The following is a 72,089-nucleotide window of genomic DNA, read 5'->3' on the forward strand; positions in this document are numbered from 1 at the left end:
GCTCAATTGTAAGTACTCCTAGCCTCGTTATTAATGTTCTTTATGTTTTTGAGATCTTTGAAGCATGAACTAGCTATTTCTACCATTATTTTGAGCTAGTGTTCATGTTCAAAAACTTACCCATGTGTGACATGCATGTATTTTGGTGCTTAATGGAGGAATATGAAAGTTTGATGCATGATAAACATCTTTTACTAAGTGGTTTTTCATGAAAACACCTAAAAAGGACCTTTTTGTAAATTTGTAAAATAGGTGGTTAAAAATCTAATTTGAAAGAAAATGTGGGCTGATATAAGTGTGATATAAGTTTTGCTAGGCTTGGGTAGCACAAGAAAGGTTTTTAAGATTTTCAATACCCATGTTTCCCGAAGCGACACTTTGTTTTACTCCTTTCATTTATACTTTAAGAGCGATTGCTATAATATATACTTCCTTGACCACTTCAAGACAGATCGATCTTAAGAAGATCATTGCTTACTCCTCAGTAGCCCATATGAATTTGGTGACTATTGGTATGTTTAGTCAGCCAGCGACCGTTAGGTCACCTATTTTGAGTTATGGACACACAAGGCCAAAACATGTGTGCTGGGCGTGCGACCCATCAACCTGCTAGCAATGGGGGAGAAAATGTGACACCCCTAATTTGACCCTAGTCGGAAAGTGGTTTCGGGACCACAAAATCGAGTTACAAAAATAATTAATTGTTATATTCTATGCTTATTATTTGTGAATAAGTATGTGTGAAAATTTCATGCTTTAATTTTGTCATTTGGATGTGAAATTTAGCTAAAAAGGGCATATTTGAGAAACTTTAAAAATATGATAGGCAAATGTCCAAGTGATTAAAATGTTAAACTATTAAAGTTGTGGGTTTGCATGTCAAAGTACCCAAAATTTGACTAGTGGCCGGCCATGCTATGGGTTAAAAGATATTATAAACCTTTTATGTTAGTGTTTTATGTTAGGAAAAATAAAATAAGGAGCATGGGCAATAAAATAATAATGGTTAGTAGGATGAAAAAAAAAGGTTCTCATTTTGTTCTTCTTGACCGAAAAATCAAGGGAAAGAGGGGAGGAAAAGGTTGAAGAGATTCGGCCATACTTGTATCTAGATTAAGGTATGTTTGATGATGTTCCATGAGATTCATGCATATTTTTAGTTGTTAGCTTGATGCTACCTTAAACCCATGGATTTATTCTCTTGAATTGGTTATGTGGCATGTTCGGTATTGGATAGGAAATGTCAATTTTGATAGCTGAAGATGGCATTGGAATAAGGAGTGTTTGATAGACTTGGAAGATGAAATTGTAAGTGATTATGAGCTTATAATCTTAATTAGGGAAAATTTATGTTTAATATGACCGAATGTGATGAAATTGTCAAGAAATAAATTTGATTAAATGAGATTCGGTTAATGGTGGGTGTATAGAATAATTGAATCCTAATTTGATTAACTCTCTAATGGTCAAATGTGTTAAACCTTAAAGCATGATTTAGTTTAACCAAGGGAGAACTTGTATATTTGTAGGAAGGCATGTTCGAACGTGTAGTGATAATTGATTTTGAAGGTTCGGCTTTATGCCTTGATAGTTGGTCTTGAAGTATATGATGTCTTGGTATAAATATATGTGCATTCGGTTACTTTCATAACATGCATTTAAAGTGTCCTTTGGATGCAATTGCTTATGCACTTAAGGGTATATGAGTTAATTTTCTTTATGGCAAATTTGGATAAGAAGCTAACTAATAATATGCTAAGGTAGTCATGTGGATAATCGGCTTTGTGAATATTATTAAAGGTGTAATTAGTGATATGCATAGGTCATCGGTAAAATTGACCACATAACTAGTATATGTATATAAGGCGACATGGTGATACCTAGGTAAATGTATTTGGGATGGTTTTAATGAAATACTGAATGTGTGCAGATGTATCGAGGTGTTGCCTTATGTATGAGTTTCATTGAGAAGATTTACCTTGTTGTTTTTAATGATATAACAAGGTGATTAAAATAGTTTAAATTTTGTTAATTAAGCTCAAGAGCATAGAGGGGCAATTTTGGATAAAGAGAAAGTAAACGAATAGTCGTGGATATTTAGTCGTCGACCACTTCCGAGGTAAGTTTTAAGTGATTAAACGTTGAGTAAATTCAATCATAATAGGACATAATGGGTTGATTTAATAAGATATGATGTGGCCATGATATGTTTTAAACTCAAATGGTAAGTTCATAAGTGTTTGGACTTGGAAATTTAAGAGCAAATTGTATAAATCTGCTACGGACAACAGCAGTAGCGTGTTTTGGAAAAATTACCATAAATTGTGGGAGTTGAGATAAAGGCTGAATAAATCATGTAATTAAATCTTGATGCGTCTAGTTTTGTATACAAGAAATCGTGTAAGTAAAGGGGTTGCCGATAATGAGATTTCCAAAGTTGTGTGAGGCAGAGTCAGAATGGCTCCAAAATCCCCTGTTCAGTATTCGGAAAATCATTATAAATCGTACAAAAATGATTATAAGATAAAATTTTACGCTTAGACTCCTTAATGAGTCTAATTTCAAACAAAATAAACGAAAACACATTTTGAATTCTGTACAATGAGAAATTAAATTCTTAGTGAAGAGTAGTCAGAGTAGTCAAGCAGTAAAATAGGGGAAACTTTGAGAAAAATATGGTATTGATTGGCCAAACCAAAAACTCTGAAAATTTTGTGGATAGAGGATATACGAGCTATTTTCATGGAAAATTAGCGGCACATAATTTGGAATTTCGTAACCCCAGTTACAAATAATTCAACGACTGTTGCTCAGGAAAATAGCTTGTAGAGAATTTGTGGTTATGTTGTAAACATGGATAAAACTTGTTTTAGTTGATCGTAAGCTATTGATTAAACCCATACTTGAATTCTAAATTGTGATATTATAAAATGATATATGAGTGTTAGATGGATCTTTGATATTAAAATTTGTGAAATTGTAAGTTTATAAGTATTCGAATATGACATGATAGTATGGCTTGAAATTGAATTATTCATTGCAAAATGATAGATGTAGATTCAGCCAAGACAAAGCGAAAGTATATGTGGTATGTGAAGTATATTTGGATAATTGTGATGTGAATACATGAAAATTTATATTTTGGTTTAGGATTTTATGTGATGGATGTGAATGTGTATACATGAGCTAAGGCCGAATGGCAAATGTGATGAATGTGAACATGCATTTGTGTGCTAAGGCCGAATGGAAAATGTGATGAATGTGAACATGCATATGTGTGATAAGGCCGAATGGCCAATGTGATGAATATGAACATGCATATGTGTGATAAGGCCGAATGGCCAATGTGATGAATATGAACCTGCATATATGTGATAAGGCCGAATGGCCAATGTGATGAATATGAACATGCATATGTGTGATAAGGCCGAATGGCCAATGTGATGAATATGAACCTGCATATATGTGATAAGGTCGAATGGCCAATGTGATGAATGTGAACATGTATATATGTGATAAGGCCGAATGGCCAATGTGATGAATGTGAACATGCATATATGTGATAAGGCCGAATGGCCAATGTGATAAATGTGAACATGCATACATGTGATAAGGCAGAATGGCCAATGTGATGAACGTGGATGTGTATATATATGTGGGAAAGCTGAATGGTTAATGCGAAATGTGTATGAGATGGATATGTGGTAAAGCCAAATGGCTAATGCGAGACATGTATGAGATGTGTATATATATATTGTGGCCAAATGACAAACGGCGGAAGGTGTGTTTTATTAGATATTTGATAAGGTAAATGAATTACAAATATGATAGTCGATGTGAATGATGTAACATGTATGAAACTCTATGATGTAAACCCGGGATTAAAGACCGGATGACCATATGTGGTGACTATGTCTGGGTTAAGACCCGCTGACTTCGTGTGGAGATTTCATTTGAGCTAAAGGTCTCGCTGATATTCCGAGTAGAGTTTAAAGCTATAAGACTTCGCAATAAGAATTGCTTATAAATATATTCAATGCGAAAGGTTAAACAGGTATGTACTCCAAGTTTATATGTGAGCTTGATTTAAACTAAATCATAAGGCAGTTATGTGATGCATACGTGAGCAATCTATGAGACTATTCTGATGATTATGTGACATCGGATCAGTGTGAGAGGTTATGTGAAATTATACAATATAACTATGTCACATGAGCTCACTTTTATGTGAAAGTTTATCTGCCTATTGTATATGATGAGATGTGCATATTCGGTAAAGGGATAGTATGCCCGAAGGAAGAGTGAAATAAAAATACGAACAACTATGTTATGATTTGATTATTATTTGTTGACACTGCTTAAAACTTACTAAGCATTGTAATGCTTACTCCGTTTACCTTGTTTCCTCTGTTTTATAGATCTCATTTGGAAGCTACAGGCTCGGGGATCGTCAGCAACTAGTCACACTATCACTATCCACTGCTTGTTACTGTTACGTTTTGAATTATTTTATGGCATGTATAGAATAGACTAGTGGCGGAAGAATATTTTGGTTAATGTATATAAGCTATGCGAAAATGGCATCTTTTGAATGTTTACTTAGAGAAGTTTAAATTTTTTCCCTGGCTACGCTTAGTACTTATTTAAATGAATGATCTTTATTTCAAGAAAAAGTTCAAAATTTTACGGTTCTGACATGAGTTATAAGTCCGGTAATGCCCCTTACCTATTCCGGCGACGGTTACGGGATAGGGGTGTTACAGAAAACATAGCATGTCACAACAAAAGTTTGATTCGAGGCGTCAACAAAACACTGTCGTCTGTTCCAAAAAAAAAGCCCTTTAGCGCCCCAGGATGGGAGTAGGGGACAGCCCTACGTGCAGGCAACAGCAACACCGGCTCCACGAAGTCAAAATCGAATCTTTCTGTTGGCTTTCCCAATTCATTTGTAAACAAGAATTTAAGGGAGCTTATGGGCTAATTTGTAATTATGTAAAAGTTTAAGGGAAAAATTTTATTTTTTCCAAAGTATGATTTATGGACTATTTTGAACAATGGGAAAATTAAATAAGTGAAACTTGCTATTATGGATCAAGAAAAATGGAGCCAGGACCTAAACCGAGGGAAGAACAAGGTTGTGGACTAAATTGAATAGTAGCCATATTTTGAGTACCGAGGTAAGTTCGTGTGTAAATAATGCAACGCTACATTTTTATGTATTTAATGCTTTAATATTGCATGAATTATATAATTGTTTTTCTGGAATTAATTAATGATGATTTGATGACGATTCGACGAAGTTCGATAACTCAAAACCCCGGTTGAACCTTAGGAATAGTTAGGATACAAATGTCATGACATTAAGGTTATATGCGATCCCATGTAAGACCATGTTCGGGACATGGCTTTGGCATCAATATGTAATTTCATGTAAGACCATAGCTAGGCTATTGGCATCAATCTACAATCCCATGTAAGACCATGTTTGGGACGTGGCATTGGCATCAATCTAGAAACCCATGTAAGACCAAGTCTGGGACATGGCATTCGCATCAATCTACGATCCCATGTAAGACCATGTCTAGGACATGACATTGGCATTGGCATCGACACGTGATCCCATGTAAGACCATATTCGGGATATGGCATTGGCATCCTACCATGTGTATGAGAGTTCCTGAGTATCCTTTAGTATTCCAAGTGGTTCAACGGGACATCCAACGATTATGTCAAAGAGATGACTTGGTATGATCATGTTGAAAGAATATAGGTACGTACACAAAGCTCACAAGCATTGAGATTATGAATCGATGAGACCTCAGAAGAAGTGAATAAATGAATTATGATCATGAGTTTTACTGTACATTATGTAAATGGCATGACTTAAGGTGTACCTCTGATACTTGATGACATTGTGATAAATGTTATTGTGTTATGTGTATAATATTGCATGGTTAATGTTGTTAATTATTTACATGAAAAGTTACTAAGCTTTATGCTTACTCCCCTTTCCTTTCCATTTTCTTATAGTATTGCCAAGCTAGTTCGGGGATTGAAGGACGTCGAAGTTTGATTCACACTATCCAACTAATCTTTTGGGTATAGTGAATTTAAGTATTTTAGTATGGCATGTATAAGGACTTGGTCTTTTAGTTATATGTCATATTTTTGTAGCCAAATGTGTTGGCTTATAACGATTTGATAATTCATTTTGCATATGGCCATGAGATATGGCCCATATTAATTATGGGGTTGTAATCCTATTCATACATGCATTAATGTGCTATGGTCACTCATGTTGTTGTTAAATTCATTTGGGCATGGATGAATTGTCGATATGATCATGAATGCTTGATGATGGAATTATGACTAAATGACATAATAACAACTAAGGAATGAATGTATGAAATGGAATTAAATTAATGTTTCATATTGCATGTGATTTGGTAAGCTTGGTCTAAATAAAATATGAAGTCTTAATCAAGTATAAATTGATAAAAAGTTGTTATGTATGAGCCATAATTATGAATATGTAAGTGCTCATTTATGCCATGTAGTATGTCAATGAGATATATAAGTGTGCATATGTTAATGAGGGTGTCAAAAGACTTGGAAAATAGCCTCAAAGTTGTCCGTACGGGTAGGTACACGAGCGTGTGTCTAGACCGTGTGTGACACACAGTCTGCCCCATGGGTGTGTGATCCAGTCGTGTGTTCTCTGCACTCTAATTAGGTAAAACGGAATACCCAATAATAAACGCACAGGCAGAGACACGGCCGTGTGTCTCAGCCGTGTGAAGGGCACAGCCTCAGGGCATGGACGTGTGCCCAAGCCGTGTGAAGTCTGCACTTAATTATTGGAATTTAATTCGCCACACGAGTGTGTGCCTTGGCCGTGTGACCCTAATTGTGTTGATGACATCATAAACAGAGAGTTACACGAGCTGAGGACATGGGTGTGTCCCAAGCCACACTAGCATGTGTTAGCATACAGCCTACCTACATGGGCGTGTGACCTTGTTTTGATGAAAAATTTTCTAAATCTTCCTAAAGTTTCCTAGGTTCTCGGTTTAGTCCTAAAGCATATTTTGGGCCTCGTAGGACCATAATAGGAACATTATGCATATGTATGATTAGTTTTAAATTGGATAATGCTCGATTTTGTATGGTTACTCATGTTTAAGCCCAGTAATGCCTTGTATCCTGTCCCGGCATCGAACATAGGTAAGGGGTGTTATAAGGAGTACCAATTAAGGCACTTAATCAGAAAGCACACTTTTGAGCCACATATCATATAATAGGATTACTTGTCCAAGCTAAATCCTGTTTCCTACATATGCTCATGAGAGCTTAATCAGGATTACCGTCGGGGCTAAATCGTATCTATAACATATGCTCAAGAGGGCTTATATCAGGGTCACCAGTCCAGTCTAAATCCTTTCTATAATGAGGTCAATAGGATTACTCATCCGAGCTAAATCTCGTCAGCAACAAATGTAAGACCTCATTCAATAAAGGAAATCCCATTTGTCCATCGAAATCCAATATTCAAACGGAACATAACCCTTTTCAAAACAATATCAAGCATGTATTCAATTCTTCTATTATAACATCCAAATTAATTTACATAAATATAAATCACATTCTATACAAATACAACATTCAATTCAATATATTTACATGCTCAATTAAGTTACACGAACTTACCTTGACACTTGTTCGCGTATATAGATTTACTAATCCGAAACTTTCTCCTTTCCTCAATCTAACTTTGAATTTGAGTTATCGAGATCTATATAAATGAATTTAATCATCAATTTATCACATTTCATATTCAATTAGACTCAATTTACATCCTCGGCAAAATTACCATTTTCCCCCTAAACTTTCCATCAATTCCAATTTCGTCCTTAGGCTTGGAAAATGAGATTCATGCAATTTAATCCCTATTCCAAGCCTAACCAAAATTTCAATATACAATTTACAGCACATGTATTCCATAAATTTTATAATTTTTCTTCAATTTTCACAACTTTACAAATTAGTCCTTAAATCATGTTTTCATGAAAAATCACTTTGTAAAAGATGTTTATCCATCAACAACCTTTCATTTTCTACCATAAATTTTAAAGTTTCAACATATTCATCCATGGCATAATTTCTATACTTTGATAACTTTTCAAATCAATCCCCCAAATAGATAGAGTGAACTATCCTGGTCTCAAAAATATAAAAATTACTAAAAAAGGGACAAGAAAACTTACCCAATTAAGCTTGATTAGTTTCTTCTCTCTCTCCTAGGGTTTCCATTAAAATTTTGGGGAAGATGATATGAAATAAGATGATATTTCTATTTAATTTAATTATCATCTTTAATTTTATCACTTTCCAATCTAGTCCTTAGCCTTTTCTAATTTTTCCATGGATGAATCACCAAAAATATCTACTAAATTTTAATTAATGGTCTAATTACCATATAAAGACCTCAAGTTTTGAATTCCATAGCTATTTGATCCTTCTAGCTATTAGAATTCAACTTTTTCATTTTATGTGATTTGATCCTTCCTATAATTAAGCACTAAATCGATAAAATTTTCTTATCAGAATTTTCACATGATATTCCTATCTAAATACAAATCATGAAAAAAATATTAAAATAATTTTTTTTTCGGCTCGAATTTGTGGTGCCGAAACCACTGTTTTGATTTCACTAAAAATGGACTATTACACACACGGTCGTGTCACTGCTTGTGTACCAGGCCGTGTGGATCCTGCACCTAATTTTGAAATGGCACACGACCGTGTGACAGCCCGTGTGCAGCTATATTACCCCTAAAACAAGCCAAAACAAGTCCAGATCTTGCATGCCAAGACATCCTACTTCCATAAATCTTTACATACCAAAACCATATAACAACACACTCAACATATACCGTTTCAATCCACCAACAAGACCTAACCAATGTGTCATTCAAAGACACCACATTTATTAGCCATTCAAAACAACAATTTAGCTATATAAAGCACATGTAATTGTTCACTAATTCATACACAATCTACATCCAAAATGACCAAATATGATCACAGACATCAAATTGACCAACCCAGGCATTATGACCATATTCTAATCACCAAGATTACCAAGCCAAAACACTTCACTTATACATTTTCACATCATCTATTGCACTAAATATGCAAATAGCATAACCTTTACATATTGACAATAAAACACCTATTTGCATGCCACATCCCAAAACGAAAAGTACAAAAGCTACCAAAATGTCTAGATAGTGTGAGCTTTTAGTTGATCTGTCTAGTTGGTCTACAACTTTGACAACTACAAAAAAACATAAATAAATCAAGTAAGCTTAAGAAACTTAGTAAGTTCATACTTCAAATTATCAAACTCAATTTATCTTAATTGGCATCAAAGTATAAAGAGAAAAAATACAATTCCTGATAACCAAACACACATTCATAATTCATATTAGTTCTTAATCACATAATAGCATAAATCATGATAATCATCTTCTCAAATAACTTATCAATTCCATAATATCTTTTCATCAATATAAATGTGCTCATATATAAACAAGTAATTCATTGAATATTTGATGCTTTCTAATATCTTGGATAGGCATTAACAGTTAAATTCATAGATCAACTATACATTTCATTAACATTTAGCCTGATGAACTAAGTAACTCAACTTGGATACTTGGGTAACTACATCGCACCAAAGGCATTATAGATGCATAACAGAGGCACCGAAGTACAAACAGAGGCACGAATGAGCAAGAAAAGGTACCGTAGTGTGAACAAAGACACTAAAATGTATACAGGGGCACCGAAGTGCAAACAAAGGCACCAAAGTGCAAATCTCGTACAAGCGCGCATACTAACCCTATTGGCATGCCAATTGTATCATAGCGATTACTACGTTCAACTGGGAATTACGTATAAATTCATTACCTTTACATATATTTATTAACCAGAGGCACCTCCTCATTGTCGTATACATAACATAAATTCAATACACTCATACTGAAATTGTGAAATCACAAAGATTGACACCATCCACTAATCATCTTCATATGAATTTGATTGCAATATTTAATATACTATAAATAACCTATGAAATTTCACATGTATTAAACAATTAACTAGAAACAATAACATAATCTCAAGGAACCTATAATTTACATACCAAACACTCTGAACTTACCTACGATTCAATTCTAGTTAATACGCAGGGACTACTCCGTAATTTTCTCCTTTCCTTAATTATTGTCTTTTTGGTTTGGATTTTTATCTATATAATAATTAAATACAATCTATTAATTACACATACATTTCACATCAATTCAATGCTTATGACCTTATTTTTCATTAATTACACATTTTCCCTAGACTTTTAGATTTTTCACAATTTAGTCTCTAAACTTAAAATCTCCAAATTTAGCAAAATTTGTCAAATACCCTTGCTAGCCGAATTTATTCCCATATTAGTACATTCTATAACTATTTAAATTCACAAGAATATCATGTAAATTTTAACATTTTATCAAATCAATCATTAACTTATAAACTAGCAAAATTACTTAATAAACTATTTCAAATCAACAACTAAAGCTTCCATCTCATCAATTCACGTCTATAATAACAAAAATTCATCAATGGTACCTTTCAAAATCCTTAACAGTTTTTAAAATGAAGCTATGGGTTAATTGGACCTAGTTGCAGCGATCCCAAAAACACAAAAATCACAAGAAATAAGCTAAAAAAAACTTACATGCAAAAAAGATTATAGTCGAACCTCCCTAAGCTCTTCAATGGTGTTTTCCCTTCAAAATTTTTGTGAAAACTCCACTAAAGAAGATTATGTTTATTTTTCTTTAATTTTTTATTTAATTAAATTAACAATTTACATATTTACCCTTTAATCAACTTATAAAATATCACATATGCTTACCCATAACCATCCATCTCAGATAGTGATGGTCTAATTACCATTTAAAGCCACCAAATTAAATTTCTAAAGCTACTGAACCCAATTTACTAATAGCAACTAACTTTCTCAACTTTTACAATTTAATCCTTTGTACTTAATTAACTATCTAAACGTTGAAATTTTTCCACCAAAATTTATTACGACCCTAATCTAACTCTATAGTCATTAATGAAACAATAAAACACGACCTCAAATATCGGAATTGTGGCCCTGAAACCACTATTTCTGACACCACTGAAAACCAAGATATTACAAGCCCACGGTTTGAAGGGCTTCCCAATCGATGCAATGTGCCATGCTTAATACTCTATCCTTAAGATTTTGGTACCTCTGCTCAGGGGTGGATGGTCGAAAGTGAGGTATTGGTGGTGAGTGGTTACAATTGGAGAGGATGAATATAAGGTCCCAATGGTTTTTCTTTTCTTGAAATGAGCGGGGACCTTATTTTGTACCTGAAATAAAATATAATAAACAAAATCAACATGAAATCACATAAATGTACGAAAAACACAGCAATAATCATAAACACGATAGCGCAGTCCAATCAAATACACAACAAATAACTAAACCAAACTAAGACCTAAACTATTCAAAAGACTAAAAAATATATAATAATAATACTAATAACAAAATACCCAGCAGGATAAAACAATAATATAATAGTAATAAAAAAATAAAACTAAACTAAATATTCATATTAGCCATAAAAAACAAATATAATAATAAAAATAATCCTACTATGTATATTTAAAAAAATAATACTAAAAAAATTAGAATAATAAATAATAAAATAAATATAAAATAAAGGGAGAACAAATGGTGGCATTGGGGTTGACGATAGTGGCACGCATGGCTGCGGTAGATGGAGGTGCGTTGGTCGAAGGAGAAAGACAATGGTAGCACTAGGGTCTGTGTAACAGTGTGAGAGTATCGGTAGTGTGAGGGGACGATGGTCGATCGGAAGGAAACAGGGAAATGGGAATCTAGGGGTGGGTCGACGAGGTTGGAAAATAGGAAACGGGCGAGATAGTGGGCTGGGTGGTTGTGGTCGGGTCAGTGAGCGAGTGAGAGAGTGGGTGCATAGCTTGAATGGAAAGGCTTGATCGATGTTTGGAAAAGTGAAATGCTTGAATAGTAGTGAGGGACAACAACAGAAGACGGTGGACGAACGAAGGGGGTTTGCATAAGTGGTGGTTGGTTATAGGACCAATGAAGGAGGAGAAGCAAAGAGTGAATGGGATCGATAGCAAGGCAGGTAGATCGGTGGCAAAGGTTTTACTTTGGGAGGACAGCGATTGTTTGTGGAGAGGGAATAGATGGGAAAGAAAAAAAATAGGTTTCAAAAAAAAAAGGGGGGCACAGACATGTGTTGGACTCGTGTTGGGTCACACGCCCGTGTGTATGTCCCGTGTTAAACCTATCAGCCCTTGTGCCTATTCGAATTTTTAAAGAAAATTAAGCTCCAGAACTTACATGGCCTAGGACACGCCCGTGTCACAGGCTATGTAGGTCATTTTAACCCGTGTTATGCTTCGAAAAGGAATAAAAATACGCCTAGCATCCACACGGCCTAAGTTCTCTATTTTTTTGGCAAATTTTTTTCAATTTTTTTAAGTAATAAATATAAAAAATGAAAGTAATTTTTTTGAAGTTTTTTCAATTTTTTTAAAATTAAAAAAATGATAATGAATGAAAGTTTTTTTTATTTCAATTTTTTTAAGAAAGTAAAATAAATAAATAACACAAAAATACTCGGGTTTCTTCCTGAGAAGCACTTATTTAAATTCTAAACTCAACTTCCCTTTTTAAGTTCACTATTAAGGCGAATCTTGGAGCCGAAGCTCCTCTCTCTTGTTATCAGTTTTACCATGAAGATAAGGTTTGAGACGAGTATTGTTTACCTTCAACGTGCCAAATTTAGGATGTATTACCTCAATTGTACTGTATGAAAAAACAATTTTTACCAGTAATAGGTTGGACACTCTTGACTTGAATTCTGAAGGAAAAATTTGTAGATCAGATTTGTCCAACAGTACTTTGCCCCCAACTTTGAATTGGTTCATTCTCTTCACATGTACATCATGGTGTCGCTTTGTTTCTTCCTTGCGTTTTCTAGGTTTCTCATCAACCCTCGTTCGCCATTTATCTAGTTTGTCAAGCTGCGCCATTTGCTCTTTACTTATCTCTCGAATTCTATCACTTTGAGGGATTTCCTGCAAAGAATATTGAGCCACATGATTACTAACATTAATAGAAAAATTAGTATCATCTTACTCCCTAGGGACTCTCACAAAATCACGTGCTTGAAGAGTAATCTTTTGATCACCAACACGGAGCACAAGTTCACCAATACCCACATCAATAATAGTTCTAGCAGTGGCTAAAAAAGGTCAACCTAAGATCATAGGTACCTCAATATCCTCATCCATATCAAATACAACAAATCAATAAGGAATATAAATTTATCGACTTTCACAAGTACATCCTCAATAATACCCCTAGGATATCTAATTGATCTATCTACTAATTGAATAATCATCCTAGTGGGTTTGGGTTCCCCAAGACCAAGTTGTTTGAACATCTTATAAGGCATGACATTTATACTAGCCCCCAAATCAGCCAAAGGTTTTTCAACATTTAAACTACCAATGAGACAAGGAATAGTAAAACTCCCTAGATCTTTAAGTTTGTTGGGTAGTTTGTTTTGGAGAATGTCCGAGCAAATTGCATTGACCACCACAGTCGACAAGTCATCTAACTTTCTTTTATTTGTTAACAGGTCTTTTAAAAATTTTACATACTTTGGCATCTGCGAAGGGCTCTAACAAATGATAAGTTAATGTGCAATTTCTTTAAGAGTTTAAGAAATTTACCATATTGTTATTTTATATGGTATTTACCATATTTCTTTTATGTGGTCTCTCTTTAATGCTACTAGATATGAAACTCGTGATTTGCAGTCTTTGATTATTGGCTTATGCTCTTTCTTACTCTCCTCAATCTCATCACTTTTCACAATAGCTTCCAGCTTTGACTTTTTTCTAGCTCGACTAACGCTTTCACGTTTCAAATAGTGATTGCATGGATTTGCTCTTTTGGGTTAGTTTCAATGTTGCTAGGTAAGCTACCTTGTGGTCTTTCCGAAACAAGTTTGGCAAGCTGTCCAATTTGATTTTCAAGACCATGAATCGATGCTTTTTGATTTTTCAATGTTGTTTCAATGTTTTGAAATCAAGTTTCACACACTGAAATAAATTTAGCTAACATCTCCTCAAGGTTCGGTTTCTTTTCTTATTGATAAGGTTGCTAAAAACTCAGAACTTGTTGTGACCTCAAATTTCCTTAACCACCCCAAGAGAAATTTGGATGGATCCTCCAATGTACATTATAACTATTGTTATAAAGGTTATTTTGAGATCTAGAATAATTACCTATAAAGTCGACATGCTCATGCTCCATGTTAGATTTGAAGGGTGAATATTCTGAATTAATCATCCTCACTCCATTTGCATCACACTACATCACTGGATGTTTAGAAAACTTCAAACCATCAATTTTTTTACCAAGAGCTTCAACCTGATTTTCTAACATAGAGACTACATCAATATCAAAAAATTCGGCTGCCTTGGTAGGTTTTACTCTCTTAACTTGCCACTGATAATTATTCAACGCCATCTCCTCAATGAATTTTTGATGTGATTTCTCGTGATAAGTTTTATATTTATGATTGATTGAACTTGAAAACTAACTATTATCACGATGAAGGCAAGTGCACCTATCGAACAGTAGTATAGTTTATAGCAAGACCTGAATGTCGAACCCACAGGAACTAAAAGTACTAGTATTAACTTTCTTTTTATTATCTAGCCTAAAAATAAGGGAACTTGTTTTATCTAAACTAATTAACTAAATTAGGACTGCAGAGAAAGTAAATTGGGGAAATACTTTTGGGAAAACTGTTTGATTTAAACAATACCTAAGGGAAAAATCCACCTAGACTTCACTTGTCATTTTACTCTGAATTAGACGATTTATTCATTTACTTGATCCGTAGAAATCTCTAATTTATATTATTATCTCTCTCGAGACTAACAACATCTAACCCTAGGTTGATTAATTGAAATCTCTTTCTAATTAAAACTCCTAGTGTTGTATTAACTCGATTTATGGATACCCTTATTAGGTTTGACCCTAATCCGGCAGATTTATGTCGCCCTATGTCAAGGGTTGCAATCAACTCCGCTTAATTATGCTAGATCTACTCTTAGATAGGGACTTTTTGTAACACCCCGAACCCGAGACCGACACCGGAGTCGGACACGAGATGTTAACAAACTTTGAAAAATTTTTCCAGACACTGCCCAGTCTGAGTACTAGTCGCTTCAAAAATCATATCTTGAGTTTCACAACTCAAAAATCAGTTTTGTGATTTTTCCCTGAAACTAGACTCATGTCCCCACCTATGGATTTTTTTCTAGAATTTTTGGTCGGGCCAATTAGTACAGTTTATTAGTCAAAGTCTCCCATGTTACAGGGGTCGACTACACTGACCTTTTCCCATTACGACTGGGATATCTCTCTGCACAGAGCTTCAATACTGATGCCGTTTGTTTCTATGGAAACTAGACTCAGAGAGGAATCCATACATATATGGTATGACCCCTAATTATCTCTGGTCAATTTATAGTGAATTTCCAAAGGCGGAACAGTGAATCCAGAAACTGTTCTGGCCCTGTTCCACAAGAACCCGAATATCTCTTTCTGTACTGTTCCTATAATTGTTTCGTTACTTCCATATGAAAGTAGATTCATCAAGGTTCGATTACATAATTTATTCACTATTTAATTCCACTCCTACGAATTCTTGTGATTTTTCCAATCCACACCACTGCTGCTATCAGCTTCTGTTTTCAAAGTGAACCTTACCTAATTTGGGGTTTCATGGACCAACTAGGGCCTTGTCATACATAAGCCCACATATGATCATACTTAGCCATTCTAGTGGCTGATCATTTGCTCAACACTTCCATTCCAACATAGTTACATCATGAAACCATCTATACATTCATAAATACGAATGGTCTAATGCCATACTCCACTTCTACAAGCCATTTTCGCATGGCTGTACACTTATACATTTCATAAAGTACTCGAAAGACAACAATGGGTAGTCCTATACATGCCATAACAAAATTCAACCAAAATAGTACCCAAAAGAGCCTTTGATAGTGTGGGCGACTTCGACTTCAAGATCCCGAGTCCGATAGCTGGAGAACCAAAAATCTATAAAACAGAGGAGCAATGTAACGAGTAAGCAATTTATGCTTAGTAAGTTTGAGCAAGGAATTCCAGCATAAACAAAGAATATCACACATTTAGCTAAACGGAATATTTCATAATACGCAATTTATCGATATTAAACTTGCTTCACAACATTAACAACCCTTATGCACATACACAATAGACTAACTTAGCCGAAGGCCGATAGCTCGTTTATCAACTGAGCGAACATTTATTTGTAAGGGCTCGATTTAATTCAACACATACGTAACATATCCCCATATTGGGATGTTTTTCGAGTATTCGCTGGAATTTTACAGCAAGCTCATTCATTACCAAATCACGTACCTTCGGGATTTAACCGGATATAGCTCCTCATTCAAATGCCTTCGGGACATAGCCCGGTTTTAGTAACTCACACCATGCCTTCGGGACGTAACCCGGATTTAACAACTCGCACGAATGCCTTCGGGACTTAACCCGGCTTTAATAACTCGCACGAATGCCCTCGGGACTTAACCCGGATTTAGTATCTCGCACAAAGGCCTTCGGATCTTAGTCCGGATATATTCGCTTAGCACAAAGCCTTCGGGACTTAGCCCGGACAGCATTCAATTAATCATGCACATCTAACAATAATTCATGGTACATTCATATTTCATTTTCGTTTACGAAACTCAAACACAAGGCACATATTGTCCTTGCACATTCGGCTCAATAGCCACACATAGAGCATGATTTAATCACATCGAAATTTAAGCTCTCTTACTCAAGAACTTACCTCGGGTGTTGTCGAACGATTCCGCTAGCTATTCAACCACTTTTTCCTTCCCTTTATCGGTTTTATTTCCCCTTTGCTCTTGAGCTTAATCAAACAAATAAATTGATTTCATCATTTAGGCATCAAAAGATGAACACAAGGCACTTAGCCCATATTTATACATTAGACATTAAAGTCTCATACATGCAAAAATCATGCATCAACACAACATATTAGCTAATTTCTTTACCCTTGGCCGAATATGCATGTCCATTTTTGGGGTCGATTTCAACACTTAATACACACATATACACACTAGTAAAGCATCCTCCCCCTTTTCATCAATTTAACACATGCATTGCTCATTAACATGCAAAGTTACATTCGGCCTTAGCACACATCTTGCTAGCCGATTCTTCTCCATTTAGCAACCAATGCACATATGTGCTCACACAAAAAAAATGCTAAAAAGGAGGTTCAAGAATCATCAAGCCATCATCACATGCATCATTAACAAGCTTCATACTTTGCATGCAATGGCATTAACACAACCTCCACCTAGGCCGAATCTTAACTCATCCTCATGCCTCATCACCACAACATCAAACATCAACCAAGAATGATTCATCCATGGTCAAGTGCCATTTCCATCACATAGCAAGATTTAGACCATGGGTTAGGTAGAACTCAAGCTATCAACTAAAACATGCATGCCTCTCATGGAACATCATCAAACATACCTTAGCCTAGCTACATGCATGGCCGAATCTCTTCACCTTTCTTCTTCTTTCCTCCTTAAAATTTTTGGCCAAGGATGAACCAAAGGATGAGAAAATTTTTCTTTGTTTTTCTTTCTAGTTTTTGGCAAGCATGAAGATGAGAAAAGGATGAACAAAATCCCCCCCTTTCTCTTCTTTAGCTCACGGCAATGGGGGGACAAACACTACACACACATTTTTTTTTCTTTTGTTTTCCATTTCTTTATTACCCATACTCCTTATTTTATTCTTCCACTAACAAAACATGTTTCATGACATGTTTTGCCCATCCTTCCTTGTCATGGCCGGCCACTACTCATTAGGGGGGGAATTTGACATGCAAGTCCCCCCTTTGTCCACATGCACTAATAGGTCCTCACACATTGACCTATCACATTTTAGAATTTTCTCACATAAGTCCTATTGACTAAATTCACATGAAATCAACCAAATTGAAGCTTGAAATTTTCACACATTCATAATTACATATTCTACACAATAAGTATCACATTCAAACATTTCGGTGACTCGGTTTAGCGGTCCCGAAACCACTTCCCGACTAGGGTCAACTTTGGGCTGTCACAACTCTCCCCCACTTAAGAAATTTTCGTCCCCGAAAATCTTACCGGTAAATAGGTTTGGGTATCGTTGTTTCATCGAGCTCTCGGTCTCCCAAGTTGCTTCCTCGATCCCGTGTTTGAGCCATAACACCTTTACTAGCGGAACTCTTTTGTTTCGCAACTCCTTCACTTCACGAGCTAGGATACGCATCGGTTCTTCTTCATAGCTTATGTCGACTTGAATTTCAACCTCTGATGGGCTAATTATATGCGATGGATCAGATCGATAGCGTCGAAGCATCGAAACATGAAAGACGTCATGAATCTTTTCAAGCTCCGGGGGCAAAATCAATCTATACGCAACCGGACCAACTCGTTCGGAGATTTTGTACGGCCCAATGAATCTTGGGCTCAACTTGCCCTTACGGCCGAACCTGAGTATCTTTTTCCAAGGTGAAACCTTAAGGAACACTTTGTCTCCCACCTGATACTCGATGTCTTTTCGTTTCAAATCTGCGTACGATTTCTGACGATCCGTGGCTACCTTCAGACTTTCACGGATTACCTTTACTTTCTGTTCAGCATCTCTAATCAAATCAACTCCGAAAATTTTGCTTTCACCGAGCTCGGTCCAAAACAATGGTGTACGGCATTTACGACCGTACAAAGCCTCGTAAGGTGCCATCTTAATACTTGATTGAAAACTATTGTTGTAAGCGAATTCAATCAAAGGTAAATACCGTTCCCATGAACTACTGAACTCGAGGATGCAACATCTCAACATATCCTCAAGTATCTGAATTATCCTCTCAGATTGACCATCGGTTTGGGGGTGAAAAGCAGTGCTAAAATGCAGCTTGGTACCCAGAGCTTCTTGCAATTTCTTCCAAAATCGTGAGGTGAATCTCGGATCTCTATCCGACACGATAGAAACAGGTACCCCGTGTAATCTCACAATTTGATAAACGTACAATTCAGCTAGTTTCTCCAATGAAAAATCCGTACGTACGGGGATGAAATGAGCCGACTTAGTCAGTCTATCAACAATAACCCATATCGCATCCTTCTTACTTGCTGACAAGGGCAGTCCGGACACAAAGTCCATTGTGACTCGATCCCATTTCCACTCGGGTATCATGATCGGCTGGAGTAATCCTGAAGGCACTTGATGTTCCGCTTTCACTTGTTGACATATTAAACATCTCGAAACAAAGTCAGAGATGTCCCGTTTCATACCATGCCACCAAAATTGACGTTTCAAATCATTGTACATTTTCGTACTCCCCGGGTGAATTGACATTCGGCTACAATGGGCTTCGTTCAGAATCATCGAAATGAGTTCCGAATTCCTTGGAACACACAAACGATTTCTGAACCTCAAACAATCATCATCATCAATTTGAAACTCCGATTCCTCGTTCGGAAAACACTTAGCCCATTTTGCAACCAATTCATCATCGACTTTCTGAGCTTCACGAATTTGGTGAGTCAACAATGGTTTAGCTTTTAATTCAGCTACTAACACACTGTCTGGTAGAACAGACAAATGCACGTTCATCGCTCGAAAAGCAAACAATGACTTCCGGCTTAAGGCGTCCGCAACCACGTTAGCCTTTCCCGGGTGGTAATCAATGACAAGCTCGTAATCTTTCAACAACTCAAGCCAACGTCTTTGTCGCAGATTCAAGTCTCGTTGAGTCATCAAATATTTGAGACTTTTGTGATCCGAAAATACATGGCACTTCTCACCAAACAGATAATGTCGCCATATTTTTAAAGCAAACACGATGGCAGCTAGTTCGAGATCATGGGTCGGATAATTCCTCTCGTGTGGCTTCAATTGTCTCGACGCATAGGCCACGACTCGACCTTCTTGCATCAATACGCAACCCAACCCAAGTAGGGATGCGTCACTATAAATGACAAACTCTTTACCTGATTGGGTTGCACCAAAATTGGAGCTTCAGTCAAATGAGTTTTCAGTTGGTCGAAACTTTTCTGACATTTCTCCGTCCACTCGAACTTAACATCCTTTTGAAGTAGCTTCGTCATTGGTGTGGCTATCATCGAGAAACCTTTCACAAATCGTCGGTAATAACCGGCGAGCCCCAAAAAGCTCCGAACTTCAGTAACGTTTCTCGGAGGTTTCCAGTCAAGTATGACTGAAATTTTGTTCGGGTCAACTCGAATACCCGACACGGATACCACATGACCCAAGAAGCTAACCTCTCTTAACCAGAACTCACACTTACTGAACTTAGCATATAACTGCTTATCCCGCAAAATTTGCAGCACTAGCCTCAGATGCTCAGCATGTTCGGTCTCGTCTCTTGAATAGACCAAAATGTCATCAATGAACACCACTACGAACCGATCCAAATACGGTCTGAAGATCCGATTCATCAAATCCATAAATACTGCAAGGGCATTAGTGAGCCCAAACGGCATCACTAAGAATTCGTAGTGACCATATCTCGTTCTGAAGGCAGTTTTGGGAATATCTGAATCTCGGATTCGCAACTGATAATAGCCCGATCTCAAATCTATTTTTGAGAACACTGAGGCTCCCTTCAGTTGGTCGAACAAATCATCGATGCGCGGCAACGGATATTTGTTCTTTATCGTCACTTTATTCAGCTGACGATAGTCAATGCACAACCTCATGGTTCCGTCCTTCTTTTTCACGAACAATACTGGTGCACCCCAAGGTGAGAAACTTGGTCGAGCGAAACCTCTATCCGTCAGTTCTTGCAACTGAGCTTTCAACTCCTTTAACTCGGTTGGTGCCATACGATACGGAGCTATCGAAATCGGCGTAGTCCCAGGTACAAGCTCAATACCAAACTCTACCTCCCGAACAGGTGGTAAACCCGGTAATTCTTCCGGAAAAACATCCGGGTATTCACAAACCACCGGCACAGATTCGGGTTTCTTTTCTAATTCTTTGTCACCAAGTACATACGCAAGGTATGCTTCGCACCCTTTTCTTACATATTTCTATGCCAACATTGCTGATATTACAGTTGGTATCCCCTCTAAGTCCGCAGACTCAATTCGGACTACTTCGTTATTTGCGCATCTCAAATCAATAGTCTTGCTCTTGCAATTCACAATCGCATCATGCGCGGTCAACCAATCCAAACCAAGGATAACATCAAATTCATCAAACGGCAAGAGCATCAAGTTCGCCGGGAAACAGGAACCTCGAATTTCCAGGGGACATTTCTTACACACTTTGTCGACAAGCACGTAACGACCCAAGGGATTTGACACCCGAATTACGAACTCAGTAGACTCAATAGGTAAAGTCTTACTGGTGCTAAGGTTTCACATATGTAAGAATGAGTAGAACCGGGGTCAATCAAAGCAATTACATTAGTATCAAAGAGGGTGAATGTACCGGTAATAACATCAGGCGAAGAAGCATCCTCGCGGGCACGTATAGCATAAGCTCTAGCAGGCGCACGGGCTTCGGATCTGGTTATATCATCTCTAGATCCTCTCTGACCACCACCAGCATTGCCCATATTTCCAGATGATCTACCTCGAGCAGTGGTAGCACCCGGTCTCCCACTCTGATTTGCATTCTGCCCCGACAACCTCGGGCAATCTTTAATGAAGTGGTCCACTGATCCGCATTTGTAACAGGAGCGGTCAGGAAATCTACAACTCCCCGAATGCCATTTACCGCAATATCGGCATTTCGTCCTGTCTCGACGTTCATTCCCAACACTGGCGACCGAAGTGCCTCGTGTACCCATAGGGGGTCGATCACGATCTCGTCCAAAAAGGCCCGAAGTGCCTCTAAACTGGCCCGCATCATCTCGAAATCTCTTCGATGTCTGTTGAAGAGACCTCCCCGAGGATCTTTTACGAAACTCTCCAGTTCCCTCATCAACTCTTTGCTTTTCTTTTCTAAGCTCTTCGGCTTTACAAGCTCGTTCAACAAGTACCACGAACTCTTGTATTTCAAGAATGCCAACGAACATTTTTATATCTTCATTCAGCCCATCCTCGAAGCGTTTACACATAATAGCTTCGGACGAAACACATTCCCGAGCGTATTTGCTAAGTCTAACAAATTTTCGCTCGTAATCAGTAACCGACATGGAGCCTTGCTTAAGCTCAAGAAATTCCTTCCGTTTTTATCAACAAATCTCTGACTGATATACTTTTTCCGAAACTCAGTTTGGAAAAACTCCCAAGTTACTTGCTCTCGGGGCACAATAGAAGTCAGAGTACTCCACCAATAGTAGGCAGAATCACGTAGCAAGGAGATAGCACACTTTAGGCATTCATCGGGTGTACAAGATAGCTCATCGAGTACCCGGATAGTGTTGTCCAGCCAAAATTCAGCTTGCTCGGCATCATCGCTATCCATAGCCTTAAATTCAGTAGCCCCATGTTTTCGGATTCTGTCAACTGGGGGCTTATTTGACCATATTTGGTCCGTTACCGGTGGTATTGTAGGTGCGGGGGTAGTATTTGTCGGGAATGGAGGTTGTGGAACAGCCATATTAGTTCGAATGTATTGGTTAAACCAATCATTCATCACGCTATAGAATGCTTGTCTAGCTTCATCATTCTGATTACTAGCATTAGGTTGAGAGTCCGCCGGCACTGTCCCTTGTGCGGGAGCAGGCGCTACACTCTCAAGATCATCAGCTACTTCTCGGTCACGATCGGGATCCATTACTATAAATAAACACATTTACATTGTCAGAAATCACCACACTATCAAGTAATCACATAAAATGGCATGTATAGCTAGACCCAAAACATTACGGTAGTCCTAGAATCGACTAAACCGTAGCTCTGATACCAATAAAATGTAACACCCCGAACCCGAGACCGACACCGGAGTCGGACACGAGATGTTAACAAACTTTGAAAAATTTTTCCAGACACTGCCCAGTCTGAGTACTAGTCGCTTCAAAAATCATATCTTGAGTTTCACAACTCAAAAATCAGTTTTGTGATTTTTCCCTGAAACTAGACTCATGTCCCCACCTATGGATTTTTTTCTAGAATTTTTAGTCGGGCCAATTAGTACAGTTTATTAGTCAAAGTCTCCCATGTTACAGGGGTCGACTACACTGACCTTTTCCCATTACGACTGGGATATCTCTCTGCACAGAGCTTCAATACTGATGCCGTTTGTTTCTATGGAAACTAGACTCAGAGAGGAATCCATACATATATGGTATGACCCCTAATTATCTCTGGTCAATTTATAGTGAATTTCCAAAGGCGGAACAGTGAATCCAGAAACTGTTCTGGCCCTGTTCCACAAGAACCCGAATATCTCTTTCTGTACTGTTCCTATAATTGTTTCGTTACTTCCATATGAAAGTAGATTCATCAAGGTTCGATTACATAATTTATTCACTATTTAATTCCACTCCTACGAATTCTTGTGATTTTTCCAATCCACACCACTGCTGCTATCAGCTTCTGTTTTCAAAGTGAACCTTACCTAATTTGGGGTTTCATGGACCAACTAGGGCCTTGTCATACATAAGCCCACATATGATCATACTTAGCCATTCTAGTGGCTGATCATTTGCTCAACACTTCCATTCCAACATAGTTACATCATGAAACCATCTATACATTCATAAATACGAATGGTCTAATGCCATACTCCACTTCTACAAGCCATTTTCGCATGGCTGTACACTTATACATTTCATAAAGTACTCGAAAGACAACAATGGGTAGTCCTATACATGCCATAACAAAATTCAACCAAAATAGTACCCAAAAGAGCCTTTGATAGTGTGGGCGACTTCGACTTCAAGATCCCGAGTCCGATAGCTGGAGAACCAAAAATCTATAAAACAGAGGAGCAATGTAACGAGTAAGCAATTTATGCTTAGTAAGTTTGAGCAAGGAATTCCAGCATAAACAAAGAATATCACACATTTAGCTAAACGGAATATTTCATAATACGCAATTTATCGATATTAAACTTGCTTCACAACATTAACAACCCTTATGCACATACACAATAGACTAACTTAGCCGAAGGCCGATAGCTCGTTTATCAACTGAGCGAACATTTATTTGTAAGGGCTCGATTTAATTCAACACATACGTAACATATCCCCATATTGGGATGTTTTTCGAGTATTCGCTGGAATTTTACAGCAAGCTCATTCATTACCAAATCACGTACCTTCGGGATTTAACCGGATATAGCTCCTCATTCAAATGCCTTCGGGACATAGCCCGGTTTTAGTAACTCACACCATGCCTTCGGGACGTAACCCGGATTTAACAACTCGCACGAATGCCTTCGGGACTTAACCCGGCTTTAATAACTCGCACGAATGCCCTCGGGACTTAACCCGGATTTAGTATCTCGCACAAAGGCCTTCGGATCTTAGTCCGGATATATTCGCTTAGCACAAAGCCTTCGGGACTTAGCCCGGACAGCATTCAATTAATCATGCACATCTAACAATAATTCATGGTACATTCATATTTCATTTTCGTTTACGAAACTCAAACACAAGGCACATATTGTCCTTGCACATTCGGCTCAATAGCCACACATAGAGCATGATTTAATCACATCGAAATTTAAGCTCTCTTACTCAAGAACTTACCTCGGGTGTTGTCGAACGATTCCGCTAGCTATTCAACCACTTTTTCCTTCCCTTTATCGGTTTTATTTCCCCTTTGCTCTTGAGCTTAATCAAACAAATAAATTGATTTCATCATTTAGGCATCAAAAGATGAACACAAGGCACTTAGCCCATATTTATACATTAGACATTAAAGTCTCATACATGCAAAAATCATGCATCAACACAACATATTAGCTAATTTCTTTACCCTTGGCCGAATATGCATGTCCATTTTTGGGGTCGATTTCAACACTTAATACACACATATACACACTAGTAAAGCATCCTCCCCCTTTTCATCAATTTAACACATGCATTGCTCATTAACATGCAAAGTTACATTCGGCCTTAGCACACATCTTGCTAGCCGATTCTTCTCCATTTAGCAACCAATGCACATATGTGCTCACACAAAAAAAAATGCTAAAAAGGAGGTTCAAGAATCATCAAGCCATCATCACATGCATCATTAACAAGCTTCATATTTTGCATGCAATGGCATTAACACAACCTCCACCTAGGCCGAATCTTAACTCATCCTCATGCCTCATCACCACAACATCAAACATCAACCAAGAATGATTCATCCATGGTCAAGTGCCATTTCCATCACATAGCAAGATTTAGACCATGGGTTAGGTAGAACTCAAGCTAACAACTAAAACATGCATGCCTCTCATGGAACATCATCAAACATACCTTAGCCTAGCTACATGCATGGCCGAATCTCTTCAGCTTTCTTCTTCTTTCCTCCTTAAAATTTTTGGCCAAGGATGAACCAAAGGATGAGAAAATTTTTCTTTGTTTTTCTTTCTAGTTTTTGGCAAGCATGAAGATGAGAAAAGGATGAACAAAATCCCCCCCTTTCTCTTCTTTAGCTCACGGCAATGGGGGGACAAACACTACACACACATTTTTTTTCTTTTGTTTTCCATTTCTTTATTACCCATACTCCTTATTTTATTCTTCCACTAACAAAATATGTTTCATGACATGTTTTGCCCATCCTTCCTTGTCATGGCCGGCCACTACTCATTAGGGGGGGGGAATTTGACATGCAAGTCCCCCCCTTTGTCCACATGCACTAATAGGTCCTCACACATTGACCTATCACATTTTAGAATTTTCTCACATAAGTCCTATTGACTAAATTCACATGAAATCAACCAAATTGAAGCTTGAAATTTTCACACATTCATAATTACATATTCTACACAATAAGTATCACATTCAAACATTTCGGTGACTCGGTTTAGCGGTCCCGAAACCACTTCCCGACTAGGGTCAACTTTGGGCTGTCACACTTTTTCTCTTTTGAATAAGCATATCAATACTTGAATCAATATCCTGGAATATTAAAGCAAGAATTAAGAACATATAATTAAGATCAAATCAAATATTTATCATATAATTCAGAAAATAATAAAAAGATCCGTCTTAGGTTTCATTCCCCTTAGGTATTTAGGGGACTTAGTTCATATGTGTAAAGGAAAACATCTCAGAAGAATAATGATAACAAAACATAAAGAAACCCAAAAATCCCAAAGGAAATTGAAGGGAGATCTTCAATCTTGAAGGAGAATCCGGCTTCTGAGATGGATCAATCAGCTTTCTTCGAGTAGTTCCCTGCCTCTTACTCCATGTGTCTTCTCTAGATACCTCCTGGGATGTTTATATAGGCTTTAGAATGCTTCAAAACCCTCAAGAGTGGCCTTTTCCAAATAGGACTAGACTTAGGCTCGACAAGGACATGCCCGTGTGACATGCCCGTGTGAGGTGGCTTAGATCATGTTCCAATCTATTAAATAGGCACAGGCATGTGAACTACCCGTGTGAGGAAGTCCAGGCCGTGTTGATTTCCCATGTTGACCTATTTTCTCCATTTTTGGCCTGTTTCTTGCTCTTTTTACTCTCATATGCTCACCTAAGTATAAAACATGAAATTATAGGATTAGGAACATCGAATTCCACAAATCTGATGATAATTCATCCAAAAATATGCTAAGCATGGGGATAAAAATATGTATAAATTGCGAGTTATCAAATACCCCCACACTTAAGCGTTTGCTTATCTTCAAGCAAAATCTTCAACTCACAATCAAAATAAAGTCATCTCAACTTATAATTCTCATCAATAGTATCTTAAAATAATTCATAAGTAATCATACATTGAAAGTTTAACTTGAAGAACATCAAAGTGTCAAACATTCCCAGTTGAGCATTTTATCACGACAACACAGGTGTCTCCCCTCATCTAAGTAATCACCTTTGATTCGAAATATCACAGAGTTTCACATCCTCACTAAAGATTCACTCAAATCACTCAAGGTTTCTAAGGACAAGAAATTTAGCACTCAACAGTCAATATGAAAAGTTATTACCATAGGCTAGTGTGAAAATCAAATCTCCACCACTATAAATTGAGATGATACATCAATCAAAAGGTCTTGAAAGGGTTGTAATGTGGCTTTAGTTAAGGGGTGTGGTCACAAGCTGAAAGAAAAGGCTAGAATCAAGATTGAATTGAAAAATTACCTAACTAGAAAAATACTAAAACTGACAAATTACATTCCTAATTAGAAGATCCTAGAATTGAGCTTTTCTTCATGGAATATGGAATTAAATACTTAAGCTCAAAAACAAAAAATTACTACTAATATGTATGTATTTTTTTTAAGATCAAATCAAATATAACATAGAACTTTACTAATTATCAAAAATAAAACATAGTTAAGCAACTTATTCAAATCAAATCTTGAGAAAAATAAGGATCAAATGAGAGGATTTCAACAATAATGGGTTATGGGTTAATATTGAGGGTAAATCAATGAATAGCTTGTTAGGCTCAAGGAGGTTCACTAAGGGTTAATTATAAGGGTAGACTTTTGTGGAGTAAGTGGGTAAAACCTAAGTGCCTTTATCATCTCGACATATCAAATCAAATGGTGTGGTCTTGACATGCATAATCGAAGCAAGTTCTAGAATAACAAATCAATATTGACGCACTCATAGCAATAATAAAAGTGAGCATGAAAGAAATAATATATGCTCTAAAGGCTCAAGATCTCACAAAAATTATGACTTTTTGATGTTAAACCTATGAATTTTAACTCCAAGATAATACCTAAACTTGAGGAAACAACCTAAGAAAATTTTTAATTTTCAAAAATCAACTTATCATGCTTGATTCTCTAATCCCTTACAGTTTAAACAATCGATGCATAAATGCCTATGTTTTAATTCAAGACATATCAATAAAAATCATAAATCAATCAAAATTCGTTCTAATAGTGATATGAGTGAATCACGTAAGAATAAGGCAAAATTCAGGGATTTTTCAGATAATGATAGAAATAACCCCCCACACTTCAAATGTACATTGTCCTCAATGTACAAAGATATATAATAGTGATAGAAAGATAATATCAAAAGAGAGGGAGAGAAATGAAACTGCCCTGACATTGTAGATGAAATCCCTGGATTCGTGAGAGCGAGAATTGAAGATAAAGCTGACGGAAAGGCATGATTCCGAGGGATAAATGAGAAGACACCACTGTGAAAGAGAATTAAAGGAATAATTCGATAAGATAAGTAGAGTTTAAAAATATAAAGATGAGTCTTCAAAAATAAATAGAAATAAAAGTAAAAATAAAAATAATATAAGTTTAAAAAGAGTCACGGTCGTGTAGCTCAACACGGGTCGCACACGGCCATGTCACATGCCCGTGTGGCTCGCTTCCAGCCCGTGTTTATCGCGAAATGAGAAATCGACACACGAACATGCCCGTGTGTCTAAGCCGTGTGGTCACATGGCCGTATCACACGACCGTGCGCAATGTGGTTCCCTTCTCCAACACTCGTGTAAATATGCACACGCACATGTTCTTTTGACAGTCTCGACCACGAGTGGTGGGCACAGGCGTGTCGCACGCCCATGTTAGTTTCTCAGTTTCTACCACGGCTTATAGACACGAGCGTGTCGCACGCCCGTGTTGATTTGGCAGAATTGCCCACGGCCATGTCACACGGCCGTAGAAACGTATCGAATCCTGTGTTTTAGGAAAAATTTACTTTATTTTCACATGGCCGTATCGCACAGCCGTGTCTCCTCCCATGGTATGAGCACGGCTTAAGGCACGCCCGTGTGCTTGACCGTGTGGATTTGGACAATCTATGTTCAAGGACTCAGTTAATGATTTAGATGTTAAAAACTAAACTTTTAAATAAATCAACACTGTTAATGCTCGAGTTGCCTCCCAGGAAGCGCTTATTTATAGTCTAAGCTCGACTTACCTCAATTTCGTGTGATTATGGTGGATTGAGGAGTTGAAATTCCTCACCTCTGCTATCAATTTTATCAAAATAAAGTCTGAGTCGAGTATTATTTACCTTAAAAGTTCTAAATACAGTATGTGTTACCTCGACTGTACCATGTGGGAAGATGTTCATTACCGTAAAGGGAGTCTATCTATCTGTATTATGCTCTAAAGTAAAAATTCAGGGGTCATTTTCATCTAACACTACTTTGTCCCCAACTTTAATTTGCTTTGTTTCATCCCTATGTTCATTGTGGTGTCACTTCGATTTTTCGTATGCTTTTGGTTTCTCCTTGACAGGTGTTCGCCATTCATCTAGTTCATCGACCTGTAGTCTTTGTTCTTCATAGATTGGTCCTTTTTTGTTACTTGAACATAGCTCATGAATGCTCTTCGAACGTGTTTCCTGCAAATAAGGTTGCACCACAAGATTAGTTTTAAGTAGCATGATTTATATAACCACCCTCAATATTTAATGTGTTATTCAAATTACGAGCTTGAAGAGTGATTGTTTCATCATCCACACTAAGTTTGAGTTCACCTGTACCAACATCAATAATGGTTCTAGTAGTTGCTAAAAAGGGTCGTCCTAAAATCAAAGATATGTTACTATCCTCTTCCATATCTTGAACAACAAAGTCTACTAGGTATATAAATTTATCAATTTTAACAAGAACATCTTCAATGATACCCCTAGGAAATCTAATGGTTTCATCAGCCAATTGAATGCTCATCCTAGTTTGTTTGGGTTTCCCAAGACCTAACTGTTTAAACATTTTATAAGGCATAACATTAATGCTCGCCCCTAAATCAGCCAATGCATTATTCACGTTCAAACTACCAATTAAACAAGGAATCGTAAAACTCCCTGGATCTTTCAACTTGTTGGGTAGCTTATTTTGTAGAACGGCTGAGCAAATTGCGTTAAACTCTACATGCGACGCCTCATCAAACTTCCTTTTATTTTCTAAAATATCCTTTTAAGAATTTAACTGCGTTCGGCATCTGCAAAAGAGCTTCAATAAACGGTAAGTTAATGTGTAATTTCTTTAATAGTTTAAGGAATTTACCAAATTGTTCGTCCGTGTGGTCTTTCATTGTCGCACTGGGGTATGGGACACGAGGTTTGTACTCTCTACTTACCAGTTTTTACTCATTGTGGTCCGTCTCACCATTACCTTTACTTACCATAATTCCTTGTCTCGGTTCTGGTTCAGGTTCAACTAACCCTTCCTTATCTCGAACGGTAATCGCATTGAGTTGTTCCCTTGGGTTCGATTCAGTATTACTTGGAAAGCTACCTTGTGGTCATTCAGAAATCAGTTTGGCGAGTTGGCCTATCTGGGTTTTGAGCCCCTGAATCGACGCTTGTTGATTTTTAAGTGTTGTCTCAGTATTCTGAAAACGAGTTTCTGACACCGAGATGAATTTCGTTAGCATCTCCTCAAGGTTTGGTTTCTTTTCCTGCTGGTAAGGTGGTTGTTGAAAGCCTGGGGGATGTTGTGGCCTTTGATTTCCTTGGCCACCCCATGAGAAGTTGGGATGGTTCCTCCAACCTGCATTATAAGTGTTATTGTATGGGTTATTTTGAGGTCTAGAATTATTATTACCCATATATTAAACTTGTTCCTCCTCGGTGCTAGGATTGAAAGATTGATATTATGTGTGTACTCCTCCTCCATTTGAATCGCACCTCATCACTGGATGTACCTGAGTAGAACCATATAAACCGTCAATCTTTTTATTTAAAAGTTCTACCTGATTAGATAGCATAGTAACCGTGTCGAGGTTGAAAACACCGGCTGCTTTTGTTGGCTTTGTTCTCATGACTTGCTACTGATAGTTATTCAGTGACATCTCTTCAATAAATTTATAAGCCTCTTCAGGTGTTGTGTTGTTTAAAGTTCCACCGGTGGCTGCGTCGATAAGTTGTCTTGTTGAGGGGTTCACACCGTTGTAAAAAGTCTAAACCTGTAACCATAAAGGTAACCCATGGTAAGGGTACCTTCTCAATAGATCCTTGTATCTCTCCCATGCATCATAGAGTGTTTCTAGATCCATCTACAAAAAAGAAGAGATATCATTCCTCAACTTAGCCATTTTAACCGGCGGAAAATATTTAAGTAAGAATTTTTCAGTCATTTGTTCCCAAGTAGTGATTGACCCTCGTGGTAAAGAGTTCAACCACTGTTTAGCTTTGTTTCTGAATTTTTCGAAGGAGAATGGCATCGTTAGAAATGCCATTGATCTTAAAAGTGTCACAAAACACCAGAAAACTCACCAAATGAGTGTTTGGATCCTTATCCTGCAAACCATCAAACTGAACAAACTGTTGTATCATTTGAATTGTGTTAGGTTTCAGTTTAAAATTATTTGCAGCAATAGCAGGTCTAGCTATACTCGATTTGGCTCCTGTTAAAGTAGGTTTAGCATAATCATACATAGTACGAGAAGCAGGATTCTAATTTATTGGATTTGCAGCAACTACAGGAGGAAGCTGATTATTCTGATATTCAGCCATCTCCTCGGTTGTGTTATGGATTTCTTCCTCTTGTCCTTCCTCTATGTTTCTTAGGTTTCGCTTTACTTCTCTTCAGTTTCTGCGAGCTGTGCTTTCAATCTCACTGTCAAAAAGTAATGGTCCTGACGGGTTTCTTCTAGTCACAAACTATAAAAACCTGTTAGAAGAAAACAAAAGAAAATTCAGTAAAATTAACAAAACTAAAATAAAATTTAAATTGCAATAAAATAAATGGCTAAAGTAATAAAAATTAAGCGTTCCTAATATTTTAGTTCCCCGGCAACGGCACCAAAAACTTGATGTAATTTCTTGTGATAAGTTTTATATTTATGATTGATCGTACTTGAAAACTAACTATTATCACGATGAAGGCAAGCGCACCTATCTAACAGTAGTATAGTTTATAGCAAGATCGGAATGTCGAACCCACATGAACTAAAAGTACTAGTATTAAATTTCTTTTTATTATCTAGCCTAAAAATAAGGGAATTTGTTTTATCTAAACTAATTAACTAAACTAAGACTGCACAGAATGTAAATTGGGGAAATACTTTTGGGAAAACTGATTGATTTAGACAATACCCAAGGGAAAAATCTACCTAGACTTCACTTGTTATTTGACTCTGAATTAGACGATTTATTCATTTGACTTGATTCTTAGAAATCCCTAATTTATATTATTATCTCTCTCGAGACTAACAACGTCTAACCCTAGGTTGATTAATTGAAATCTCTTTCTAATTAAAACCCCTAGTGTTGTATTAATTATATCTATGGATTCCCTTATTAGGTTTGACCCTAATCTGGCAGATTTATGTCGCCCTATGTCTAGGGTTGCAATCAACTCCGCTTAATTATGCTAGATCTACTATTAGACAGGGACTTTTGCTTCTCTGAATAAGCACATCAATACTTGAATCAATATCCTGGACTATTAAAGCAAGAATTAAGAACACATAATTAAGATCAAATCAAATATTTATCATATAATTCAGAAAATAATAGCAATATTCATCTTATGCTTAATTCCTCTTAGGTATTTAGGGGATTTAGTTCATATTTGTTAAAGAAAACATCTTAGAAGAATAATGATAACAAAACATAAAGAAACCCAAAAATCCCGCAGGAAATTGAAGGGAGATCTTCAGTCTTGAAGGAGATTCCGGCTTCTGAGATGGATCAATCAGCTTTCTTCGAGTAATTCCCTACCTCCTACTCCATGTGTCTTCTCTAGATACCTCCTGGGGTGTTTATATAAGCTTTAGAATGCTTCAAAACCCTAAAGAGTGGCCTTTTCCAAATAGGACTAGACTTGGGCTCGACAGGGACACGCCCGTGTGAGGTGGCTTAGGTCGTGTTCCAATCTGTTAAATAGGCACAGGCGTGTGAACTACCCGTGTAAGGAAGTCCAGTCCGTGTTGATTTCCCATGTTGACCCATTTTCTCCATTTTTGGCCCGTTTCTCGCTCTTTTTACTCTTTTATGCTCACTTAAGTATAAATATGATGATAATTCATCCAAAAATATGCTAATAAAAATATGTATAAATTATGACTTATCAAGTTTTAAGCTACCTCAAGTGTTTTGTTATTCAATATTTCGTCAGCTGCTGCATCAATCATCTATCTAGTCAAGGGGTTCAAACCATTGAAAAAAGTTTGAATTTGGAGCCACAAAGGTAGTTCATAGTGAGGAAACCTTTTCAACAAATCCTTAAACCTTTCACGTGTATCATAAAGTGTTCAAATATGCAACTGAACAAAAGAAGACATGTCATTCCTCAATTTTGCTATTTAGCCTGTGGAATATGAATTCAACTATATTTTGCCTTACTTCTCAAAGAGAATGGGAACAACTGTAAGCGTATGGCATCATCAGTAGCACCATTGATCTTAAATGTGTCGCAAATCTCTAGAAAGTTAGCCAAATGAGTATTGGGATCTTCATCTTACAAACCATCAAACTGAACATACTGTTGTACCATCTAAATTGTGTCTGACATCAGCTCAAAATTATTTTCCCAGTAGTTGGTCTCACAATACTTGATTCAGCCCCAATCAGAGTGGGCTTAACATAATCATACATAGTACGAGGAGTAGGAGCTACCAGAAGCTGCTGATTATTTTGATTATCACTTATCTCTATAGTAATATCTTTTTCCTCTTGATCATCTACTATATTCTATTGATTTTGCCTTTCTTCTCTAACCTCCCTACGATTTCTGCAAGCAGTCTTTTCAATCTCACTGTCAAAACTAATGGACTCTACGGGTTTCCTCTAGTTATAAACAAAAAGAACCTGCCAAAAGCAAACAAATGAAAAAAATTAGAATGTAAAAATTAAATTAAAAACAAAAAAAATATTAAAGTAAAAATTAAAAAATGGCTAAATCAATAAAAATAAAGTTTCCCAAATATTTTAGTCTGTGGAAATGGCGCCAAAAACTTGATGCAGTTGTAAACCAACTATAAATCTGACTCAGGCAACTACACCTATCAATTAATAGTATAGCTATGGTGAGCAAAGATATCGTTCCCACGAGGACAAAAAGTATTAGTAATTACCATCTTTCCATTCTTTAACCGACAAATTGGAGTGATTGATTAAAACTAAAATTAACTAAATTAATTAACTAAAGAACACGAAAAAGAACAAATCAGGAAAATAAATTATTAACAACCAAGAAGTGAGCCAATGCCCAGGAAAGAATCCACCTAGACTTCATTTGTCATTATCAATCTAAATTACACAATTTCTTCACTTAGTAACTTGATCCATAGAAATTCCAAAATTATGCTAATATCTCTCTTCAAGACTAAGAGCAACTGACTTTAGGTTGATTAATTGAAATTTCTTTTTAATTTAAACCTCTATTATCGTATTAAATCGATCTATGGATTCCTTTATTAGACTTGACACTAATCCGTAGATTTGTGTTGTTCTATTTCTAGGACTGCATGCAAATCCACTTAATTATGCGAGATCTACTCTTAAACAGGGTCTATTCCTCCTTTGATTAAAGCACATCAGACATGGATTAATAGCCTAGAAATATTAAACCAAGAATTAAGCACACATAATTGAGAACAAGATCTAACTATTTATTGTGTAAAAATAGAAATCAAATAATAGAATCCATCTTAAGGTTCATCTCCCTAGGTATTTGGAAAATTAGTTCATGCTTGCAAATAAAAACATCTAAAACATATTATAACCACAAGAAATAAAGAAACTCATAATAAAATCTAAAGAAATCAAAAGGAGATCTTCAATATTGATGGAAATCTGCTTCAGGTTCAACTTCAATGGTGTTTTTTGAGTTGTTTTCTTGAGTATTCTATGACTGCTTACTCCCATCTTCTTATTTTTGTCATATATAGGTCTTAAAATGCCTTAAAACCCCTAAAAATCATGTTTCACAATGTTTGGAGTGTAATTTGCAATTTCCACATGATATAGCACATGGTTGTATGGCAGCCCATGTAGAATGGCCCAACTCGTGTGGCTCTTGAAACTTGCTCTAAGTTTCTAACTTTCACTCGTTTTTCACTCCTTTTGCTCTCAAATGCTCTCCAAAGTATAGAAACAAGAATATAAAGAATTAGGAGCATAAAGTTTGCCATTTTAAATCGAATAATCATAAAAAATACATTAAGAATAAGGCCAAAACATGTTACTTTTGGCATGTATCACACATACTAGGGTTTCAATGAACGTTTCACTAACACTTAACCAAAAAATCAATACCTCATTTTTTCCCTAAAAACACACAGATAATCTCAACAATTAGGGCATGACTACACTCTCTCTGTTCACAAATGTAACGCCCCGTACCCGAGACCGTTGCCGGAGTCGAACACGAGGTGTTAACAGACTTAATTCATTTATTTACACAGTTCATTTTAAAATTTCCAGACAAGCTGGCTAACTGCGTCACAGTTACCTCAAAAATCATATCTCGAGTTCCAAAACTTGAAAACTGATTCTGTAAATTTTTCCTGAAACTAGATTCATATATCCATCTACAAATTTTTTTCTAGAATTTTTGGTCATGCCAATTAGTACAGTTTATTAGTTAAAGTATCCCTTGTTTCAGGGTTCGACTACTCTGACCTTCATGCATTACGACTTAGATATCTCCCTGTACAGGGCTTCAATACATATGCCGTTTGTTTCTAATGAAACTAGACTCAAAAAGGAATCTGTAAATATAAAGCATGACTTCTAATTATTTCTGGTTAATTTATGGTAAATTTCCAAAATCAGAACAGGGTATCCAGTAACCGTTCTGGCCCTGTTTCACGAAAACTTAAATATCTCATAAAATACGGCTCATATGGTCATTTCGCTTCTTCCATATGAAAATAGACTCATCAAGGTTCGATTAAATAATTTATTCATTATTTAATTACATTTCTACTATTTTTAGTGAATTTTCAAACTCACATCACTGCTGCTGTCAGCATCTATTTTAAGGTAAATTTCACCTATTTCATAGTTTCCATGATTCAACTAGCCATTTGACATACATAGCACCAAATATGATCGTGATTAACCATTCCAATGGCTAATCATTGCCAAGCATTTCCACACCTCTCAATAACCATATATATACAAAATGATTTTAATACTATGATCAAAATATTTAAGCCATTTTCGCATGGCTATCCGAATATATACACATTACCAAAGGTACTTGATTAACAACAAAGTTTAGTCCTATACATGCCATTATCAACGTTTAACTAAAAGAGTACCAAAAGGGCTTAGATAGTGTGGACTACTTCGACTTCGACAATCCCGAGTCCGATAGCTGACGAACAAAAATCTATAAAACAGAGAATTAAAGAAACGGAATAAGCATTTAATGCTTAGTAAGTTTTGAGTAACGAAATTATTTACGACTAAAGTATAGCGTTCATATGACTAAATGAATAATTTCATATATGCACATTCTCAAAATCATAATTTCTTCACGCTTCAACCAATATATTCATACACAGGGTATCAAACCTAACTAGAGGCCGGAAGCTCGTTAATCAATTGAGCGAGTACTATTTGAAAGGAATCAACCTTTCCGATGCATATACGAAACATACCTTATCGTTTGTATTTTATGAGCGTATTAATTGAAATTATTACAGCAAGATCGCTCGCTTCCAAACCCAAGTATCTTCGAGATTTAGTCGGATATAGCAACTCGCACAAATGCCTTTGGGTCTTAGCCCGGATATAGTCACTAGCATGAATGCCTTCGGGACTTAGCCCGGATATAGTCACTAGCACAAATGCCTTCGGGACTTAGCCCGGATATAGTAACTTGCACAAATGCCTTCGGGACTTAGCCCAGATATCATCCGAATAATCAAGCACATATACCAATAAATCATGACACATCCATATTTCATTATCATAACTAGAATTCAAACACAAGACGCTTATCAACCATTACCATTTTCGGCTCAATAGCCACATACAAAGAGCATGATTTTGATTTGCTTTATATCATGATCTCTATACACATTTGGCTACCCGTCATAGGTATAAACTAATCACCTCAATATACAATTCAAGTAGAATCATTATATCATCGTTTATTTGTTATGCTTATATGTCATGACTTAATCAAATCATAAACTAAGTTTCATTACTCGAAAACTTACCTCGGATGTTGTCGAACGATTTCAACGGCTATTCGACCACTTTTTCCTTTCCCTTATCCAACTTTGATCCTCTAAGCTCTTGAGCTAAATCAAACAATTTACTTCCCAATCAAACACAATCATACGACATCCATATACATTTTAGAACCATTCTTAACATACTTACTACTCATTTACAAAACAAAATACTCATATCACATTTATAGAGCTACAAGCCGAATATACCTATACTTACCTTACTTAAACATCAACCCTCAATTTCTTTGACATAGCACATTCCCGAAAATGATAAGGCAATATAACAGCCTTTAATCCAACTTATAATTCATACATATCACATTCCAAGCATTCGCTCTATTCTATCACTTAACATACAAACATTACTCAATAACTTTCTAGTTCAAATTCGGCAATTACACCAATTCACAAGATGATTTATTATTGTTATTGTTCATTTATTCAAACTACTTACAAATACCTTAAACTATCTCAATTAACAACCATTTTCTACCCGTCACGTTTACGCTACTTGAACCGAATGCACATAAAGTCCTTGGCCGAAACTCACTAAACACAAATCAGCCATAATCTTGTATTTAACTTGAGCATAACCTTATTTGCCTTCCAAAAATCATAAAAATATCAAACTCTTAATATTTATGTGCAAAGCCGAATCTTAATATGATCCAACCTCCAACTCATTCATTTCAATCACTCACACGGCATTTGTTCAATTCATTAGACAAATTTATGTTTGGCCATTGTACTCATGAACATTAGAATTTATCATTTGACTAACTAAAACCCTTCTCTTCAACAATTCTCCATAAAACATAAAAACCATAACCCAATCTCATCCTTTAATAACTAAAACCGAATACTCAAACCATCACCAAGATTTTCATAATTTTGACATGGGTTATGTAAGAAACTAGCTAATTAACTAGAAACAAGCTTAAAGTTTAAAGAAAATCTAACACAAATGACTAACCTCCCTTAAGCTCCAAGTGACCGAACCTTCTCTTCTTTCTTCCTTCAATTCACGGCAATGGAGGAGCATGGATGAAACAACTTTGTTTTCATCACCCCTCCCTTTTCATTACTTTATTACCAACCTTTTATTTTATTATTTTTAACATAACACATTAACACAAAATGTTTATAATATGTTTAACCCATTGCATGGCCGGCCACTACCTAAAGTTTTGGGTAATTTGACATGCAAGGACAAGCATTTTCTAACATGCATCAATAGGCCACTTTAACATTTGCCTAGCACATTTCTAAATTTTCTCACACAAGTCCTATTTAATAAAATTCACTTACAATTAACAAAATTCAAACATGAAATTTTCACACATGCATATATACATATAATAAGCATCAAATATGACGATTAATTATTTTTATGACTCGGTTTTGTGGTCCCGAAACCACTTTTCGACTAGGGTCACATTTGGGCTGTCACAACAAACCCTATTCTACTAACCCTCGACTTTTGGGATATGATATTAACGCAATTCGAGAGTGTGCAGAAAGAAAAACATGTTATTATTATTCTCCATCACTCATCACTTTGATATGTCGCAAAAGTAACATATCGATGCAAAACATTGAAGAACCTTTCCACAAATGTATAATCACTGCTTATGATATCTCAAAAGTAGTAGGTGACATCACAAGGAAAAAATAGATAGTACAGATTGATAAGGATGAGTTAGCAAAACCAGAAGTCGATCCAACATTACAAAACCACCAGATAATCCTGTACCATCCTTTATGTCTACTCAACCTTCTATGAATTTGGTAACATTGGCAAAAATTATGAATTTATTGCATCATATGAACAAGCAGCAATGGAAGTACTAGAAGTACGCGAAGATTCGAGATTAATCGAATCAACTGCTTTTTAGAGCTTATTTAAATCTTTTGATTACATTCCTAAGTTTCCAAATTCAATAATCAAGCCATGGAACCGGTCCTGAGGATTCCACTACACCAAGGCAAGATACTAGCATGGATAGGGGGACAATGTAACACCCTGAATTTGGGCCTAGAAGTTTTGGGCCTTGAGCATGGAAGCGGTTGAAGGCAGCTTATAATATTTTGTTGTGCATGTAAATTTCGTTAATGAAGGCTTGTTTTAGTGGTTAAGTGTGCTGAGAAGTGTTGGAGAAGTCTTGGGTTCAAACCTGGACTCTAGCAAAAATTTTGGTTTAAGGTGAATCAAACCCTGGGTGTAGTAGGTAGGCCTTAAGAATATTGTTGGAGAAATTGTGCCACAAAAAGCCTTGTGGTCTAGTGGCAAAGTAGCGCCACATAAGAGGCAGGAAGGTGGCGTCATAGAGTTGGCAAGGAGGTCCAGGGTTCGAAACTCATGGCAATCAAAGAGCATTTATTTTGCTAACAGGGGGCGGCAAGAGTTGGTGTTGAATTTAAACTCTGATGATGGAGGGATCCCACATCAAGAAGCTAACATAAGAGTGGATACAAAGATGGCTTTAAATCGAGAGAACCATGAGGAGAGTAAGGGTACCTTTCTTGGCTGATCCCTTTCGCTTTATGGTGTGCTAGTTTGGGTTGGGCGCCGGTTAAGAGTGCTCGGAGCGCGAATTAACTCCAGTTTCCTATCAAGTGTGTATTTCTCACTACTCTAGTTGTAGAATGGCTACTTCGGGCCACGATGGGCCGAAAGGGGCCATGTGGGCCCAATGGGCCTACAGGCCCAATTGGATAAGTTGTTTGATTGTGTAGTAAATATTGGACTAGGCTAAGTGATCTCATATCTGTGGCTAGATTTGGACTAAAAGGGCCACACGAGCGTGTGGGCCCATTTGGGCCGAGAAGGGCTTTAGGCCCATTCGTATTGTTATCCCTGTTTAGAATACTTTAGTTTACCAAATTACTGAAATACCCCCAGTTGTAAAATTACTAAAGTACCCCCAGTTTATAAAATTACCGAAATAGCATCGATTGTAAAATTACCGAAATAGCATCGATTGTAAAATTACTGAAATACCCTCGATTTGTAAAATTACCGAAATACCTTCAGTTTGTAAAATTACTAAAATACCCTCGATTTGTAAAATTACTGAAATACCCTCGACTTGTAAAATTACCAAAGTACCCCCGATTTATAAAATTACCCAAATATCAAATTACCGAAATACTGTTGATTGTAAAATTACTGAAATACCCTCGATTTGTAAAATTATCGAAATACCATTCATTGTAAAATTACTGAAATACCCTCGATTTGTAAAATTATCGAAATACCCTCAATTTGCAAAATTACTAAAATACCCTCGATTTGTAAAATTACTAAAATACCCTCGACTTGTAAAAATTATCAAAGTACCCCCAATTTACAAAATTACCATTTTACCCTCGATTTACAAAATTATTGAAATACCCCTATAGGGTAGAATTACCGAAATACCCTTGTAGGGTAGAAATACCAAAATACCCTTGTAGGGTTGAAATTTTGAAATACCCTTGTAGGGTAGAAATACCGAAATAACCCTGTAGGGTAGAATTACTGAAATACCCCTGTAGGGTAGAATTACCGAAATACCCTTGTAGGGTAGAAATACCGAAATACCCTTGTAGGGTAGAAATACTGAAATACCCCTGTAGGGTAGAATTACTGAAATACCCCTGTAAGGTAGAAATACCAAAATACCCTTGTAGGGTAAAAATACCGAAATACCCCTGTAGGGTAGAATTATTGAAATACCCTGTAGGATAGAAATACCGAAATACCCTTGTAGGGTAGAAATATCGAAATACCCCTGTAGGGTAGAATTACTAAAATACCCCTGTAGGATAGAATTACCGAAATACCCTTGTAGGGTAGAAATACTAAAATACCCCTGTAGGGTAGAATTACCGAGATACCCTTATAGGGTAAAATTACCATTTTGCCCCTAGAGTGTTAGATGACAGTTTTGCCCTTATGGGCAAGTGACTGACTTGGACTGTGTGGTTGACGGATTTGATTGTGAATATATGTTGGTGATATGAATGACTTGACTGTGATTGTTTGATTCAAATATGGGCATGACATTCTGCACACATGACATGTTGCATGGGTTGGGATTTTGTACGGAGGAAGATCTAATCTGTTAGGATCGCATGGTTGCTTGATGACTGTGGATCCATCGAAGGCTTAAGATTCGTATATTCGTACTGATTTGATAAGGTCGTATGGGTCGCCCGAGACGACTGTGGACCGATCGATGGCTGAACGCCGATCATATTTACCCGAGGCTGTGTGCCGACTATATTACCGTCACTGATGGCTATGTGCCTAACATGATACAGCTACCGATGGCTTAAAGCCTTCTGATTATGGCTTTGCGCCAACCTACATATGGCTCTGTGCCAACCTGATTATGGTTGTGTGCCAAACGTATTTGCCTAACGCTATGTGCCAACATATGATTATTGACGACTCTGTGTCGATCACATTTACCTAAGGCTGTGTGCCGGTTATGTTACTCTAGTTGAAGGCTATGTGCCTAACATAATGCAGTTATCAATGGCTTTGTGCCACGTATTCTGTTAAGTGGCTTTGCCACATTATCTGTTCTGGTGGCTCTACCACAATATCTGTATCTGTTGACTCTGTCACAATATCTGTTCTGGCAGCCATGCTGCAAATTCTATGCTGTGTAGCGGATGGTTGGGTCGAGTTGTCTCCCTACATGGTGTAAGGTTGGTACGAGGGTGTATACGGCTGGATTGGGTTGGGATTGCATTCACATTCTGATTTTGATTCTGTTACCTGATACTGATTCTGATTCTGATTCTGTCACCTAATTCTGATTCTAATTCTCATTTTGATTCTAGTTCTGATAATGTTTCTTATTCTGTAATGGGCTAAGTCCCATCTGGTACTGTCTATTAAAATAGGCTAAGGCCCAATTGATACTGAAACTGTAAGTAGGGCTGGGGCCAAACTTTTAATTCTTTTATATGACTGACTATTCCTTTTATATAGTAGGGGATTTCACACTGAGTTTTTGTAAACTCACCCCGTTTAATAACCTTTCAGGTAATTTCCAGCCTTAGACGGATCGGAGCTGCGAGGGGCTCGGAGGAAGCCACACACTGTTTATGTTACAGTTTTGATTATTACTTTTAAATGTTTTTATGTAGGTTGTAGTAAAGCCGTTGTAATTTTCTGGATTTCAAATTTGGAATTTTATTTATTATTGTTATAATTGTTAGTATTAGAACACGGTTTTCCAAAGCAACTACTATTGTTCAAAACATCACGTATCCACAATTGTTTTTAAATTAAGCTTTCGCAACTGCCAAGGTTTTTAGAAAGTTGTTAAGAATGTTATTCAGTTGAGGTTTTCTAACAAGGTTTAAAAAGGGTATAAGTTTTTAATTATTAAGAAGGGTTTTTAATGGAAACATGGTTTTCGAAAAACACTTCAATGTGACACGCCAGATTCGAGCCGAACTTCCAGGTCGGGTTTGGGGTGTTACAGACAAACACAAAAAGTGATGGGTCAAAAAATAAATGAGGGGGTTTTCTTTATTTTAGGACATTGATTTTATTTTTATTTTTTAGAACATTACTTTTATTTTTATTTTGTTTTAATTTTTGTAAAAATAATTTTCTAACTACAATTACTTTTCAAGTATTTGTCCTTCTTTCTATCTGCTGGATGTTTTGAACAATGAGGACATTGTTCCACTTAAGTTTGGGGGGACCGTGCCTCAATTTTTTTTTATTTTTTCCCTAGCTTTTGTAGAAGATGAATTTGTGCAGAGAGGCGGAAAATTGGAAAAGACGCTCAACATCAATCGAGCATTGTATGTTTGTAACAACTTGGTTTTAGCTAAATCATAATAGTGGTTTCGAAACCATAAATTCAAGGTCAAAAAATTATTTTTAATATTATTTTTTTGTTTATAGCATGTGATTAGATATGTGTGAAAGTTTCGTGGAATAATTTTAGCATTTGAATGTTTAATTTGATAAAAGGACTAAATCGCATAAAATGCAAAAGTTGCATTCTACTTGTTTAAAGTGTTTAATTGCCATGGCTTATTAAATGAAAGGTCCTTAAGTTGATATTAGACCATTGATAGTGGAATTTTACATAAATTACCATTAAATGAATATTTTTAAATGGTTTTAATTAAGGTTAAAATTGTAATTAGGTTATTAAGTTAATATTAAATAAAACAAAGTGAAAATAAGCTTCATTATCATCATCCTTAACCGAAAATTAAAAAGAAAAATAAGCTTCAAATGTGTTTTAGGGTTCGACCCTTTGAAGCTTTGATTGAGGTACGTTTCGAGCTCGATTTTTGATAATTTCTACGCTTTTGTGATCATTGCTTTGAGTACTAACTAGCCTGTACTCTAATTTCTGAATTTGTTGATGAATTCGTGAGTTTCCATTGATGATAGCTTGATTTTTTTTAATGTTGATGATGGAAAATGAATAATTGTTGATAGATTAATATGTTTTATAAAGTGATTTTTGATTAAAATGCTTAAATTGGCTTAAATTGTGAAATTTGTAAAATGTGTGGTTAAATGTGTGAAATGTTGATAAATATGGGCTACCAGGAGCTTAAGGGTAATTCGGCCAAGCATGGAATATTGAGATTTTGTGTAATTTGTGTTTTTATGAAATAAGGACTAAATTGAATAAATGTAAAAATTTAGGGGCTAAAGGTGAAAATACCCAAATATGTGTTTTTGGACTAAATTGTGAATCAATGAATAAATGAGTTGATTTTGAATTCACATAGATCCTGAAAGAAAGAAATCAGAATTAGATCGAGGAAAATCGAAGGTTATTGAATAGTTGACCCGATACGTCAATCCCTAATACGAGGTAAGTTCATATGCAAATAAATGCCTTTAAATTGAATTATATATATGTTTCATTATCATTGAATTGCTATGAATGTTGAACGAGAAAATACGAGCAAGAATCGACAAAGTTACAATATCCTAAAGTCTCGTACGAACCTTAGGAATAGTATAGGATACGAATGTGATGACATTAGGTTGCCGAGAGGTGATTACATGTAAGACTATGTCTGGGACATTGGCGTTGTATTGTGATTACATGTAAGACCATGTCTGGGACATTGGCATCGTTATATGATTTTGTGTAAGACAATGTCTAGGACAGTGGCATCGATATATGATGACATGTAAGACCATATCTGGGATATGGAATTGTACAAGCTTTATGTGATTTTTGAGTATCCTTAATGATTCCAATTGGTTCAACGGCCAAAGTCAAGTCGAGAAAGAATGTGTGAATGAGTTAAGTGATTCAGGTACGTACGAGATTCATACGAGTATTGAAAAGGGAAGTATTTGATGAATTCAATTATGAAATTGAATATGTGTACAATGAGAAAGGTTTGTGAACTTGTAAGTGTTTATCTCTGCTTAGCATATTTGAATTGATATGCAAATATTAATACGATGACTTTACTTGTATATGGCTTACTAAGCTTTTAAAGCTTACTTCGTGTGCTCTTTTCTTGTTTTATAGATTATCAAAGCTAGCTCGAACTCAGGGATCGTTAAAAAACGTCATCACACTATCAATCATCTTGTTGGTACTTTTGAAGCTATGTATATATTTGGTATATGGCACATATAGGCTAGTGTCATCTTGGCATGTTTTGAACTTTGAATTTAGCCATGTAAGTTGGCTTGTAAATGGTGTTGTTGATGAAGTTGAATTTGGCTTATGTTATGAGTTAATATATGATATGTGATGTATTTATAATGCCTTATGTTTTGGTAGACTTGATATGGTCATTTTGATGGATTGATGGATAAGTATTTAGTAAATTGTTAATGATGTGCTATGGTTTGAGAAATAGTAAGTTTTGGTATAATTTAAGATGATGTTTGGATGCTATTTTGGTTTAGTGAATGCTTGATGATTTGGGTTATGTCTAAATGTGGATATTAGTAAAGTAATATTTGGATTTGGCATATTGATTTGGTATGTTTTGGCAATGGGTTTGAGTAGTTAAGAGGATGATTTATAAATGGCATGAAATGTGTATGAAATAGCATGTTTTGGTTGCCTATTAATGTGTTGAATTGGTACAAATGTTATGGTTTAGGTATGCTTGGGAAAGGGGTGAGAAATGTGGCTTCAACCAAGCCTATTTTCACTCCACACGACCAAGCACACGGTCGTGTGCCTTGACCATGTGTGATACATGGTCTTGGTACACGGCCGTGTGTCCCCTGGGGTAGCTCTTTGAATTAAGTCAGTATACCCTACAAGTTTGACATAGGCTAGACACACGGGCGTTTCTACTGGCCGTGTGTGACACATGGGCAAGCACATAGGCATATGGCCGATCGTGTGACCCAAGTCAGCAACCACTCCGGTGTTTCCATGGCCATGGCCCATAAGCGTGTCTCTGACCATGTGGTGCAAGTCAATATGTATTCCCTGTTTTCACACGACTTGAGACACGAGCGTGTCAGGTAGCCGTGTGAAGCACGCGGCTTGTTCACACGGGCATGTGAACCTGTATGTATGAAAATTTTCTAATTTTCCTAAAGTTTTTAAATAGTCCCGAACCTTTTTCCAAGCATGTTTTAAGGTCTAGTAGAGCCTTATTGTAACACCCCAAACCCGGCCTAGACGTTATGGCCGAATCCGACATGCCACATTGAAGTTAAAAATCCACGTTTCATTTTAGCGCTTTAAACCAACTTTTGTTAAGCTTAACCAAGTGAATGGAAGCTGGGCACCAGGTAGGAATCCGTAACAGAGGAGGTGAGCCATAAAGGCTGATTAAGTACCAACCTCTTCGATTGGATCCAATCCTAGACATGCCCACAACCATTGCCACACTAGGTTATAACGAGTTGAAATTTCTTTGAGTAGATATCTTTGATAAATCGAATAGTCGTGACGTTGTGTTATTTTGAAAGCAAGTATCATTTTGAAAACGTGTCCTAAGTCTAGCCCATTTGAATTACTATCAACCAGTTTAAAGTTATAAAAAAATAAAATAATCCCAGAAAAGAAAAAAGAATAAAGTTAAAATGGCCTTATTACAACCCAAAAATAAATAGTAGATAAGATAACTAAAGAAAACCAAACACTTATTTCAAAAGTCCAAAAGCGATCACCGTGGCCACTCTGAATCCCCTCCAGCTCCAAGCCCTCACATCAAGGCTTACCTGCAAGGTTAAGGAAAGGGGTGAGTTTGGAAACTCAGTGTGCAACAAGCCCCTTTCAGAGCCTAAAACAATATTAGCCTGCTGGGCCTAAGCCCAAATTCAAGCTCAGCATATACTGGGCTGAAGCCTTTACATTATTCATATCACTGGGCCGAAGCCTTTTCATTATTCATATCACTGGGCCGAAGCCTTTTCATTATTCATATCAGTGGGTCGAAGCCTTTACTGTAACAATATGGCCCATAGGCCCATTTCAATAATACATGCAACATCAATGAACATATGCAAGCCCATTTGGGGAGACTACTCAACCCACCAACCACTACTCTCCACTCGTACCAACCAAGCTCTCCATGTGGGGAATAACTCAACCCACCCAACCAAACTCTCCACTGGCAGCATAGCTGCTTTAACATATAACTGGAGGCCTAGCCTCTTTTAATAACTGGGGCAAAGCCCTTTTTAATAAACTGGGGCCAAAGCCCTTTTCGGTAAACTGGGGCAAAGCCCTTTTGCACTTCCTCCATCCATATAAACCCAACCCATGCATAAATGAATCCATCATGTGCATATCATACATATCATGTGCATATCGTATCAAATCATATATATATCAAAATCTCATGCATCAAACTCATAATTAAACCCTAGGGGTAAAATGGTTATTTTTACCTAGAGGCAAAATAGTCATTTTCATATTATAAGGGTAATTTCATAATTTTACCAAATATTAGGGTTCTCCGTGTTCATTATCAGTTACTAACAATTTCATGTGTTTTGATAGCGATTCTAGCCCATTCTTAGCGAAACCGAGTTATTAGGCCAAAAACCCTTAATGGGCCCTACATAGTCGAATTAGTCGTCTAGGCCCATTTAGACAATTTCCATAACGGTCTTAGCCGTATTAATGTGCAAACTAACAAGATTCCAATTTCTACCAAATTTACCCAAATGGGCCCGGAAGCCCATTGGGCTAGATTTCAGCCCCTCGAGGCCCAACTTACCATCGTGCACCAAATCGTGCCCTTACCTGTTCCAACGATCTCGATCATTGAACTTAGCAAATCTAACTAACCTATGAGCATTTGCCTACTCATGAGTCCTTGAAATGCCAGAATTTCGGCATTTCGACTTTTCAGCAAATATCGAGTTAAGCTACGAAAGAGGGTTCGTTACACACCTGTTTTGTGACGTTCACTAGCAAAGTCTCCCACGCCAACCTACAATTAACCATCACCATATTTAGTGTACAAATCATGCTTATCAAACCCAAAATTCACCCTACCATATTAGGCCAAAGAACCCCCTAATGGCCATAGATCACTTACCTTCACTGAGTCCGACGCTCGATCCAAGTTATCCAAATCGATACTCCAAGCCTTGCTGCTCCTCCAAAGTTATCTACTCCGCTATACAAACCATAAGAATCAAATGAAAAAGCCCAATAAGGCCTATATCTCAAATCGGCAACCTCCTTAAACTATAGGGGGTTTCAGCTTTTGTCAACAGTTACTACTGGATCGACTAGAGTACGAATACTTACCACCGTCTTCCTTTGTACCACTTAGAGTTCAATAGAAGAAGGAATTGGCCACCAAAAAGTGAAGAGAAAAGAAGGTTGCTGGTCAACAATGGAATCGGCACAACCAAGCTTCACAGGTTTCGGCTTTTGTGGCTTTTCGGCAAAGGTGAAGATAAGAAAGGGAGTAGTAGATGAAGCGAAAGGGAATAATGGACTGGTTTCCAAAAAGGAAAGAGAGAAATATGAATGGAAAGGGTGGCAGTTTCGGTTAGAGAAGAAAATAAAAAGAAAAGAATGGTTCTACGGTGTTCAAACAGAGGAAAATCGGCACAATTATAGCCTAATGCCGAATATACAACCCTCAAATTCCCCCTAGCCGATTTCTCCTCCCTAATCCCTCCTATTCAGCCAAATCTAATCCCACTTTCAAATCCCTAAAATCTTCCCCTTATCACTCCTTAATCCATGCGTTTGACTGATTCAAACTCTCTCCCACAGAGTTTCATTCGGCTACAACTCCTGCATGCTCAAAGCATAAAAATTAACATCACATTTACCATCACAGGGAATCGAACCTAGGTCTTCCCCCAACCACTTACACGCCACCTTTTTATCTCCCTAGTGGCGTCACTTAGCCACTTTACCAGAGGCTCTTTTTGTGATACATTTTACCTACAATTTTTAATAAGACCACCTATCCAAATCCCCTAACTTCTTAGTCCAAAATTCAAAAATACTACCGGGTTTTGGCCAACACATGGGCCTTCCATAAGCCCATTTACACCCTCCAATTATGAATTTCACAACCAAATATCTAATTTTAAAAACTTTACCAAAATATCGAGAATCACGACAAGACCCAAAAATCAGGATATTACACTTATAAGGGACAATATGATTATGTTTGATTAGTGACTATGTAATAATGGATTCATGTATGAAAAATGTATGTTGTATGATGTAATTGATCGGTAATGCCTCGTAGCCCTATTACGGTGACGGATACGGGTTAAGGGAGTTACAATGTTAGTTCAAATTCAAGATTTTTTATGTTAAATAAATTATGAGATGAATTTTGATTTTATGAGTATGTGGATTCACCATAATTATTTTATATACATTGAAGTTAAGCATGCATGAGGATTTAGTCTCTAGAATTGATTTGGTATTTCCTTTGAGGGGAAATCCTAGATAACAAAGTGGGTTTAAAAATGATTTAGGCATATTTTCTTTGGATTGTTTAAGCTTTCAAGCCTACCTTATAAATTAAATCCTTTGAAAACCAATTTTGAGTTGTATGGCCTATTTTTTTTTTGGGAAATAACCCATGAAATATGTAGCTTATCTTAAATAATTGTTTCTGTGACCTCTTGAACCTTGAAATCTTAACCTTGCTTACTTTGGAAGTATTTTGAAGATTAATTTTGGGGGGTCCAAGAATATCATTGGGTGTAAAACATTCAAAAATGAGTTACATATATAGGGAAATGCTCCAAAATGTACTTTTTGATATGTTTATTAAAAAAGAGAGAGAAAAGAGTACCATTAGGCACAAGTTCTGAAAAGAAAAAAGTTGGTGGGTGATTACAAACTTTTGAAGGCCAAGGTGAGCTAGGTTTAAGGTTATGGAATAAATATAAACATATACCAATGCCATAAGATTCATCAATCTATATAATCATCAACTCACAAATGAGTAATTTCATTAATGTCGCATATACTTTTCATATATAACATTTTGGGATTTACAAGTCGTAATACATAATCATCAACCTTTTCAATAGATTATGAATCATTCTATTTACTTACTTTCCCTTCCAATCTAAATGCTTAGCATAAGCCAAATCAACATTATCATTTCATGAATTAGTGTATTTATCCATGATATAGGTAAACTCTTCCATATCATAAATAGACTTCTCACATATAAGTACATCATTTATCACATCAAACCTTTTGTAACATCATAATACATTCTAATTATGAACTTACCGTTTCATTCCCTTTTCTTACCCGTTTCATATGCATAGTACAAGCATAAGCATAAACATTAATCATAAAAGCAAGCTTGGCATAAGCCTAAGCACATCAATAATACATGTTAGCTCATTTAACCATAACTCGGATTTAACCATAACTCATATGAATTTAACATAGATAATCATTATACTCAAGTATTATTCAATTGGATTTATCATCCATCATAACATAACATGCTTTTCATGCATCTCACCATTTTGATATACTTCATAAATATGTATCTTGGTTCTTATTGAACACATTTTTCCTTTCTTATTTCATACCCGTTGAACCGTTTAGAATATCGGTGGATACACAGGATATCTCACACGAAGTGTGCTAAACATATACCTATAATCTTTCCTTTCCTTTATATCATTGCTCACACGAGCTATGAAATGGGTCTGCTCACACGAGCTGTGAAATGGGCCTGCTCACACGAGCTGTGGGTCAGAATGTAAGCTACATGATGCTACTCACAGGAGTTGTGGAGTATCCACAACACATGCTGGACCTCAACCATCGGTAAGGCATTCAAGACCAGCACCCGAAACATGGAAACCTTAATGCACTTGTATCCTATGAATTCTTAAGGTTCAAACAAGGCTAGATAGTCGTAGAAACATCGTTAGATTTCCATTGTTTCATTACAAGATAAATGGCATAATAACATATATATATCAGTCAATCATAATAGAACCACATATTAACATTCAATTTAATCAACATTATACAGAATACAGTTCATATGAACTTACCTGGATAAAATGCAGAAATGTCAAAGTACAAGGGCTTTTTGGTAATTTTTCATTCTCCACAATTTCCCACTCGATCTTGATCATGCTAGCTTTTTAGCTTGCCAAAACTTTAAGGTTAAATATGGCTTATTTCTCCATGAACATTCTGTGAAGAAGAAATGTAAAAGATGATGAAAGATTTTGGTTTATTTAATTTTAAGTTTAATTGGCTAATTACCATTTTACCTTTAAATTCATTGAATTACTACTTTAGGCTCTTATTACATGCTTTTATATCCATTAGATACAAATAATATTATAGCCATTAAATTTTACATCTTTACAATTTAGTCATTTGTAATTAACTAATCACTTAAACATCAAATTATCGTAACAAAACATTAATACAACCTTAATAACACTCCATTAATATTTATAAAAATAATTACGACTCGATTTATGGAAATGAGGTCCCGATACCTCATTTTCTAAAACCACTTAACCTTAGGGTCTTACCACTTGAACTTAATTAATCATTTGAGTAGCATAAATTACCATATCAAAAACTTTTTTAAAAACCATATTTGACTCATAAATATTAAATAATAGTATTTATGAATTTACTCGTCGAATTTGTGGTCTCAAAACCACTAATTTTGATATCACTAAAAAATGGGTTGCTACAACTCTCCCCCTTACAAAAATTTCGTCCTCAAAATTTTTCACCTGATAAAGGTCATCACATCAAATATTTATTTCATCTTCTTAAAGTAGTCCAAAAATAAATGAATCATAACTTATCACGATTCAAAACTCATATCAGAACTCATATTAGAACATGATACTATACTTGAACTTAAATAAACAGCTGTGATGTTCTTCTATCATAACTTTATCTTTAGCAGCACATCTATCGAGAAATTTCCAACAATCATCTATCGAAACATAACTGAAAGAAAACCTAGATTATCATATTCCAGGTACATTAGACAGTTCATAGCATTTAGCTAAAGCTCAAAATTTTTATCACAGACTATAATCGATGCCTCCGACGCATTTGCATCTGTAACTTTTAACTGATGATGTTATATTTCATGAAAAACTTCAAACAGTATCATCTGAATACAAGTGTGATAACTGTTACTATCAAGATGATTTTAACCCATAATGACATTTCTCTATTATAACTGATCTAATAAATATATTTCTATATCATGTCTTCTAGAATATGAATCCCTCATTCTGACTATCCGTCAATTTACCTGTGAATGTGCAAAATTTATTCCCAAACCTGGGGATAAACACAAATGCATATAACTCAATTAACTTTTCAAATGAATAACCCGTCCTAATTTAAAAATATGAATCGATCTTATCAATCGAATAACAACATTTCAGAATAATTCCTTTTTCTTGTTGCCAAGACAATCTAGACATACAATCTATCGTAATTCCCTTAGAATACCAATAAAAAATAACCACTAATTGCATTAACTCAAAAGAAACATGGCACCCTATTTTGACTCGTTGACATAATTCGAGATTACCTGAATAATGAGAACTAATATGCAAGGTTGAGCTCGATCTTCCACTGTCTATACTTTTTCGTTACCTATACCCTTCATGAAAACTATAAATGGGATATAATAAAACTATTTCAATTATTAACATTGAAACTTTGAACCATACCGGAGCCACAACCATCAGATGTGTAACAGCCCAATTTTGGGGCAAGTCAGAATAGTGGTCTCGAGACCACAAATGTGAAGTTAGAGAAATTATTTTATTATTAAGATAAAGTCATAGCAAGTTTATATTAGTGCATGAAAAATTTAGTGAGCTAATTTTAATGTTTGTGAGCCCAATTGCGAAAAAGGACTAAATGCATAAAGTGCAAAATTCCTAATTTGATAGCTAAAGGTGTTATTTTATTAGAGAATCAAAATTTTATGATTTTAAAGGGCAATTAGACATTTTTATAGGAGCATAACCGGCCATAGAGTCAAAGAGGAGACAAAATTTTCAAATATGGTGAGTTAGGTGGCTTATTTTTTATTAAAATAGAAATAAATAAAGGAAGGATGATATCATCCCTTTTTCATCTTCTTTCTCTACCAAAAATCAGTCATTAAAGGGGGTTTGAAAGCTTAAAATTTTCAGCAACTTGAAGCACTAACAAGTAAGTGATTTCCATATCTTTTGTTGATGAATTTTGTACTTTTGAGAACCTTGAAGCATGAGCTTTCAAATGAGGGGTCTATTTTGCAAAATGGTTGAAAGTATAGGGTTTTACCATGAGAGCATATAGGGTGTTTTCTGAAATTTTATGGAAGAATATGAGTCTTGGGTGTGACATAAACAACTTTTGTGAAAGGTGTTAGCATGAAAACACCTAAAGGGACCATTTTTCATAAGTTGTAAAATAGATGGAAAATGTATGAAATAGTGGGAATTTGGAGTTTCTATACGAGTCAAAGAGGTTTAGCTAGTCTTGAAAAATATATAAATTCGATAAAAATCAATTTTTGGGTTGAGGGGTAAAATGGTCATTTTGTAAAAGTCTAGGGGCAAAATGGTCATTTAGCCCAATTGTGAATTGTTGAGTGCTTAGGTTGATAAAGTGACTTAATAAGTGCATCTTTTTATTATAGATCAAGAAATACCGAGTCCAAACCTAGACCGAAGGAAAGCCAAGCAAACCAACTAAATCGGCTAGCCGCCACATTTTGTAATCCAAGGTAAGTTGTATGTAATTAATACAACTACATTGTTAATTATATGTGCTTGAATTATTATAGCATAAATTGCTTGATTGTGAAATTGAGAATGTATAATGATAAATGAGATAGTAGAACTTTCTTTGGAACCTTAGGAAGTAAATCGGATATTCATGCCATGACATTTGGGTCATTCGTGTGTGACCTAGTGCAAGACATGTCTGGGACATTGATCGGCCACATTATGAGAGCCAATGTAAGACTATGTTTGGGACATGGAATCGGGATTAAGACAAGGGCTAGTGTAAGACATGTCTGGGACATGCAACGATCTCAAGAAGTAAGCCAGTGTAAGACATGTCTGGGACATGCATCGGCTACAAGATGATAGTCAGTGTAAGACCATGTTTGGGACATGGCATCAATTTGAGATATGAGCCAGTATAAGACCGTGCTTAGGGCATGTCATCGGCACCGTATCTTATGCTTGAAGCTTATGTAATATCCGCTAGTATTCCGAATGGTTCAACGGTAAAAGTTATGTTCTTAAGATAATGAGGAAAGTATAATAATGTTGTGAGTGGTACAGGTACCTAATTGGTACGTATGAGATATGAGCTCAATATATAATATGTTGACTTGTATTGATGGTAATGAGTAAGTTATGCTTATGCCCACCTTGGTGTTATGAGCATGTTGATTATTGATAAATTGTTTTTGTAGACTTATTTATATGCAACTGACTAAGTTGTTATGCTTACTCCTTTCCCTTTTCATTTCCTTACAGTACCGCCTAACTAGCTCAAGGATCACTGAAAGTTAGAGATATCGATCACACTATCAACCAAAGCATTCAGTAAAGCTGGATTTATATTTTTGAATATGGCATGTATAGGACTTAGACTTTATTATTTTGAGTCATTGAGGTTTGGCCATATGTATTGGCTTGGGTTGGAAACCCTTCAACTTGTATTAAGCCTCGAATGATGGCTAACATTCATTTTGAATTTATAAAAGATGCATTATCATGTTTGAATGAATGTCTATTATGGTCGATTTGGTTATAGGAACTATGCTTGTTTTGGTATTGGTTGGTATTTGTATAGAACTACATATGTAAGGGTGGCAATAGGGCTTGGTAGATAGCCTTATATTGTCCACAGGGGGGTGTGTCTAGGCTGTGTGTGACACACGGTCTACCCCATGGACGTGTGATCCAGCTGTGTGTCCCCTGCACGTAAAAATTTTAAGTCAATATGCATGATAATAAACACACGGGCAGAGACACGGCCATGCGTCTCATCATGTGAAGGGCACGGCCTAGCACACGTGCGTATGCCTTGGCCGTGTGACATTTTGGGGTTGCTGACGTCAAAAATAGGATATCCATGTTTTGTACACGAGTTAGTAGACGGGCATGTCGTGGTCGTGTGAATGACCCGGGACAGGCACACGGGCGTATGCTAGGCCGCGTAAAAACCCCTTTAGGTGTACATTCAAAATAAATTCCACACGAGAGGAGGACACGGGTGTGTCCTTATTTTGCGTAGACCGTGTGAGCCACACAGGCCATCAACACTACTATGCGGAATTGGCCACACGGGCGTGTGCCCCTTTCACATGGGCATGTTGCCCCTATGTCAAGTGAAATTCTTCTATAGTGGGCAAAGGTACCAGATTCGGTTCCGAGTGATGTACGATATGTGTTTTAGGCTTCAATGGCCCATATTATGGATATGTTGATAAGTTTGAGAGAGTTTTAAATTTTCAAAGTCTTGGAGACTTAGAAATGGTTGTAAGCACAAGTTTAAGTGAGGTAACGCCTTGTATTCCATCACGGTGTAGGATACAGTTATGGGGTGTTACATTTAGTGGTATCGAGCTATGATTTTGTCGATTCTAGGACTAACCTGGCGAGAGTACGGGTCTATTTATACATGCCATAATTTTATACTGATAGTGTGACGATTTCTGACGATTGTAAATTATGTTTTTATATAGTAAATGGATCCTAATAGAGCCACGGTGGATGACATGGAGAGTAATGCGTCGGCTCCCACTGAAGGGACCGCGCTAGTTGAGAGTGAACATGGAACTATGGGCCAAGGCGGAGGGACTAGGGAAGCCTATCTCCGAATGATGGATGCTTGGTACACGAAGTTCGTCCGTGCTACCCCGAACACTCCACCTCCCCCACCTCTTCTGATCCCTCAGTATGCCCCTGTAGCTCCGCAAGGCACGGACATGTTTAGGAGGGCGAAACCTCCAGTGGATAAGATTCAGAAACAAGGGGCTGAGGAATTTTGGGCTAGTATAGATGATGACCCAGAAAGAGCAGAGTTTGGGTTGGAAAATACCATTAGGGTATTCGATGAACTATCGTGCACGCCTAAGGAGTGTGTGAAGTTTGCAGTGTCACTCCTATAGGATTCAGCATATCAATGGTGGAATACTCTCGTGTCCATTGTACCGAGAGAGAGAGAATCACTTGGGAATTCTTCTAGGAAGAATTCCAGAAGAAGTATATTAGCCAGAGGTTCATAAACCAGAAAAGGAAGGAATTCCTAGAGTTGAAGCAAGGCAGTAGGACAGTGACATAGTACGAACGAGAGTTTGTGAAACTAAGTAAATACGCGGGAAAGTGCGTGTCCTTAGAAGCCACTATGTACAAAAAGTTTGAGGATGGTCTAAATAAATATATTCGAGTGTTTGTCTGTATTTTAGAGATAAGAGAGTTTGTAGTGCTCGTTGAGAGAGCATGCAAAGCAGAGGAGCTAGTAAAAAAAAGGAGGAAAGCAGCTATTGAGTCGCGGGATTCAAAGAAGAGACAGATGGGGAAATCACATCAATCCTCGTCTAAAAGATCAAGAGAGTTTACTACCCGATCAAATGCTTCGGTGGGGTTTTCTAATAGAAACAAGAACAGGCAGAATGCAACTTCTAGAGCTCAGACTACTTCTGTCGCGAGTGTCGGTAGTGCTCGGCCAAATAAGCCAGAATGTTCGCAATTTGGTAGACGCCATTTTAGCGAGTGCCGAGGTAAAGAAAGAGGGTGTTTTAAATGTGGGTCATTGGACCATTTCATCTGAGACTGTCAAAATGTAGAAGAGGGAGAGAAAAAGCAAGAAGTGAAGGCAAGTAGTGCTCCATTGAGGAGTAGACTGCAAAGGAACCCTGGAAGTGGGGCTAGTGGCAGAGGTGCGCTAAGAGATGCTACAGTGAGCTCTGAGGGCAGAGCGCCTACGAGGACTTAAGCTATTCATGCCCGTGAAGAGTCAGAGTCTCCCGACCTGATCACGAGTACCTTTTCTATTCATGATACCTCGTATGAGCATGATAGTAGAGTCAACTGAATTTGTGATAAAAGTGTCCAACCCCTTATGAAAATATGTGTTTGTATACCAAGAGTGTAGAAATTATCATTTGGCAATTAGAAGTCATTGTTTAACTTCTCATAGTGTTGTAGTGGACTATGGGAGAAAAGTTATTGAGTTGAAATGTGAAGACGGAAATGTTCTTCGGGTTGGACCAGATGAGTCAGATGGTTTGCCTGTAATAGTAACGTCTTTAACTACTAAGAAATATTTAAGAAAAGGATATGAAGCATATCTCGCCTTTGTTCTCAGGTGACTGAGTCAAAGATTGAATCGGTACTGATAGTTTGTGAATTTATAGATGTATTTCCAGAAGAATTGCTCGGATTACCTCCAGTGAGGGTAGTAGAGTTTGGAATCGAGTTGGTACTGAGCACGACACCTATTTTTATTACCCCGTATAGGATGGCTCCTACGGAATTAAAAGAGTTGGAGGTATAGTTGCAAGGGTTAACGGATAAGGGCTTTGGGAGACGAAGCTATTCACTGTGGGGTGCCCCGGTACTTTTTGTAAAAAAGAAATATGGTTCAATGAGTTTATGTATCGACTATAGTCAGCTCAACAAGGTAACAGTGAAGAACAAGTATCATTTGCCAATGATAGATGATTTATTCGACCAGTTAAAGGGAGCCACGGTGTTCTCCAAGATAGACTTGAGGTTTTGGTTATTACCAGTTGAGAGTTAAAGAGCAAGATGTACCGAAGACTACTTTTCGGACGAGATACGGGCATTATGAGTTCCTCGTCATGCCCTTTGGCTTGACTAATGCCCCGGCAGTGTTTATGGATTTAATGAACCGCGTTTTTTGACCGTATTTTGATAAGTTTGTAGTCATTTTTATTGATGACATATTGATTTACTCGCGTGATGAGGGTGAACACGCAGAGCTTTAAGAATTGTGTTATAGACCTTGAGAGACAAGAAATTGTACTCCAAGTTCAGTAAGAGTGAATTTTACCTTAAAGAGGTCGGATTTCTAGGACACATTGTGTCAGGTGATGGGACTAGAGTTGATCCAAGCAAGATCTTGGCTATTGTTGAGTGGAAACCGCCGAGGAATGTGATTGAGGTTCGAAGCTTTTTAGGATTGGCCAGATATTATAGACGGTTTGTAAACAAATTCTCTATGATAGGTACATCGATGACTAGGCTGCTACACAAAGATGTCAAGTTTGAATGGACAGAAAAGTGCCAACAAAGTTTCAAGAAGTTAAAGGCCTTGTTGACCGAAGCCCCAATGTTAGTGCAACCAGAGTTGGGCAAGGAATTTTTAATATATAGCGACGCCTTCTTGAATGGTTTGATGTGTGTGCTTATGCAAGAAGGTAAGGTTATAACCTATGCCTCAAGACAACTAAAGCCACACGAGAGAAATTACCCGACCCATGACTTGGAACTAGCGGCTGTAGTGTTCACGTTGAAGATTTGGAGACACCATTTGTACGGTCAGAAATGTCGAGTATTTACCGATCATAAGAGTCTAAGTCTTGATGACTCAAAAGGAGTTGAACCTATGGCAACGATGATGGTTAGAGCTATTAAAGGATTATGAATTGATTATCGACTACCACCCAGGAAAGGCGAATGTTGTCACCGATGCATTGAGTAGAAAATCATTATCTGTGTTGAGAGCAATGAATGCCAATTTGGCATTTTTAGATGATGGTTTGGTTCTGGCAGAGTTGAGAACTAGATCAATGTTTCTGTAAGAAATCCGTGAAGCCCAGAACAGTGACAAAGATTTACGAGTTAAGAGAACTCAGTGTGAGTCGGGGATTGAATCAAATTTTTGGATTGGCACTGATGGATGTCTAATGTTCAAAGATAGAGTTTGTGTACCCAAGGACAATTAGCTTATTCAGAAGATTCTACGAGAAACGCATAGTGGTTGTTTGTCCGTCCACCTGGGTAGTGTGAAAATGTACAATGACTTTAGGAAAGTGTACTGGTGGTCGGGGATAAAAAGAGACATTTCAGAGTTCATTTCCAAACGTCTAGTGTGTCAGCAAGTGAAGGCTGAACACCAAGTACCTTCGGGTCTACTTTAACCTATCATGATCTTCGAGTGGAAGTGGGATCGAATTACCATGGATTTCATGATGGGTTTTCCATTAACCCCGAAGAAAAAGGATGTTGTTTGGGTTATTATGGATAGGCTAACAAAGTCGGCACATTTCATACCAGTGCGTACTGACTACTCCCTTGAGAGATTGGCTGACTTGTATATTTCCGAGATTGTGAGACTACACGGGATACCCTTGTCGATTGTTTCGAATAAGGATTCGAGATTTACCTCGAGGTTTTGGAAAAAGTTACAATAGGCTTTGGGGACTAAGTTGAGTTTTAGCACGGCATTTCACCCGTAAACCGACGGTCAGTCGGAAAGAGTGATTCAGATTTTAGAAGATATGTTGTGGTGTTGTGTTCTCAAATTTCAAGGTAGTTAGGAAAAGTACTTGCCATTGGTTGAATTTGCTTATAACAATAGTTATCAAGCAAGTTTGAAGATGGCGCCTTATGAAGCTTTGTATAGTCAAAAGTGTCGAACACCCTTATATTGGACCGAGCTTAGAGAGAGTTAGATTCACAGGCCAATTTAGTCAAAGAGACTGAAAAAAATTAAAGTGATTCGTGACTGCTTGAAGGCCGCCTCGGATAGACAAAAATCCTACGCGGATTTGAAATGAAAGGAAATTGAGTTTCAAGTCGGTGATAAGGTATTTTTAAAAGTATCTCTGCAGAGGAAAGTCCTCAGATTTGGTAGAAAATGCAAGTTGAGTCCTCGTTTCATAGGACCTTATGTGGTTACCAAGAGAGTAGGGCCAGTTGCCTACAGATTGGATTTGCCACCGGAATTAGAAAAGATTCACGATGTGTTTCATGTGTCCATGCTACGTCGATATAGATCAGACCCTTCACATGTGATTACGCCATCATAGGTCGAGATTCATCTGGACATGACTTATAGTGAAGATCGATCAAGATATTGACTCGTGAAGTCAAACAGTTGAGGAATAAGAGTATAGCGCTTGTGAAAGTTTTGTGGCATAGACATGGAGTCGAGGAAGCCACATGGGAACCTAAGGAGACTATAAGGGATCAGTACCGAAACTTATTCGCCGGTAAGATTTTCGAGAATGAAAATCCCTAAGGGGGAGAAATGTAACTGCTCGATTTTGGGGCTAGTCAGAATATTGGTCCCGGGACCACAAATTCAAAGTCAGAGAAACTATTTTATTATTAATATAGAGTCATAGCAAGTTTATATTAGTGCATGAAAAATTTAGTGAGCTAATTTTAACGTTTGTGAGCCCAATTGGAAAAAAGGACTAAATCGCATAAAGTGAAAAGTCCTAATTTGATAGCTAAAGGTGTTATTTTATTAGAGAATCAAAATTAGGGGATTTTAACGGGATTAGACCCTTTAATAGGAGCATAGCCAGCCATAGAGTCAAAGAGGAGACAAAATTTTCAAATTTGGTGAGTTAGGTGGCTTATTTTTTATTAAAATAGAAATAAATAAAGGAAGGATGATATCAACCCTTTTTAATCTTCTTTCTCTAAAAAAAATCAGCCATTAAATGGGGTTTGAAAGCTTTAAATTTTCAGCAACTTGATGCACGCACAAGTAAGTGATTTCTATGTCCTTTGTTGATGAATTTTGTACTTTTGAGACCCTTGAAAGTATAGGGTTTTGACATGAGAGCATCTAGGGTGTTTTCTAAAATTTTATGGAAGAATATGAGTCTTGGGTGTGACATAAACAACTTTTGTGAAAGGTGTTAGCATGAAAACACTTAAAGGGACCATTTTGCATAAGTTGTAAAATAGATGGAAAATGTGTGAAATAGTGGGAATTTAGAGTTTCTATAAGAGTCAAAAAGGTTCGGCGAGTCTATAGGAATATATAAATTCAATAAAAATCAATTTTCGGATTGAGGGGTAAAATGGTCATTTTGCAAAAGTCTAGGGGCAAAATGGTCATTTAGCCCAATTATGAATTGTTGAGTGCTTAGGTTGATAAAGTGACTTAATAAGTGCATCTTTTTATTATAGATCAAGAAATACCGAGTCCAAACCTAGACCAGGGGAAAGCCAATCAATCCAACTAAATCAGCTAGCCGCCACATTTTGTAATCCAAGGTAAGTTGTATGTAATTAATACAACTACATTGTTAATTATATGTTCTTGAATTATTATAGCATAAATTGCTTGATTGTGAAATTGAGAATGTATAATGATAAATGAGATAGTAAAACTTCCGTTGGAACCTTAGAAAGCAAATCAGATATTCATGCCATGACATTTGGGTCATTCGTGTGTTAGCTAGTGCAAGACATGTCTGGGACATGTATCGGCCACATTATGAGAGCCAATGTAAGACCATGTCTGGGACATGGAATTGGGATTGAGACGAGGGCTAGTGTAAGACATGTCTGGGACATGCAACGGCCTTGAGACGTAAGCCAGTGTAAGACATGTCTGGGACATGCATCGGCTACGAGATGATAGTCAGTGTAAGACCATGTCTGGGACATGGCATCGATTTGAGATATGAGCCAGTATAATACCGTGCCTAGGGCATGTCATCGGCACCTTACCCTATGCTTGAAGCTTATGTAATATTCAGTAGTATTTCGAAGGGTTCAACGGTAAAAGTTATGTTCTTAAGCTAACGAGGAAAGTATAATCGTGTTATGAGTGGTACAAGTACCTAATTGGTACGTATGAGATATGAGCTCAATATATAATATGTGACTTGTATTGATGGTAATAAGTAAGTTATGCTTATGCCTACCTTGGTGTTATGAGCATGTTGATTATTGATAAATTGTTGTTGTATACTTATTTATATGCAACTTACTAAGCTGTTATGCTTACTCCTTTCCCTTTTTATTTCCTTACAGTGCCGCCTAACTAGCTCAAGGATCACCGAAAGTCAGAGATATCGATCACACTATCAACCAGTAGAAGAAATAAAATTTCATAAATATAATTCAAAGCATCAACCAGTAGAAGAAATAAAATAACATCATATGAGTCTTATCATTGAATCTTCTACCGAACATGATAGAATAGAATGCCAAAGAAATATAGACCAATGCTGATCATTAATCAACCAGACTAACAATAATTCCGTCTAACATTATGGTTAATTAGCATTCTCTTATGATAAGAATCACATCTGAAGATGAAAAATTGCATATGCCTCTAAGGATAAAAGAACATATAGAATACCCAGAAGAGATTTGTAACACCCCAAACCCGGCCCAGATGTTATGGCCGAATCTGGTGCGTCACATTGAAGTGTTTTAGCGAAAACCTTGTTTTCATTGAAAACCCTTCTTAAAATGAGAAACCTTAATTAACTTATAAAAACTCTCTTGCAATTATGAAAGCTTGTTTAAAACATATGATTTATGAAAGCCTTATCGTTTTAAAATTTAGTTGCGGAAACGTAGAAAAATAATCTATGATTTAGGAAACCCAGGTTCACCTTCTCATAATTACAACGCATAAAAATAACAATCCAAATAATAATAAAAGGGAAGGCCTTATTTCATTCCAGTCTGAAATTACTTAATAAGCTAGAAACTATATGCTCTTTTTTTAAAAAAAAAAAACAAGTCCAAGTCATCTTGCTAGCTGGCCACCCCTGAGTCCTTGCAAACATCGAACCTTCTACTGAGCATCACCTGAGAGAAATAAAAGGAGTGAGTTTTCGAAAACTCAGTGTGTACAACCCTTGACGAGTGATAAGCATTCATCAATCCATAAAATCATACATGCAATGCAATGCAGTGCAACCCACCCCAATAATCCAACCAGTACACATCAACTCCGTCCCCCGATACACATCATGTGGGGATATAAATATCGACCCACCCATCTGATACACATCAATGGTAGCCTGATTGTGGAACTACCTTCATTGCAGCAAGCTGCCAATCACATATTGGGCTTAATAGCCGTCAGTGGGTCCACGATTGTCAAGCAACCATGCGATCCTCATATACTTCCTCCGTTCCATAATTCCCAACCCATATGCAACCCAAATAGAATATCGTATGTATGCAGCGGATCTACATGTAACACCCATAAATCTTACATTCAACACATAGGGGTATTTTGGTCATTTTTGCCCTTAGGGGCATTCCAGTAATTTCTCTTTATTAGGTTTATTACTTACCTTGGCCCGTTAACAAGTCCTCGTTGGCTAAAGTGAACAGATACTATGCACCAGGTAGGATTCAGGAGAAGAGAAGGTGAGTCATTAAGACCGCTTAAGTACCAAGCTCTCCCTAGATCCAATCCTAGACATGCATATACTCATTACCACACCTTAACCTTATGACTCGTCCACGGTCGCAATTAATTAATTAAGTTTTATGTGAATTAAACAGTTATCAGATACTAGGCCTAAAACCCCTTACAGAGCCCAAACAAGTCTACATACATGCATATGGCCCACTAGGCCCAATCTCATTCATATGGCCCATTATGCCCAAATCACATTCATATATACGTTTTCATATAATTTCTATCACTTAACATCAAGTCGCCAATTTTGCCTATTATAGGCCCAACAGCCCATCAGGCCCACTAAGCCCATCCTGGCCCGGTTGGCCAAAACACGGCCCAAGTTCATGGAATCGCCCATGGGGCCTCAGATAAGCTATCGGTTTCCCCCTTACGAGTGTTTGCACACTCGCAAGACTACTGTAGCCAAACTTTTGACTTTTCAGCATTTCGGCTTTTTGTATTTCGGGATTTGCAGATCTACTTGTGTGTGTGCAGTGTATGTACACACCTGGTAATAAAACATGCTGCGATCCCCCTTACCATGAAACTACAATCGAGATCACTCAATGATTACTCACATATACTTATCGAATACTTTACCAAAAGCCAAAGTCTCACCTTAACCTTACCTGAAACGCCAAGTCTTAATAGCTTTTCCTTGATAACTAATCACTAGTACTTCCCAGATCTGTATTAACCTTTATCGTTAAAAACATAATGGGTGACTTGTATCCAACATATGTCACCATTTCCCATTAAAGCCTATTCGGCCAACCCTTACCAAAGTTTCAACACCTAGGGAGCAAATCGGCAAAGATCCAAAAGACTGAGGTTTGATACTAATCCTACCAAAACCGATTCAGAAGGAGTGAGGGACAGGAGTAATCGATACTTAGCAAAACTGACTGAAAGAACAAAACACTTACACTAGAATTGGCCGAAGTAGAAGGAGTAGTGGCGGCACAAAGGATATTCGGCTTTTAAGGTTTGTATGATGGAAAAGGTTATTCAGCACAAAGAAAATGAGCAGTAGAAACCATTTACAACCAGTGGTGAATCAAAATAAAAGGATTGAGTAGGGGAAAGAATGGAAAATCGGCACAAGTAAAGAAGGAAGAACAAGGGATTTTTGGCTTTTAGATCTTTAGAGAAAAAGGCTTTTCTGGCAACAAGGTGAGGGAGAATTTGGCATTAGCTTGGCAACCTCATATTCAGCACCTACATATAGCCTCTAGTCGAATTTCCTATCCCCTAATCCCCAATTCGACTCTATCTCTTTACACTCCTCATCTCCTAATTTTTCTCCCTGATAACCCCTTAATCCCCTCCTCAAGTTTCTCCTCTTATCACTCCCTAGAGAGTTCACATTCAACGCCACCACTGATCATCTCTTAAGCAAAAATAAATCCTTCTTTTGAGCAAGGAGGGATTCAAACCCCAAACCCCATGCGACCCCACTTGCCACTCCACCACAAGGCTTTCTTGTGTCCAATTCTTCCTTCATTTATTTAAAAGCCAACCTACTTGCCAACAAGGTTTTTTTTAATAATTAAACCATAATTTCTTTCACCCCTAAGTTCGAACTCAATCCTTAACCAAGACCTACTATCACATAATTAACACATGACTAGGAATGTTAAGCACAGTTTTTATCGAAATCAAAAAAAGAAAGTTCGGGATTTCAGGATTTTTAGGGCGTTACAAGATCATTGTAAGTTACTCAGCCATAACAAATGCATTCAGATACATTTGCAGTTCAAACACTATCCCACTGACTACTAAAGTCATTGATGACTCCATACTATCCCGTTTCACTAAAAAGTCAATTCAAAAGAAATCCTTATTAACCCATTCTTTAGATATCATACCTGATGAAGTCGATTACTCGTGAATAGCTTCTTCTTTAACAGCGACGTTGCATATGCTGAATGATCTTCGAAAAAAGAATCCAAAATCTCTTCTAGAATTCTCTTTATTTGCTAACCAATTTTCAGATTTGACCACTTAATACTAATACAATCATTGAATTCTATAGCTTCTCTTTTGCAACTTAATCAACATAAATCTTGTATGAATTCCATTGTATAAGACTTTGAAGATGAGAGGGTGAAGATCGTAAAGCCTCTAAATTTGACTCTCAGGAATACACAAAACATAACATTCATTATCAACATAACATTATGAATTTTTTCTCTTACCTTTATGAGTTTCTACTCATCCTTAGCAACTTTTTAATCAGATACTTGAGTGTCACTTTCAGTATTATCAGAATTAGATCGGTTGGAAAACATCTCTATCTATAAATAAAACAAATCTCATCTGTGACAGCCCAAAATTGACCCTAGTAGGGAAGTGGTTTCGGGACCGCTAAACCGAGTCACCGAAATGTTTGAATGTGATATTTATTGTCTAGAATATGTAATTATGAATGTGTTAAAATTTCAAGCTTCGATTTAGTCGATTGCATGTGAGTTTTAGTAAATATGACTTATGTGAGAAAATTTTGAAATGTGATAGGTCAAAGCATAAGGATCTATTAGTGCATGAAATAAAAAGGGGGGACTTGCATGTCAAATTCCCCCCCTAATTAGTAGTGGCCGGCCATGACAAGCATGGTAGACCAAGTGTGATGGGCAAGAACATGTCATAAACATGTTGAGTTAGTGTTTCATGGGAAGTATGATAAAATAAGGAGCATGGGCATAAAATAATGAAAGGGAATATAATGAAAACAAAAAAAAAGTGTGTGGTTGTTTCCCCCCCCCATTTTGCCGAAACTAGAAAGAAAAACAAAAAAAAAAGTGTTCATCCTTTGGTTCATCCTTGGCCAAAGAAAATTTTAAGGAGGAAGGAAGAAGAAAGGTTGAAGAGGTTCGGCCATGCATGTAACTAGGCTAAGGTATGTTTGATGATGTTCCATGAGATGCATGCATGTTTTAGTTGTTAGCTTGAGTTCTACCTAGCCCATGGTCTAAATCTTGCTATGTGATGGAAATGACACTCGGCCATGGATGCATCATTCTTGGTTGATGTTTGATGTTGTGGTGATGAGGCATGAAGATGAGTTAAGTTTCGGCTAAGGTGGATTTGTGTTGATGCCATTTGCATGCTAAGTGTAAAGCTTTGTAATGATACATGTGATGGTGATTGATGACTCTTGGATTTTCTTTTTGACATTTTTGAGTTAGACATTAAGTTCTTTGTGTAACCATGACCAAAATTGAATGGTATGGTGTCTTGATGCATTCGGCCATGGTAGAAAATAGATGTGAAATGGTAGTAAGGTGAAGTGCAAAATGATAGTATTTGATTACTAGTGTATATATGCATATTAGCCGAGTTTTGAACTTGAAACAACATGATATATAATCAATACAAGTAACCATACTTGTAGGAAGTATTAAGCATATAATCAGCCTCAACATAGACATGCATATTTGGCCATAGGAAGAAGATTGGCGTTGCATGTATTCGGTTAGAGGCAAGCGTATTGATGCTTTTATCTTGGCTTAGACAATCGGCTAAAAAGAAGTGTGGGTTAATATGTTGAGTTGATTCATGATTTCATATGTATGTGACTTTAATGTCTAATGTATAAATATGGGCTAAGTGCCTTGTGTTCCTCTTTTCGATGCTCAAATGATTAAATCAATTTATTTGTTTAATTAAGCTCAAGAGCAAAGGGGAACTAAATCCGATAAAGGGAAGGAAAAAGTGGTCGAATAGCCATCGGAATCATTCGACAACATCCGAGGTAAGTTCTTGAGTAAAAGAGCTTAAATTATGATTTGATTAGATCATGTTTTAAGCAAATCAAAATCATGCTCTTTGTGTGTGGCTATTGAGCCGAAATTGCAAGAATGATAAGTGTCTTGTGTTTGAGTTTTGCTAACGAAAATGAAATACAAATGTGCCATGATTTATTGTTAAATGTGCATGGTTATTTGAATGATGTCCGGGCTAAGTCCCGAAGGCTTTGTGCTAAGTGACCATATCTGGACTAAGATCCGAAGGCATTTGTGCGAGATACTAATTCCGGGCTAAGCCCGAAGGCGTTTGTGCGAGTTACTAAATCCGGGTTAAGTCCCGAAGGCATTTGTGCGAGTTATTATAACCGGGCTATGTCCCGAAGGCATTTGAACGAGTAGCTATATCCGGTTAAATTCCGAAGGTACGTGATTTGGGAATGAATGATCTTGCTGTAAAAATTTCAGTTAATACGCTTGAAACATCCCAACATTGAGGTATGTTTCGTATGTGCTTTGAATTAGTTGAGCCCTTACAAATAAGTATTCGCTCAGTTGATAAATGAGCTACCGGCCTTTGGCTAAGTTGATCTTTGTGTATGAATAAAAGGGTTGGTAATGTGAAGTAAGTATGATATTGAAAAATTGTGCATATGAAATTATCCGTTTAGCTACATGAATGCTATACTTTTGTTGTGCTGGAATCCCTTGCTCAAAACTTACTAAGCATAAATTGCTTACTCCGTCTCCTTGATTCTCTGTTTTATAGATTTTGGTTCTCCAACTATCGGACTCGGGATTTTGAAGTCGAAGTCGCCCACACTATCAAAGCCCCCCTTTTTTGGTACAATTTTGGTTGAACTTCGAAATGGCATGTATAGGACTACCCTTTTGTTGTGGGTCATGGACCCTTTGGACTTGTATAATTTTGGATAGCCATGCGAAAATGGCTTATATATGTTTGAGTATAATGTTATAATCATTTGGTATGGATATGCTTAACAAGGATTGGCCATGGGAATGGTTAATCACTATCATAAATTGTGCTATTTATGCTAAAAGGGCTAGTTGAATCATGGAAACTATGAAATAGGTAAAGTCTACCTTAAAGGCAGATGCTGACAGCAGCAGTGATGTAGATTTGGAAAATCACTAAAAATAGTAGGAATGGAATTAAATAGTGAATAAATTATGTAAACGAACCTTGATGAATCTATTTTCATAGGAAAGTAACGAAACGATCATATGGACAGTATGTTAAGAGATATTCAGGTTCTCGTAAGACAGGGCCAGAACGGTTTCTGGATTCCCTGTTTCGACTTTGGAAATTCATTATAAATTAACCAGAGATAATTAGGAGTCATGACATATATGTATAGATTCCTCTTTGATTCTAGTTTCTATAGAAACAAACAAAATCAGTATTGAAGCCCTGTACAGGGAGATATCCAAGTCATAATGCGCAAAGGTCAGTGTAGTCGATCCCTGTAACATGGGAGACTTTGACTAATAAACTGTACTAATTGGCCCAACAAAAAATTCTAGAAAAAAATATGTACATGGGAATGTGAGTCTAGTTTTAGGGAAAATTTACGGAACTGGATTCCGAGTTTCTGAACTCAAGATATGATTTTTAAAGCGACTAGTACGCAGATTGGCAGTGTCTGGGAAATTTTTTTTTATAAGTGGTTTAAAGTCTGTTAACACCTCGTGTTCGACTCCGGTGACGGTCTCGGGTTCGGGGTGTTACATTTTATTGGTATCAGAGCTACGGTCTCGAGTTCGGTCTAACTATACATGCCATTTTATGTGATTATTTGATAGTGTGGTGATTTCTGACAATTGTAAATGTGTTTATTTATAGTAATGGATCCCGATCCCGACCGAGCGGTAGCTGATGATCTTGAGAGTGTAGCGCCTGCTCCCGCACAAGGGACAGCGCCGGTGGACTCTCAACCTAATGCTAGTAACCCGAATGATGAAGCTAGAAAAGCTTTCTATAGCGTGATGAATGATTGGTTCAACCAATACATTCGAACTAATACGGCTGTTCCACAACCTCCATTCCCGACAAATACCACCCCCGCACCTACAATACCTCCGGTAACTGACCAAATAAGGTCAAATAAGCCCCCAGTTGACAAAATCCGAAAACATGGGGCTACTGAATTTAAAGCTACGGATAGCGACGATGCCGAGCAAGCTGAATTTTGGTTGGACAACACTATCCGGGTACTCGATGAGCTATCTTGTACACCCGATGAATGCCGAAAGAATGCCTAAAGTGTACTATCTCCTTGCTATGCGATTCTGCCTACTATTGGTGGAGTACTCTGACTTCTGTTGTGCCCCGAGAGCAAGTAACTTGGGAGTTTTTCCAAACTGAGTTTCGGAAAAAGTATATCAGTCAGAGATTTGTTGATCAAAAATGGAAGGAATTTCTTGAGCTTAAGCAAGGTTCTATGTCAGTTACTGATTACGAGCGAAAATTTGTTAAACTTAGTAGGTACGCTCGGGAATGTGTTTCGTCCGAGGCTATCATGTGTAAATGCTTCGAGGACGGGCTGAATGAAGATATAAAAATGTTCGTGGGCATTCTTGAAATATGAGAGTTCGTAGTACTTGTCGAGCGAGCTTGTAAAGCCGAAGAGCTTAGAAAAGAAAAACAAAAAGTTGATGTGGGAACTGGAGAGTTTCGTAAAAGATCCTCGGGAAAGTCTTTTCAACAGGCATCGAAGAAATTTCGAGATGATGTGGGCCGATCTAGAGGCACTTCGGACCTTTTTAGACGAGATCGTGATCGACCCCCTGTGGGTACACGAGGCACTTCAGTCGCCAGTGTTGGGAATGAACGTCGAGACAGAACGAAATGTCGATATTGCGGTAAATGGCATTCAGGGAGTTGTAGATTCCCTGACCGCTCCTGTTACAAGTGCGGATCAGTTGACCACTTCATTAAAGATTGCCCGAGGTTGTCTGAACAGAATGTAAATCAGAGTGGGAAACCGGGTGCTACCACTGCTCGAGGTAGACCATCTGGAAATACGGGCAATGCTAGTGGTGGTCAGAGAGGATCTAGAGATGCTACGACCAGATCCGAGGCTCATGCGCCTGCTAGAGCTTATGCTATACGTGCCCGCGATGATGCTTCTTCGCCTGATGTTATTACCGGTACTTTTACTCTCTTTGATACTAATGTAATTGCTTTGATTGACCCCGGTTCTACTCATTCTTACATATGTGAAACCTTAGCATCCAGTAAGACTTTACCTATTGAGTCTACTGAGTTTGTAATTCGGGTGTCGAATCCCTTGGGTCGTTACGTGCTGGTCGACAAAGTGTGCAAGAAATGTCCCATAGTAATTCGAGGTTCCTGTTTTCCGGCGGACTTGATGCTTTTTTCGTTTGATGAATTTGATGTTATTCTTGGTTTGGATTGGTTGACTGCGCATGATGCAGTTGTGAATTGCAAAAGCAAGACTATTGATTTGAGGTGCGCAAATAACGAGATGATCCGAGTTGAGTCTACGGACTTAAAAGGGTTGCCAGCTGTAATATCCTCAATGTTGGCCCAGAAATATGTAAGAAAAGGGTGCGAAGCATACCTTGCGTATGTACTTGATGATAAAGAATTAGAAAAGAAACCCGAATATGTGCCGGTGGTTTGTGAATACCCGGATGTTTTTCCTGAAGAATTACCAGGTTTACCACCTGTTCGGGAGATAGAGTTTGGTATTGAGCTTGTACCTGGGACTACGCTGATTTCGATAGCTCCGTATCGTATGGCACCAACCGAGTTAAAAGAGTTGAAAGCTCAGTTGCAAGAATTGACGGATAGAGGTTTCGCTCGACCAAGTTTCTCACCTTGGGGTGCACCAGTATTGTTCGTGAAAAAGAAGGACGGAACCATGAGGTTGTGCATTGACTATCGTCAGCTGAATAAAGTGACAATAAAGAAAAAATATCCGTTACCGCGTATCGATGATTTGTTCGACCAACTGAAGGGAGCCTCAGTGTTCTCAAAAATAGATTTGAGATCGGGCTATTATCAGTTGCGAATTCGAGATTCGGACATACCTAAAACTGCCTTCAGAACGAGATATGGTCACTACGAATTCTTAGTGATGCCGTTTGGGCTCACTAATGCCCCTGCGGTATTTATGGATTTGATGAATCGGATCTTCAGACCATATTTGGATCGGTTCGTAGTTGTGTTCATTGATGACATCTTGATCTATTCAAGAGATGAGACCGAACATGCTGAGCACCTGAGACTAGTGTTGCAAATTTTGCGGGATAAGCAGTTATATGCTAAGTTCAGTAACTGTGAGTTCTGGTTAAGAGAGGTTAGCTTCTTGGGTCATGTGGTATCCGCATCGGGTATTCGAGTTGACCCGAACAAAATTTCAGCCATACTTAACTGGAAACCTCCGAGAAATATTACTGAGGTTCGGAGCTTTTTGGGACTCGCTGGTTATTACCGACGATTTGTCAAAGGTTTCTCGATGATAGCCACACCAATGACGAAGCTACTTCAAAAGGATGTTAAGTTCGAATGGACGGAGAAATGTCAGAAAAGGTTCGATCAACTGAAAACTTATTTGACTGAAGCTCCAATTTTAGTGCAACCCGAATCAGGCAAAGAGTTTGTCATTTATAGTGACGCATCCCTACTTGGGTTGGGTTGCGTATTGATGCAAGAAGGTTGAGTGGTGGCCTATGCGTCGAGACAATTAAAGCCACATGAGAAAAATTATCCGACCCATGATCTTGAACTAGCTGCCATCGTATTTGCTTTAAAAATATGGCGACATTACTTATTTGGTGAAAAGTGCCATGTATTTTCGGATCACAAAAGTCTCAAATATTTGATGACTCAAAGAGACTTAAATCTGCGACAAAGACGTTGGCTTGAGTTGTTGAAAGATTACGAGCTTGTCATTGATTACCACCCGGGAAAGG

The 72,089-nt window shown here is 37.2% G+C and overlaps 2 non-coding genes across 2 annotated transcripts; both read left to right on the top strand.

The window, feature by feature from the left end:
• Positions 1-31,304: 31,304 nt before the first annotated feature.
• LOC121210491 (small nucleolar RNA R71) lies at positions 31,305-31,411 on the top strand. Its single transcript, XR_005905609.1, has one exon. It is a non-coding gene; the product is annotated as a small nucleolar RNA R71 (small nucleolar RNA).
• A 2,107-nt stretch (positions 31,412-33,518) lies between these two features.
• On the top strand, positions 33,519-33,625 carry LOC121210220 (small nucleolar RNA R71). The gene has a single exon (XR_005905343.1). It is a non-coding gene; the product is annotated as a small nucleolar RNA R71 (small nucleolar RNA).
• Positions 33,626-72,089: the final 38,464 nt, after the last annotated feature.

The sequence above is a fragment of the Gossypium hirsutum genome, chromosome A11 (assembly GCF_007990345.1).
Source record: "Gossypium hirsutum isolate 1008001.06 chromosome A11, Gossypium_hirsutum_v2.1, whole genome shotgun sequence".
In the NCBI taxonomy this organism is placed as follows: Eukaryota; Viridiplantae; Streptophyta; class Magnoliopsida; order Malvales; family Malvaceae; genus Gossypium; species Gossypium hirsutum.